This window comes from Pinus tabuliformis, chromosome 7 (genome assembly GCF_031772625.1).
Source record: "Pinus tabuliformis cultivar Carrire ecotype Pingquan chromosome 7, CPIR1, whole genome shotgun sequence".
Taxonomy (NCBI): Eukaryota; Viridiplantae; Streptophyta; class Pinopsida; order Pinales; family Pinaceae; genus Pinus; species Pinus tabuliformis.
In genome coordinates, this window is record NC_142293.1 from 1,130,253,053 (window position 1) to 1,130,325,141 (window position 72,089).

Here is a 72,089-nt window from a genome sequence, read left to right on the forward strand (position 1 = left end):
GTTTCATGAGTTTTCTAGTCTCCAAATGTGGGAACTTTTCGTTGTCTGCGAGGTCCCAATCTTCAAATTTCATCATGGGCACGCGGCCCAGAACTGAACCTTCAAACAGAATTCCATCTGGGAGGAGCAGGGTTTGGAGTGCGCTCTTAACGACATCCAAATCCTTGGGTACTTTTGCTTTCCCTCTCTGCGGAGGGACATACTTGGGAAATTTTGCTGTAGTGCGCACTGGCTGAATGTCTTCCTCCATTTCTTCATTTGCCTCTATCTCTTCTACGAATGTCTTCCTCCATTTCTTCATTTGACTCGATCTCTTCTATGAAAACCTGGAGATCCTCCTCCTCATCATCTGTAACAAGATTAATAGTCTTGCCCTTGTCTTCCATAGATAGTTTACCAAACCGTGGATTTCGCGGAGACATGCGGACAGGTCCTACTGCCTATGGATCCTTTTTGGGCCTCGGCGTCCGGGGTGATTTTGGAATTTCTGGTGCATCCCCCACTGGCAGTGTAGGGCTCTGCATGGCTTCCTCAGTTGTCGACATCATTCTATTCAAGAAGTCTTGCGTCTCCTTTGGCAATGTCTCAAACACTGCACTTGCTCTCAAAGCCTCCAAATTCGTAAGGTCCATACCCACTTGATAGTGTAACAACTGAATTCTCAAAATGCCAAGGGTTGTTTGCTGGATAGCCATCTGTGATTTATAGGCTTTTTCGAATTCAAATTCGACCTTCCCCACCTCATTCGGCCCATTAATGCTAGATTGGCGGCAGATCGTCCCAAATCTAGTTCTAACTTCGTGTCTTAATTTCCTGCCACTCGCTCCTTGTTGTCTTAGATTGGACATCTTGTCATGAACAGTGACACTAATGGTCACTTCCCAGCCTACTTGTGCGGCAGCATAGCCCCCTATGCACGGGCGCGACCCTTATGACATACTGATCCTGCGCGTACCCTTCTGATCGTGCAGGTCCCTCATAGACTCTTTTATAGTCCCACGCTCTCTTTCAACTGCTTGGAGTGCTGAGACTGTGCTCCCTACAGATAGTCAGGTGGTCGCACCACCTGTGTGAGGCTTCAATTCACCTTCCATTACCATTAATCTCATCATCTTTTTCCTTTATTCTTATCTTTTCCATAACTTAATGCGCTAATATATTGAGGAATTATGGTAAGAAATGAAGGAATTATTTGCAGTTACGATTTAGCTAACTTTTACCCTTCTTATGCAGGAAAGCGATAAAAGGAACGATTGCTATTCCCTAACGTTGGAACAACAAATCTGACAAGCAAAGGAAGGAACGAGTCGGTTGCGGCCAAGGCTAAGAGCAAATCAGAGGGATCAACGCGGAATAGGAAAGATGTCTGAAGTTAGCAATCAGTTACGAATACCTTAGGATCGTATGTACCTTTTACCCTTTTTGATTATAAAAGAGGATGATTGCAAGAAGAAAAGGAGGAGAAATATCTATTATTTTTCGAATTGTAATTTGAATTACAGACTCTCGCTGTTGATAGAACACAACTATATTGTAATGCTCTTTAAGTTAGATGATTAATATATAACTGAAGTTGTTGTTCCCTCGTGTTATCTGAAGTACTCAGCAGTGTTCACTGGTGGCTAAGGGCCCGGTCTCTGGTGGATTTAACTACTTTCTTTGTGTCATACATTTCCAATTCTTTCTAGTGTGATTGGTTTGATAATTTTCCTGCATTCTGTGATTTTATCTCCTTTACCATTTATTGTTTTCTTGTATTGACAGTACATCTCTGCATTATATGATCTACAGCACTATCGTTTGATTCAGTTTCTCTTCATTACATATTAAGTTACTTAGATAAGTATTCAGATTGATTAATCAATTGTAAAGAGTTTGATTATTGCTATTGGACTCTCAGATTGATATCATTGCTGTTTGTATTGTTTACTGGAAATTGCATTTGATTTAATCAACTGTAAAGAGTTTTATTATCGCTATTGGACTCTCATTTGATATCATTGCTATTTGGATATTTAATGAATATTGAGTTTGATTTAGATTAAAATCAGTTAAGAAGAGATGAGTTATTGCTACTGTACTCTCCGCTGATGATGCTGTTACTTGAATTGATGTAAGATTTGATTTCAGTAGAGGATTGAGTTTTCTTTAATAATTGCAATTGGAATTTATTAGATGCATCCGTTTACTCTTGTATTGAAAGATCTATACTAAGATTTAGGAAACATTACTCTCTGAATTAATAGTAGCCACATACTGTGTACACTCTTGAAATAAGAGGACTTGCCCGAGTTGATAATTAATTTGGGATAATTAGGAGTTCTAAAAGGCACCTTATATCACCCAACATTTTGGCGCCGTTGCTGGGGAGAGTGTAGCCATTTACAAAGAGTGATGTATATTTGATAATTGCTACTGAGGAAGAATTAGGTATTGAAAATGGAAGGTAAGAACCTACGTAACGAGCAAGTAAAGTGCTTGCTCCTCCACCCGCTTTTTAGCACAATTATAGAAAAGAGAGTAGGTGTTTGATGCTTGTCTATTGGGAGAGAACTGGGTATTAAAAATTGAAGGTAAGAACCTGTGTATGGAGCAAGTAAAATGCCTGCTCCCTCACCCGCTTTCCAGCAGAGTTGTTAGGAACTTAGGGTAGAGATAAACATTTGAATTATTTGCATGAATGCCTAAAAAGGAAAGACCCGAAAACAATCCAATTCCACTACCCAAACCTGAAAAATCTAAGGGACCGGTGACCCTTGGATGATCAACTTTCATAGACGACATATTAAAGAAAGCTGAATCTCAGCCATTAGTAGGTCCCCGAAACGTTGCTTCTAAACAACCTACTGTCTCCCTTTGGGCCACAGGCTCACCATCTATAGCCTATGCTAAGGTCCATAGTAAAATGGTAGGAACCGAGCAGAGTTTACAAGAAATTGAAAATTCACTCCCAATTTCCTCACAAGAAGGAAATTCTTGTAATATTCGTGAAGGAGGAGGAGAAACATGGGAAACAGAGGAACCGAGATCCCCTCATGTAGTAATCGAGCAAAGGACATTGAATATCCCAGACCAAGGGAGTGCTATTAAGATCATTCCCACCCCTTCTAGACATCCTAGGTATATAACTCTCAAGCTCCAGAGATCTTGGAAGGGTACTGACATATATTAGATCAAATTGACAATAATCCACAGGCGCCATAGACCTCTACATTACAATATCCCATCTTTGACACAACTGTCAACGCACCCATGAAAGCTATCCCTCTACAAAATATTCCCACCTTTCATGGACTCACATCAGAGGATCCAGATGAATTTCTATTTGAATTTGATGTATTATGTCGGGGTTATGATTACACCACCGACCCCCAGAAACTAAAGCTGTTTCCCTCTCCGTTAAAATGAGCATTCCTGTGTTGGTTTATGGGACTAGGTTGGGGCACCATAAATGATTGGGATCAAACGAAAACTGCTTTCCTAAAAAAATATCAGGACTATTGCAGATCTAGGGAACTGAAAGACGAAATATTCCAAATGGTAGCAAGACCTAGTGAAACGTTGGAAGAGTATGTGGAGCGTTTTCAATATAACCTCCAAAGGTCTCCCTACGCAACTCTGCCTTTTCCTGATAATGTGCTAAAAACTACACTGATTAAAGGGATGAAAGACTAATGGATAGAGACATTAAATATTATGGGTAAAGGTGATATATATCAAGAAGACTATGCTAACATTATTAATTTGTGTATTAGGTGCTCAAGAGGCAGTATGAGATTGAAACCAACAGAACGCGATATGACCACCAGCGACAGTAAAATATTTGGTGGAAGCATTACTCGTGCAAAAATCGGCAACTTGCTGGAGGATTTCAAAACAGATATCTTGGGAACTTTAACGATGCACTTAGACATCATGCAATCCAAGCAGAGCAAGTTGAATAAGAATAGCACCTGGTGATATTTTGCCCGCGATGCAGGAAGAAGCATAGTCATAAAGAATGCCCGCTGGATATGGTACAGACTTGTGCCATATGCACTAAAGGTCATGCCATAGAAGGCTGCCCATCACTCCCAGGGTTAAAAGCAGTCTTCAAGGAGGCAGAGGAAGAAACAGAACCAGTCTACCTACTAAATCAATGTTGCCAATGGCAAGAACGACAAACAGGTGTGCCTACTGACCCATCCTCTTTCTTTCAACCCTCACAATATAATTCTCAACAATACACAGGAGCTACATGGCAGAACCAACCACCTTTCCCTAATTGGTCACAACAACCATTCTCTATGCCACCTTGGTCCAATCAATCAAATCAAAATAATAATTGGCCAAATTCCCCTTACTTCCCACCATTCTGGTAGAACATTACATATCCATCCCAATGGCCATTCTCCACTTCACAGAACTAGAATTGGCAGTCAATCTGGCAAAGACCTACAAACCAACTAGCAGGAACAATCCCCCTATCTCAACCTACACTACCAGCACCTTACACATTTTAGCAGAACCCTCAACCCAATTTACAACCACAGCTCCCAGCCCAACCCAACCCAAATCCCAACAATAGACCTGTCCAATCTGTACAAATTATTGAGGGACCCGAGCCAGAAACTAAGTTGAGGGAGTGTAATGAAATTAAATTAAGGTCTGGATGGATAATTGAGTCAGAGGGGGATAAAAACATACAAATAGAAGATTCGTTACCCATAGAACAAACACCTCAAATGGAGAATATGGTTAAATAGAAAAGTCACGATAAAACTATTACCTCTTCCCCACCATTCCAAGAGAGATCGATTATACCCCGCCAGATAGAATATCCTGATTTCGATCTTCTGGGAGAATTAAAAAATATTTGTGTAAAAATACCCCTCCTCCAGGCTATTCAGGACATTCCAATTTATGCAAAAACTATTAAGGAATTGTGTACTAAAAGGCCTAAGAGGAAAATAAAAACAACCCCAACTGTCCACGTAGTCAGAACTTTGTCCGATTTATTATCAGGCAGAAAAACACCAGTGAAATATGAGGACCCAGGAAACCCTATAGTCATAGTACAAATAAAGGGATGTTCCTTCCCCAATGCATTAGTTGATCTAGGAGTAGCCATTAATATTCTCACAACAACAACCTGTCAAAAACTTGGCATTACAGCCTTGGATCCAACTACGACCTTACTAGAACTTGCCGACTGATCGGTTGTCAAACCAGAAGGGACATTACAAGATGTAATGGAGTCTGTAAATTCTTGGCAATACCCAGTAGATTTCTTGATTATTAATCCTAGAAACCAGGTAGATGGACATCCCCTAATTCTAGGAAGACCTTGGCTAGCAACCGCAAATGCTTACATAAGCTGTCGAACAAGCAATATGACTATAGCAAGAAGAATTAATGTGAAGAATCTAGCTTTATATCCTCCAGCTCAGCCAAGCCTAACAATAATAAAAAATAAAAAACAACCTGTATCATATTTAACTGAAAACATTCGATCATCGCTAACTGTAGAAGATGCTCTCGAATTTAAGAATCAAACATAAGATGACATTATTAACACTTACATTAACCAACCAGATACCATATCCAATCTAAAATGTCACATGATCGAAGCAACCCTGGATAACGAAATTGAAGAAGATCCCTTAAAAGATTTCAATGACCAGACAATACCAACAACAACTATTTATAATAGTAAACCCATTGAAATTGAGCCAGGGAAAGTCCTAAACATTAATAAAAACTTGACTGATGACCAGGAGCAGAGGCTTGTTCAACTCCTTAGAAAATATAAAGAGGCTTTCGCTTGGGATTACCCAGATATGAAAGGGATTGATCCCCAATTATGCATGCACCACATCTATACAGAGAAAGATGCGAGGCCCATTCATCAACCTCAACGAAGATTAAACCCTCACCTTAAAGATGCCGTTAAAGATGAACTACAAAAACTATTAGATGTAAATTTCATCTATCATATATCTGATAGCAAATGGGTTTCTCCATTAGTTGTGGTGCCTAAAAAGAATGGGAAGTGGCAAATATGTGTCGATTATAGAGAGCTTAATAAAGCAACCCAAAAATATCATTTTCCCCTCCCGTTCATCGACCAAGTCTTGGACACATTGGCAGGTAAAAAATTCTTCTCTTTCCTAGATGGCTTCAGTGGCTACAATCAAATCCAAATTTCCCTTGAAGACTAGGATAAGACTACCTTCACCTGCCCTTGGGGGACATTTTCTTACATGATCTTACCTTTTGGACTGTGCAACGCACCTGCCACATTCTAGAGAGCCATACTCAACATTTTTTCAGACTTGATAAACAAGGGACTCAAGGTGTACATGGATGACTTTACACCCTATGGAGATGACTTCGAGCCGACATTAAAAACGCTAGAGAAAGTTCTGCAAAGATGCATTGCTACCAGGCTCTACTTAAGCCATGAGAAATGACACATGATGATGACCGAGGGCCTCATTCTAGGTCACTACATCTCAGCAGTTGGAATTCAGGTAGATCCAACAAAATTTAGATAATCCTCTTAATACCTACCCCCTACACACAAAATGAGGTATGTAGTTTTTTGGGATTTTTTGGATATTATAGAAGATTTATAAAGAATTTCTCCCAAATTGCTGCACCATTATATGCATTAACAGGAAATATCGATTCCATATGGACTAACAAATGTGACATTGCTTTTGAAGATTTAAAATGGATAGTATCAACAACGCCAGATTACGAGGCCCGAACTGGGATTTGCCATTTCAAATTTCATCCAATGCATCAGATATAGCCATTGGAGCAGTTCTTGGCCAGGAGGAAGATAAAAAATCATATGCAATATACTACATCAACAAAAATTTATCTCCTGCTGAGTCGAATTACACTGTGACCAAGAAAGAATTTATGGCTGTAATCTATGCTATTAACAAATTCAGACACTATATAATAGGATACCCTGTGGTTTTGTATACTGATCTCTCTGCTATTAAATATTTAGCTAATAAACTTGTTACGAATGGAAGAGTGACACGATTGTTGATCCTTTTGCAGGAATTTGACATAACAATCAAGGATTGACTAGGAAAGGAAAATCCGGTGGTAGAATTCCTCTCACGTGTGCCAAAGACAGACGACTCGACAACAATAGAAGACTAGTTCCCTGATAACCGTGAAAACACCGTGGTACGCAGATGTTGCGAACTACCTAGCAGTGGGAAAATTACCCAAGCACCTGAAGCCAAGTGAAAGAAAACAAATAGTACAACACAGCACTCAGTTCTCCTGGATCGGAGGATACCTCTTTCACACAGGAGTAGATATGCATATCAGAAGGTGTGTTAGGGAAGACGAAATCTTTGACATCATCAAAGCTTGCCACGATGGACCTTGTGGTGGAAATTTTGCAGACCGCAGAATTGGTCACAAAGTCTTATAGATGGGCTATTATTGGCCCACCATTTTTAAGGATGCCAAGAAGTTTGTCTAGGCATGCGATAGTTTCCAAAGAATGGGCCGCCCCGAACAGTCTGACGAGATGCCCCTGCATCCACAGTTAATTATTCAACCTTTTGAATGCTGGGCATTATATTTTATTGGCCCAATAAACCCATCATCTACTCAAAAGACATATATACTGGTTGCAATAGAATATGTGACTAAATGGGTGGAGGCAGAAGCATTACCAAGGGCAATGGAGGATTTAGTAATCCACTTTATTTTCCAAATCTTCGTGTGGTATGGCTTGCCTAGAGAAATAATCATGGATGGAGGGCCACAATTTGTAGGCCATAAGATTGCTGCTACATAAAAAAATCACCATATCACGCACAAAATCACATCTCCGTACCACCCAGGTAGAAAGTACCAATAAAGTAATCGAGGCTATACTAACAAAGACAGTTGCATCACATAGACGTGACTGGGCTACCTGATTACTAGAAGCCCTATGGGCATATCGCACGACATGGAGAAATACCACAGGATATTCCCCATATCAGCTAGTGTTTGGAAAATAACCTATCTTCCCAATAGAATTTGAAATTCAGACATTGAGGATAGCTCAAGAAGTAGGCTTGGACTTGAATGAAGCACATATTAACAGGCTACATCAAATCAATGAATTGGATGAAATTCAACTATCAGCTCTTCAGCATACTGCACTGATCCAACAAAAAAGAGCGAAATGGCATGATGCCTTCATTAAGAGAAAGATCTTCCATGAAGGTGATTGGGCACTTCTGTATGATTCTAGGTTCCAATATTTCCCGGGCAAAATCCAGACCAGATGGTTAGGCCCCTATGAGATACAAGAGGTGCATGATAATGGCATCCTTACATTAGCCACCATTGATGGGTCTGGCTACTCTTTTAAAGCGAATGGACATCGCGTACGCCTCTATCACAAACCACTTACAAGGGAATCCTTTTGCCAACAGTTACAAGAAGATTCCACAATAAAAATTCTTGCGGAGGAGGACAACCCTTCCACAGTGCCAGTCCAGTGAAGAATTTACTTTTTTGAAGCTTGTACATAAATTTGCCTTTTTGTTTAATTGGATTTGGTTGGATAATAGATTGCATATTAGTTTTTTTTCTCTATTTTTCCTTTGTTGTTCCCTATAGGGAACAACTGTTGTTCCCTATAGGGAACAACTGTTGTTCCCTATAGCGGACAAAAATCTTCGTGTGTATTTTTCCTTATTGTTCCCTATAGGGAAAAACTACTGTTCCCTATAGGGAACAACAATTTTTGCATGCATTTTGCCTTGCTATTCCCTACAGGGAACAAAAATTTTTGTGTATATTTCGCTTTGCTATTCCCTATAGGGAACAACAATTTTCGTGAGACTTTTGCATTGCTGTTCCTTATAGGGAACAACTGCTGTTCCCTTTAAGAAACAACACTTTCGGCATGTATTTTTCTTGCTGTTCCCTACAGGGAACAACTATTGTTCCCTACAGGGAACAATGGCTGTTCCATATAAGGAACAACTATTGTTCCCTACAGGGAACAACTGCTGTTCCCTATAAGGAACACAAATTTTCATTTAAATTTTGCTTTGTTGTTCCCTACAGGGAACAACTGCTGTTCCCTCTAAGGAACAACACTTCCAGCGTGTATTTTTCTTGCTATTCCCTATAGGGAATAGCTGCTATTCCCTACAGGGAATGTTTGCTATTCCCTATACGGAACAACAATTTTCATGTAAATTTTGCTTTGTTGTTCCCTACAAGGAACAACTGCAGTTCCCTACAAGGAACAACAATTTTCGTATGTATTCCCTTTGCTGTTCCCTACAGGGTACAACACCGTTTTGTGATTGTTTTCTTTGCTGTTCCCTACAGGGAACAGCTGCTGTTCCCTACAGGGAACAGCTGCTGTTCCCTACAAGAAACAACACATTTTTTGCGATTTTTTCTTTGCTGTTCCTTACAGGGAACAACTGCTATTCCCTATAAGGAAAACATTTTTTGTGTGGATTTTTCTTTCACCATTACCTTCAAGGAACAACACTTTGTGATTATTTTTGAGAACATCATGTTTCTCTTCCATGCATAAACATCCCTAGACCATCCCAGTTTCACTCTTTATAATCCTCTTAATGGCATGAAAAATACAATACATATTTAAGGACAACCAATATGTAGTCTAGTGGAACATGCAAATACCTTGAATACTATCATCTTTAACAAGATTTCTTTGTGATGATCAAGAAAAGAAAGGACACAGTTATCTATATCACTTCACTGTCCTCATCTCCACTATAAACCAAACTGATTGATTATCTGTACCATGTTGGTTTCCCCTTTCCTGTATAACTCTCTCTGTGAATTATCAATAAGATTATGGGTATATTTTTTATATTGATATGTCAAACTTCTTCCGCCATCCCTACTCTTAAGGAGTGATGAGCCACCCTCTATGTATAAAATGGGGACTTAATATATATCTATATATATATATATATATATATATATATATATATATATATATATATATATATATATATATATATATATATATATATATATATTATATATATATATATATATATATATATATATATATATATATATATATATATATATATATATATATATATATTCACTAACAAGTTTTATGATGTTTTTTCCCATAGATGGAGGATAGGGGGTCTCATCATGAGCCAGCCTACCATGATCATAAGGAAGCAGTGAAGTGGCATTCCCACTATGGCCACCACACTAGGGATATGATCCAATGGATGCATAAACAAACAAAGTCCTTGGAAATAGGAGGTCTCATCACGAGCCGGCCTGACCACTTTCGCTACTTCCCTGTGAATGGCAATGTGTTCACTTGGTTACAAAGCCAACACATTGGTCTCTATTATGGACTTCATAAGACACTTTCCAAAATTATACATAGAGGACCATGGTTCCCAAGGGTTAGAAAGCAACTCTGTCAAGGCTATGGAGGCCTACAGGAAACAGAGGCCCTGCTGATGGTATTGAAGCTCTATTTTACATCAATAACTATTATAATACCCTATTATTATGTTATCTTTTCTTTTTACAAAGAGACTATGTCCCTAAAGTACCTTGAACCTTTATGCATGAGTAATTTTGTACAAAATCAATCATAACAGTTTTAAGTGGAATAAGGCAGTAAAGTATTATTTCTAGCGCATACTGTCCCTCTTTCCTTATCATATCACATCACGACAGCCTATCACTTATTGATAATTCTCAGGTACAAGCCTTGATTTCACCACTCCAATATCCTTTATGATCCTTGCATTAATAAGCATACCTTTCCAATACATCACCCCTGTACTTCGCCGCCAGCACTTTACCCTTTCATTCATTCGGTCGTAGGCGACCTATCATTTCGAAGGGGGCGGGGACCTCCAGCGTACTTATGCATGTGCTGTCAGTTTTTCATTGGGTTTTGTAGAATGATACGACATTCTATGATCACAGAGCATGTGGTATGATGATAGCCCTCAATAACGGTATTTATATTTATAAAGTATCACTTGTTAGAACCATTGCAACCATTTGTTGTTCCATCACTCAACTCTGTTCATTGCTGTGTTTTCTCTGCTACACTTATCATTTGCAGAATTCAGGAAGTATGGGAGGAAGAACAGTGTGCAGAGAGCCACTAATACTGGCTGTTACTGATGCAGCCAAGGAAATATTAGCTCAAACTGGGTGGCTAACATACTTTACAAGGTTTCAAACACCCAATGAGGAAATTTCCATCAAATTCTTACGAAATGTTCAGAATGGACAATCCATGGTAAGGGGCAGGCAAATCACAGTATCAGATGCTGTGATAACAGAAGTATCCGGGTTACTGACAGAAGGACCAGTGTGGGCTGGTAAGCAGTTGAAGCTACCAGACACTATTGAGGCTTTCAGGGATGAAGGATAGGAGCTGATAAAAAAGGGCAAAGGCGTTCGACCATCTTTGCTTGGAGAACCATGGGGAGAACTATCAAGAATCGTCTAGAATTACATTACATGCAATAGGCACAAAGATGTGGTAAGGCCGCATCAACTCAAGCTCCTAGTAGTTCTAAAATGAAAGTGCTCTGTAAATTTACCAGCCTTATTGAACTCTTTACCGCATGACACCGTCGAGAGGCTAAGACGATCCCAACACATAGAAACTGTAGTAAGCCACCACTGTTTGATTAGGCTGATAGTTAGCTATAACCTCGCCCAACAACAATCAAGCTGGGATGAACTAATATTAGCTCTCGAAGGAGGTTTAGCTCTGCCTGCACCTAACCCAGTCTCGAAAAGGAAGTGGACTACCCTTGCAAGGAACATACCTCAAAAGCACAGATGATCCACAAGGCTGAGGTCAAAAGTTGGAGCGACCAAAAATCCTCAAGGCGGTGTTAGTCAACCCATAAAATTGTCTAGCCCAAGGAGTGAACAATACTTGCAGCTAGAAGGGTAGGATAACCCTGAATCAGAACATGAGGAAGAAATAGGGCATTCTGGAGAGGAGAAAAGAAATGAATCAGGACTCCCCTCAACACCCAATACGAGTCCCCAAGGTGATTTGTTGCATGATATCGAATTGGCCCAGATCTTGGCCAACATGAATGATTACATACAGCCTGAAAGCCCGCTCAATTTTAATTTGGGAGCAACCCAATCTCTAGAGAACTCTGGCCATAATAGAATTCTATAAGAAGATATAAGCCGCGAAGTGGAAACAGGTGCAGAGGCCATTCAAGAAGAGGTGAACCAACTTGGTGACATGCCTCCAGGGGAAACCAGCCAGGTAGGCCTAAACACGGAAAACATAGGCCAAGAAGAAGAAGTAGAAATAATTTGAGAAAATGATTACCAATCTGGAGACACGGTCCTTTTAGAACAGAGTCAGGATGAGCAACCAGGCTCGTTAGAAGTAGAAACTATTAACAGAACAGTTGCTCCTCCGAAAAAGTATAGAGCCAAATTGAAGAAGCTTAGGAAAGAACAACAGAAGCTTCGCAAAACAGTAAAAAGGCTCAGAAGAAAAATAAAGGAAATCACAGCAGGAAAGGTCCCGGACAAAACCTTGGATATAGTAAATGTAGCTGCATAGATAGAATCATATGAAGGGAGGGCTACAGGGACTCAAACCGAGCCCATACCCACTCAACTTGTTATTACTCAAAAGGAACAACATGCAATTCTAGTAGAAGCAGCTACCTAGACAAAGGATGTACCCTCTTACAACATAACTACCCAGACGGAGGATGTACCCTCCTACAACATGGCTACTCAGATGGAGGCTTGGACCTCCCATAATAAAGAAACACAGACAGAGGGCATCCCTTCTCATCGCAGAAGTACTTAGACAACCATTCAAGCCAAAGGTGTCACGGCACATAATAAACACATTATATTGAATCTTCAAGAAGAATTAGCACATGCTCAACTCGCTTTAGAACGGCTTAAGCAAGAAACTGTTTCCCAACAAAAATACCAAGAGTTGCAGAGGAAGCTTCGGGAAATGAATACAGCAGAGAGCGAGACCTTTGACTGAAACCGAAAAGCAGAAGAGAAAATTAAGAAAATCAAGCTCAGATTAGATAAGGTCATAGCTTAGACATACGCCATCTGCTCGTTATATACAGATGTCTTGGCATGCAGGGCTCCCACCACTAATTATGCCTTGTTTTTGTTAGAACGATACATGCTATTGAAAATTAAAGCTATTAGAGTTGGAAAACCAATCAAACTAAAAACAATTGAAGATTTTATAAATTGTTGCAAACAGCATGGGGCAAAAGTTCAAAGGTTGCTTTGTGAATTTTACCTACACAATTTTGTATTAGAGGAAGAAGTGGAAAAGAACCCCAACCCTTTTGTGGGATATGTTCAATTCCAAGCCTTTATCTCGTTTGCAGTCAATCAACTGAAATGGTTCAAGACTCATAACGCATTCCAAAGACAAGAGCATGGATTGGATCTTTGGCTAAGAAGTGAACCCAAGCACCCTTTCCAAATGCTTGCCAACCATAAGAGTTGGATGACAAGGGAAGGGGTGATTAAAATTTTAGGGTCTATTCAGAAGGATATTATATTCACAAGAGTATCATACTTGCTCTCCATTCAAGAAAGTTCTTTGGTTGCAGCCAAACTGAGGTGGACAGTCTCCACTAGTAGTGTACAAGATAGAGAGCCATTTAATTACAAAAAATTTAAACTAGCTGCAAACCGTTTTGTCACGTATAGCAATCTCATTTTGAGAGAAGGACCTTATTGGTTAGGATGTCGGTTCCGTAGCCCCATCATTTGGTATCCTGCTGAAGGTTATTGGGCTATATACGAATTGCCTGAAGGACAGATAGGGCCCATCTTTGAGCTCTTGGCCCAGAATCATGGTTTAGACCACTTTACGACATTCCTTCTCCAACCTACTCTTTAACTACTCTGCATACAAATTACTTACTTTTCATGAGGCCATGAAATAGGGTAAGCAGGGGAGTATGTTGAGTTACAAAATGGGTATGTATTTACCATTAATCTCATCATATTTTTCCTTTATTCTTGTCTTTTCCATAACTTAATGCGCTAATATATTGAGGAATTATGGTAAGAAATGAAGGAATTATTTGCAGTTATGATTTAGCTAACTTTTACCCTTCTTATGCAAGAAAATGATAAAAGGAACGATTGTTGTTCCCTGATGTTGGAACAACAAAATCCGACAAGCAAAGGAAGGAACGAGTCGGTTGCGGACAAGGCTGAGAGCAAATCAGAGGGATCAACGCGGAATAGGAAAGATGTTTGAAGTTAGCAATCAGTTACGAATCCCTCAGGATCAGGAGATCCCGAGGGATCGCATGTACCTTTTACCCTTTCTGATTATAAAAGAGGACGATTGTAAGAAGAAAAGGAGGAGAAATCTCTGTTATTTTTCGAATTGTAATTTGAATTACAGACTCTCGCTGTCGAGAGAACATGACTATATTATAATGCTCTTTAAGTTCAATGATTAATATATAATTGAAGTTGCTATTCCCTCACGTTATCTGAAGTACTCAGCAGTGTTCGCTGGTGGCTAAGGGCCCGACCTCTGGTGGATTTAACTGCTTTCTTTGTGTCATACATTTCCAATTCTTGCAAGTGTGATTGGTTTGATAATTTTCCTGCTTTCTGTGATTTTATCTCCTTTGCTATTTATTGTTTTCTTGTATTGACAATACATCTCTGCTTTATATGATTTACAGCATTGTCGTTTGATTCAGTTTCTCTTCATTACAGATTAAATTACTTAGATAAGTATTCAGATTGATTGAATCAACTGTAAAGAGTTTGATTATCGCTATTGGACTCTCAGATTGATATCATTGCCATTTGGATTTTTTACTGGAAATTGCGTTTGATTTAATCAACTGTAAAAAGTTTGATTATCGCTACTGGACTCTCAGATTGATATCATTTCTATTTGGATTATTTAATGAATATTGAGTTTGATTTAGATTAAAATTAGTTAAGAAGAGATGAGTTATTTCTACTGTACTCTCCGCTGATGATGCTGTTACTTGAATTGTTGTAAGATTTGATTTCAGTAGAGGATTGAGTTTTCTTTAATAATTATAATTGGAATTTATTAGATGCATCCATTTACTCTTGTATTGAAAGATCTATACTATGATTTAGGAAACATTACTTTCTGAATTAATAGCAGCCACATACTGTGTACACTCTTGAAATAAGAGGACTTGCCCGGGTTGATAATTAATGTGGGATAATTAGGAGTTTTAAAAGGCACCTTATATCACCCAACACCAGCCCGGTCCATGGGTACCCCTCAATTACCCTTGTGACAGTCATCGCCGCACGTTCCTCCTTACACGGTTTGCTCCACTAGTTACTCTATTTGGTAAGGTGCGGTCGCAGCCATGGTAGCAGAGCCACAAATTCTCGGTGACAATCTTCTAATGCAGTGGTATGGCTGCCCATATCTTGTCCTGTCATTCTATCGATGCGACATGCTTCCGTGATTTAGATTTCTAGTTTTTTGATTTCCACATCCATTAACATGCTTTTCTGCCTTAGTCATACCATATCTTCTTCGAGTTCGCGAAGCTTAAGGTTCCCTCGCTGAATGGATTTTTGAATCTGTATATGTTCGTCCTCATGCGGTTGCATAATTCCTTCATCTTGGTCCTTGCGTACTGTCCCAAATGTGGGAGCTATTGCATGAGTATTCCTTTCCTCCAAAACTATGGTCTCGACCCTGTTCTTCAGATTTGGAATCCTTTCCGCGCTCAGGTTTTTGCACATGGCCCTATTGTTGGATTGTGTTATATTCTTTTGATGTAGTTAACAACGGGTTTGAAGGGCACCTGTAACCCCACTTTATGGGGTCCGGGTCAGCGACCTGATTTTTTTTTGTTTTGGACCCTATGTTAGGTTGGGCGGACCCACCTATGGTTTTGTGCATGATTTTCGCACATGTTTTTTTTTGGACTTGATGGTTTTCGGTCCATGGTATTGGACGTGATGGTTTTCGGTCCATGGTATTGGATGCTTCGACATGTATAAATATGTGTTGTAACATTGAAAGGAAAATAATGAAAAATCAAGCTGGTAGTCTCGGTTTTGGGATCCAGGGGAAAATCTATGTGTATATGTGTTTAATGCGTTATGCTCTCGCATTATTTATTTTCTGTGTTTTAGAATTCGTATGCAGGTAATTTTCTGTATGGGGTTAAAACCTACATTTGGTATCAGAGCAGATTTGGCTTCAAGGGGATGCCTTTGTTACTGAGGGGTTTCGCTCCAGCCTGTGGTAGACCCTATTCAGTGGGAGATATGTGAGATTGATTTTGGTGGTGAAAGAAGATGGCGAGTAGTGGAAAGATAGAGATCGAGAAATTTAATGGTCAGAGTTTTGAGTTGTGGAAACTCAAGATGGAGGATCTGTTGGTGGATAAAGATCAGTGGATCGTAGTAGATCCAGGTACTAAACCAACGAGAGTGTCTGATGAAGAATGGAAGAAGTTGGATCGGAAGGCAAAGAGCACAATACAGTTGTGTGTCTCAGATTCAGTATTGCTAAATGTATCAGGGGAAGTTATAGCAAAGGCTTTGTGGGACAAGTTAGAGACTTTGTACCAATCTAAGTCTCCGGTGAATAAACTATTCCTGCGGAAAAAGCTGTATAACCTGAGGATGAAAGATGGAGACTCGTTGACAAAGCATCTGAACGAATTTAATACTGTGGTAAGTCAGTTAGCATCTGTTGATATTAAAATTTCAGATGAAGATAAGTGCATCAGTTTGTTGTGTTCTCTACCAGATTCATGGGATAGTCTAGTTATTGCAATAGGTAGCAATGCAACTGCCTTGCAGTTTGATGAAATAGTCTCAGCCTTGCTGACGGAGGAGATGAGATGGAAAAATATGGAGAGCCAAAATGTTGATGCCTTGTCTGTACGAGGATGGTCCCAGAACAGAACAAAAATAAGTCATCGAGTGGAAGATCTAAATCTAGAGGGACATCTAAATCTCCAGGAAAACTTGTAAAGGTGGTGTGCTGGAAATGCGGAAATGAAGGCCACTTCAAAAGGGACTATAAATCTAAAGCTCTTGACAAAGGAAAGGGATCTGATGAGGCCCCTTCTACAGAGGTGAAAGCCACCTTAGATGAAGGTGGGGATGTGTACTTGGCTTCTTCAAGTACACATGTAGATCATGAGGCATGGTTGATTGACTCAGGTGCATCCTTTCACTTCACTCCCCATAAAAAGTGGTTTTGCGAGTATGAGAAATATGATGGTGGTGATGTCTTCTTGGGGGATGACCGGAAGGCTAGAATCATTGGTCGTGGAAAAGTAAAGTTGAAGTTGCAAGGTGGAAGGGTTAGAAGGCTTCTAGGTGTTCTACATATTCCTGCATTAGCTAGAAATTTAATTTCTGTAAGCAAGCTGGATGATGCTGGTGTAAAAACAGTGTTCGAGAAGGATACTTGCAAGATGGTTCGAGGAGCACTGGTATTGATGTGGGGAGTTTGGATTGGAACTCTGTACAAGCTGCAAGGTAGCACTGTTATTGATGGGTGCAACAGTTTCGTGGTTCCTGAAAGTGGAGCAGAAAATCTAGTGGTCTTTGGAGAAAAGACCATGCTGTGGCATCAAAGGCTTGGACATATTGGAGAGAAGGGCCTTCGAATACTTCATGGTAAAGGTATGGTAGAAGGTATGACTGATAGCTCTCTGGATTTTGATTTCTGTCAAAATTGTGTATACGGGAAGCAGAATCAGGTGAGTTTCCCCTCTGGTGGTAAGAGGGCGAAATATATATTAGAGCTTGTGCATAGTGATGTGTTTGGACCTATGAAGGTTCCATCACTGGATAAGTCTGTGTACTATGTAGCATTTATAGATGAATTCTCAAGGAATACATGGATATATTTCCTTAAGAAGAAATCTGAAGTTTTTGATAGGTTTAAAGAATTTAAGGCTCTAGTAGAAAACCAGACAAAGAAGAAGATAAAGGTGCTGAGGACGGATAATGGTGGAGAGTTTTGCAGCAAGGAATTTGAAGAATTCTGTAAGAATTGTGGTATAGCATGGAAGAATACTACTCCATATACACCTCAGCAAAATGGAGTTGCAGAAAGAATGAACAAGACATTGATGGAAAGGGAAAGAAGCATGCTCAGTGGTGCCAAGTTAGGATAGGAATTCTGGGCAGAGGCGGTGGATACTGCATGTTACCTGGTCAACAGGTCACCTTCATCAGCGTTGGAGGATAAGACTCCACAAGAGGTATGGAGTGGTAAGAAACCCTCTCTTTCACATCTAAGAGTATTTGGATGTGATGTATATGTACATTTTCCAAAGGAGAAACGAACCAAGTTGGATAGTAAATCTGAAAAGTGCATCTTTATTGGGCATAAGGATGGTTTAAAGGGTTATAAGCTTTGGAACCCAGTAACAAGGAAGGTTGTGTACAACCAATATGTGGTGTTCAGAAAGGTGAAAGATGTTATTAAACATGAAGTACAACCAAAGGAACCTGAGAAGATAGAGTTTGAGCTAAAGGAGGAAGAATCAGACTCTACAGCAGAGGAGGAATCAGAAGATGAAGAGCCACAAACTCTGGCTGTGAGAAGATCAGTTCGAGAAAGAAGGTAGCTAGAAAGGTATAGTCCATCTGCTTTCTGTTCAAATTTTTCTTTGTCTGTTACTGATGATGATCCCAGAACTGTGAAGGAAGCAGTGGATTTAGAGGATGGAAAACTCTGGAAAGAGGCCATGGTTGATGAAATGGCATCTTTACACAAAAATGAGGCTTAGGATCTGGTGGAGTTGCCGGCTGGAAGGAAACCCATTGGTAGCAAATGGGTGTTCAAAAAGAAGACAAATGTAGAAGGAAAAGTGGAGAAATACAAAGCTCAGTTGGTAGCAAAAGGTTATTCCCAGGTGTCGGGAATTGATTTTGGTGATATTTTTTCTCCTGTTGCCAAGGTAACTTCTATTAGATTACTTTTATCTGTTGCTGCTGCTTTTGATTTTGAGGTAGAACAGATGGATGTGAAGACATCATTTCTTCATGGGGATCTGGAAGAGGAGATCTACATGAAGCAACTTGAAGGCTTTGCGGTGAAGGGTAAGAAAGAACTGGTATGTAAGTTAAAGAAGTATCTGTATGGGTTAAAACAGTCACCAAGGATGTGGTATCATAAATTTTATACATTTATATGGGGACTTGGCTTCAACAGAAGCAACACAGATCATTGTGTGTATTTTAAATTAATTGGTGACTATGTTATTTATCTGTTCTTGTATATGGATGATATGTTGCTAATTGGAAATGACAAAGAATTTATCCAGGATTTGAAGACCCAATTGTCCTCCAAATTCAACATGAAAGATCTTGGTGCTGCAAACTATATTTTGGGCATGGAAATTAAAAGAGATTGGGCAAAGAGGAAGCTCTGGTTAAACCAGAGGAAGTATGTTGAGACAATACTGCAGAGGTTTAATATGCAGGATAGTAAACTGGTGAAGGTTCCTATTCTTGTAGGTGTGAGGTTATTTGCTGAACAGTGTCCCAAGACACAAGAAGAGGAAGAGGACATGTCCCATGTTCCATATGCAAGTGCAGTTGGTAGCTTGATGTATGCAATGGGCTGTACTAGACTAGACATTGCACATGCAGTGGGAGTATTGAGCAAGTTTATGTCAAAAAAAGGAAAGGAGCATTGGATAGCAGTGAAGCGGGTTTTCAGGTATTTGCATGGCACTAGTGATTATGGTTTGTGCTACCAAGGAAGAACATGATTGGACAGAATGTTGGATATTCGTGGCTCTGTTGATGCAGATTGGGCTGGAGATCTGGATAAGAGAAGATCTATAAGTGGGTATGTGTTTAACCTATTTGGAGGTGCAGTTAGTTGGATGAGCAAGAAATAATCTGTAGTGGCACTATCAACTATAGAGGCAGAATACATGGCAGCCACTCATGCAAGCAAGGAAGCAGTTTGGCTGCAGAGATTGTGTTCAAGTATGGGGTTAGTACAAGGAGCTATAAGGATAGACTGTGACAACCAAAGTGTAGTTTTCTTGGCAAAGAACCCCGCATATCATTCAAAGACAAAGCCATTGATGTTCAGTATCAATTTGTGAGGGATATGACAAAAGACAAAAAGGTGTTGCTGGTAAAGGTGGAAACTTTGAAGAATATTATAGATGCATTGACAAAATCTATGTGCTCTAAGAAGTTCTCTTGGTGTAGAGAGACAATGGGCATTTCAGGGCTGGAAAAATGACTAAGATATCTTATCGCCCCATGTGGAAAGAAAACAAGTGGGAGAATGTTGGGTTGTGTTGTATTCTTTCCATGTAGTTAACAGGTGGTTTGAAGGGCACCCGTAACCCCACTTTATGGGGTCCGGGGCAGCGCCTTGGAAAATTTTGGTTTTGGACCCTATGTTAGGTTGGGCAGACCCACCTATTGTTTTGTGCATGATTTTTGCACATGTTTTTTTTGGACGCGATGGTTTTCGGTCCATGGTATTGGATGTGATGGTTTTTGGTCCATGGTATTGGATGTAATGGTTTTCGGTCCATGGTATTGGATGCTTCGACATGCATAAATATGTATTGTAACATTGAAAGGAACATAATGAAAAATCAAGCTGGTAGTCCCGATTTTGGGATCTAGGGGAAAATCTTTGTGTATATGTGTTTTATGTGTTCTGCTCTCGCATTATTTATTTTCTGTGTTTTAGAATTCGTATGCAGAATTCATATGCAAGTAATTTTCTGTACGGGGTTAAAACCTACACCTATAGGCCCATCGGACTGCTAGTATGCATAGGTCCCAATCAGTTCGTCTCACCTGGTGAACTCTATTCAGTACTCTGCACACCTTCTTGAATGCTTCTATGTGGAATTGCGCATCGCCTTTCTTGCTACTGCGTTTGGTTCTGATTTTTGATCCTTAGCTTGGGGTGTGCTTGAGTGGGCTGCACAACACATGTCTGTACCCATCGACACAAGTGGGCGCACAAGCTGCTTTGTCCTGGCTGCCCGACTCTCGTTCAAAGTTGGGGGCTTCCAAACCATAGGTGCATCATCCTTCTACATCCGCGCCAGTCCTTAAAGTTTTCTTGATGTGTACCCCACCATCCCGTGGGTGTTGCGCACAGTGCCCATTTCAATGCATCGAACCGCTGTTGTTCCAGTACTTCGCTTTCAAATTTATTCAAGAATTCATCCACCACTGTCAATCCATCGTATGTTGGCAGCTCTCGTGCCTCTGTTGTCATGCAACGCAGTGATCTTATCATCATGTTGCAATTAAGCTTTGTCAATTCATGCAACCAATTCTGCTAGTGCTCTACTTCTTCATTTGAATCTGAAGTGCAGAAGCTTTCGCGCTCCCACGAGATCCTCCCATCCGTAGTCAAATTCACCAAATCTTGGTCTCATGTAGTTATCTTGTAAATACAATCAAAATCATCGTCACGCACTGGTTCAGTGTAGCGCGCTCCTTTGGCTGGGTCCAATGGGACTGCTATGCGTAGAGACTTTTTCTCGAAGATCATTTTGCTCTTCTTCAAGTTGATGACTCTGTTCATATCGATGGCCCAGTCTATTCCTAACAACATGGGATAGGGATTGCTATCATTGACAATTTCTATTACTTCAAAATTCATTTGTGTTCTTGCGCCTTCAATATCAACTGTTACCCCTTGCAACCTTCCCATGGACGAAATCTTCTATTGGTTCGCCATTCGTAATTGAATAGGGGACCATTGTAACGTGGGCCTACCCATACATTCCCATGATTGTTTCAGTAACACATTTGCATCTGAACCTAGATCTAGGATTACCTGATCCATTTCATACTCACCAATCTGTGTAGTCAACCTCATTTCTCTTCCAGTGTGCAATGCATGCTTTCTAGACGATGTGATCAGTTCCTGTATTCCTTTAACCGCCTTGTTTTGACGCAGTAGTTTCATGCATTTCTCCAGAAAGGTAGTAAGCATTGAAGGATCCATTCCTGGCTCTAGTTGATCTTTACTACCTGAAGTGGAGGCCTCCGCGAAGCTCTTCTTAGCTTCCATGAATGTCTCCTTTGCGTGTTCTAAATCAAACTCGGGTTCCTTTGCAGGGGCCTTGCGAACCCACGTACTTTCCTCTGGCTGCTTTCTCTTATCCTCTCCCTTGGTCGCGCCACTTTAGAGCATCATGTTTACATTCGGGTCCTCTTCGTGCGGCTCAGATCTCATCATTTGTATATTCTGAGTCTAGGGAGGCTAGAATACCCATTTTTCGCGCATCTATGTGATCAATGTAGGACGGTATATTGTTTCATGATCAAATTGAGCACAATACGTATAAGATATCCTTGTTAGGTTGGTACAGTCACGGGCATAGTGCCCTGGTCCTCTGCAATTGTAACAAATTAACTGTCCGCGACCCCTTCCTGGTCCCATTCCCCCTCGTCCTCGTCCTCACTCCTGAAATCCAGCACATGCGATCCCTGCATCTGGGTTGAGGGCTCGCATTTCAGTCTGCATCTTATAGGCTGGGGTCCAATCCATTATTAGCTCATAACTGCGGCAAGTGCGCTCATCGTGCCCTACCGACCTGTATAAATTACAAAACAATTGCCGGGGTGTTTGTGTATATTTCTGTAGCAAATGACAATTGTCCGTTGTGTGTTTCCCTCCTGTCTGACAGATTGCACACCATAAAGCGGGTGTTGCGCTCGGCCCTGCCTGCTCCTCCAGTCTCAACGGCGTTGGCCCTCCTCCTACCAAGTAGTTCGTGAAACTGGACAGTGATCCTTGTCATGACCTTGGCCTTTGCATTTTATGCACCATAATTCCTTGCGTGCCTCTGGCCGCGGTGCCCTATCCTGCTTCAAGTTTCGCATTTCCAAACATAGATTCTGTAGTTGCGTGTGGATTTGCTGAAATCCCAACCCAGGGTCCTATATCAGGGTCTCATGTAATCTCATTGCCATCTCCAATGCTTCGGCCTGGGTAGAAAGTTTCTGTTGTGACAACGCCATCCTCAAGTGTGGTGTTAGAGATGCTACAAACCATGCGCGATGCTGTGCATCCGTTAGCGTCATATTGGCCTCACAGATCATACTCTTCAGTGTTTGGTCTAAATCCCAGGGGGTCTTGCCCGGAAGCATCGCGATCTCTTTAAACCCGATGATTGACTGTGTCTCTGATTTTGGCCTGCTAAATTCTCTGTTCAATGCATTCTGGATCTCTGTTATCCCTGCATTTGGGTGGTCGTTAGAGTGCTTGATGTACCACGTTAATGTGCGATCCTGCAACGCGCTCACCAATGTAGCCCTCTTAATGTTGTCATCTGTGACACCTTGTGCTTCCCATACTGCTCTTACCACGAACCAGAATTGGTTTGGATCCTCATTCCCTACTCCTCTGAATACTGGTAGTTTGATTGCGCTCGCCATACTGAACCGTGGAGGTGGAGGTGGAGTGGGTGGAGATGGAGGTCAAGGAGGTGAAGTGGGGGGCGGTGTGGGTGGTAACCACATAATCTGTTGCCTTATCAAATTGACTGAGCTACTAGGAGAAACTTTCGCGAGCTCGTCCTCGCTCTCCCGCATGGGTGAAATTAAGGGACTGTTTTCTAATTCTTCACTACTTTTGCTTCTGTAGATTCTTCCGCTCTGCATAGTCCCAAACATTAATTTGTTTGCATAACTCGCTTTTCACATAACACCATCTTAATCCAGGTATTCAAAGATTTAATATACTTACCTCGCGGTCCCTTGAGAAAACGTCACTCTGCCTTGCCGTAACTGTTAATCATGTCCACCGTGAATTTAGTGACAAATCCTCCTATTATTTGGCTGAGCCAATGGTCCACAACTCGCGTTATCTTATCTTCTGAGGCTTTCAGTCTACGCACTAATTCTGTAGTCCACACTATCGGTTGGTCGAGCCTATACCTTCCCTGGCTGTCGGCTAACCTAGCGATCCACTCATACAGTTCAGAAGGAAAGGATGCAAATAAAATCTCGTGGATTTCTGTATACAGGTAGCGATCCAACCACCTTTTCTCAGATACTTGCGGAGTTCTGTTTTCCTATGTCACGAACTTGTGAGTTTTCTTGTCCAACCACTCTTCAATTTCCTTCTTTATTGGGTTCTAGTGGCATGACATCAGACATCCCTCATGTAGATCCCTGTCCCGACAACATAACCATTTGTTGGCTTAGTGGGGCCTGACCCAGGTTCTAAAGTGATTTAGCCAAGAAAATCCAGGTACTACTGGCCCTTTTGGCAACAGTCCGTGGAGCGCGGACTGAGGTCTCACCTGAAGTAGTATGGGAGGGAGTTGGAACCAGGTTTCCGCACCCTGGGGATGTCTGATATGTGGTGATTGGTACGCGGTCCAACCTTCGCACTTACTGCACTACATGCACCTGCGGGAACCCCGCGCCCTGTGATACTGCCTTCACGTAGTTCTAGTCACAACGTGACCCGTGTTATTTACCCAAGTCTTCCTTATTTAGGCTCTGTTAGCCAATTACTTAGATTAAATTCACATATAAGCGATCATACATGCACAGTAAATAACAAAGTAAAGTAACGCATAACATCAACATATAGATTCAGGAATAGATGCACAGAATAAACTTCTCTTTATTAGCTTTCGAATCCAAGTACAATGCCACTTACAGACCCAACTTCACCGTGCGCACTTAGTTGCAGGGGTCCACGCACTCAGTTGTGGACTCTACTAGGCCTCTGTGCACTCAGCTGTAGAGCCTCTTCCTACTACTACGCCCCATGACACTTCTTCTTTCCCCTTCTGCTCTAATCATGCCTTCACATCTATCTATTACTTGCTTGCCTATTTTTTTGTCTTTACACTTAGAGCCTCGCTCTATTTATACAATCCCATGGTTCGCGGACCATGGGTAGGCCGACACAACATTACATTAAATTACAATTCTTAGGGCAGACAACCCTAGGACTCGATTATATAATTCGCACTCTGTGCCCGCACTTCACAGAGTCTTATAATACAATTGACCAAAACTTAGGATTTCAGCCCCAAAACTTGCTGCAGGGGATCCCATGCCCAACAGGGAGCCCCTGCCTCTTTTTTCAATATTAGATAATAAATCAAGCTTGCGACTAAAAGTTAACAAGTCATTGTGTACAGATTCCCTGTCTCCCTCAAGCTCACCTTTTACCAATTCGACACACGACTTAATTCTCTATTTTAAATGTTTCATATCAAAAGATGCTTGCCATGTAGATTCAATAATACATAAAATTTCACATATATTACTAACAATGGACGATTTTATTGCATTAACTAGATAAATGGCTTTATCAAAATTATGAGATGCCTCGGGACTAGAAATTTCCAATGGCAGCCCGCGTATTCCAAATGGAGTCTTTAACAAAGGACCCGAGCTTAAAGCATGTTATAGATCTTTTATTTTTTCCTTTAGTTACATATTTTTCACTTGTCATCGGCTAATATATTCTGCAAGCGTGCCACCACTAACTAGATGCATTTTCATTAGCTTTGGTATCACAAATCTAACCAGATCAACATTTAGTTCTACTTGATCAACAATATTTTTGTTGCAAACTTGTACCCTTTCAATCCTTAATCTTCTACTTCCCCTATCATAATTTGTATCTTGCAATGTAATAAGGTGCTCATTGAAACTAATGACCTCTTTGGAAAATTTCTCCATCATGTTTTTTCTTTCTTGCAAATAAGAACTAACCCAATCAGGTAGTGTCACAAAATCAACTTCCATGTTCATGGCCTCATCAATGCTCGCTGTTTTAGGTGGGATATTGTGTAAAAATTCTCTACAAATCTAGCTTTGATACCATGTAGAAGTTCTCTACAAATCTAGCTCTGATACCATGTAGAAAATCTGACTGTAAGTTAACTAGATAATGCAATATAAATCAAAGCAGAATACTATAACCTACTTCTACTATCAATTTGCGGAAGCTTAAATATCGAGCTAAACAATATAACCATAAGAAGAAGAATCAATGCACAATACACATGAAAATGTTTTGGGGAAAGCCTCAGCTAAAAAGCCCATTATCTATATTATCATACAAGGTGGAAATACATAGGAATTATACAAAGCCTTAGCTCTCACAGCTAGCCAGCTCTCAGTAAAATCCTCATAGATGCTCATAGGCAAACTTGGCTTCTCACAAGCCTTCCTCACTACCCTCCAAGCTCCTATTTCCTTGTGCTGTTCCTTTGGGACGATCTCATTCAACCATGTGGAAAAACTGGCTTTACCAAGTGGATGATCTCTTGATCTCACACACTATCAGAACTGCGCAATCCTCAAGGAATTATTCCTTCTGCATGCATGAGTTTTCTTTATAGGAAAACACATGCAACTAATATTACACTGTCCTTGACTTTAATCTCAACTGGGTCTTTCTCAGAATAGACATGCATGAGTTTCTGACGAGGGAATCTTCAGTTAACTGGAGTACACTAGTTGAGTGCATGCATGCATCAACTGACTGTTAACTCTCTATTAGTTCCTTAAACAGTTTGGAACTAATTTAACTGGACTTAACTTGGTAAACTAAGTTAACTAATTACAACTCAAATATAACTCAATCTTATCTCCTTAATTTAAGGCTTATCTCGTTAATTTAAGGGACAAATTTTGCATGACTTTAGAAAGACTTCCAACTTGAATTTCTCCACCTAATTAAGTCAAAATAACTTAATTAATTATTTCCAAGTAGCTGTTAGACTAAATTTGATTTTAATTCACAATTTAATTCAAGGAAAAATAAATTGGAATATTCTTGTTGCCACAATTCAACATATTGGGTCTAGATGACTAAGATGTATGCGCTCATTCTAGACTTACTATATGAGGAGGCTGTTTTCATCTTCGCCATTTGATAACCCTCTATGAACCAGTTTTCCAGTTGTAGTAGTTTTTTTCCTTTTTTGACTACTAGATGAAGACTAGCTAGCACTACATGTGCAATATTGATTTTGTCCCATAGCATCTGTGCTTGCTTGCTTGTATCTTCCGTTTGTGGGGATGATGTCTTTTTAAGCGATCTCTTCAACACCTACCAACAATTCTCGATTTTTTGTTGGTTCATTGTGACTTTCCTGGCTCTGCTCTCTAGTTCTTAGCAAAAAGTTCTTGTACCTCATAGACACTAGGTGTTATGTGAAAATTTTATTTCTATCAAAGCCTTGAATAACTTCAGCTTCACCTAAGATAAAAGCATTTAAAGAATTTCGCAAAAGGGTAGTGTAAGCCATATTCTTGAAAGTCACGTTTCCAAGAGTAAACGAAAAATAAATAAATTGTTTTTTCTTTTTTTTTGCATAAATGTTACTTTCCAATGATGGTATTTAAATATAAAATTATCATTCATTTCCACACATTCACGCACTTCGTGGGCATCTTCAACAACTTTTCTTCAAAAAGCCATAACTTCTTCATCTGGAAACCGTTTTTTTTAATCAACCTAATTTTTTGAGATATTTCCATTGGAACACTTAGTTTCAGCATCTACAGCTCCCGTTTTTGTTAAAATGGAAAGTCCATTCCAAGTTATTCTTGACAACACTAACTACTTCCAATGGTGGTCCTACATTGTGGATTTACTTAGAAGTAAAGGTCTTTATAGAATAGCCCCATGCCAAGAAACCAAACCCTAAGATGACGAAAGGCAACCAAATGGGAAAATAGGCAAGATCAAGCACGTGGGTTGATAGGGATGTCTATTTCTCCAGACTTTAGATTCCATATCATAGAACTTGATACTCCTAATGAAGCAATGAAACAACTCACTAAAGTTTTTGGAATTAAAAATGAAATTAGAGCCCATCAACTCGAAAATGAGTTGCTTACATTGGACCCCAATAATTTTTCTTCAATTGAAGATTTTTTGTCCAAGTTCAAGACCCTTAGACTTCTCTTGGAAGGTGTTAAGAAGATGGTAGCCTTATCTATTCCATTCTTACTAATTTGGGACCATCCTACTCTGTGTTTGTTTCCACCTTCCATTCTACAAGAGAAGCATTTATTTCTCAAGGACAAGACTACAAGTCCCCCCTCTTTTGATGCATTTTGTGATTCTTTAATAAGAGAACAAGAAAAAATCTTACATCTCGGTCTTCTTAATCTTGGAAACTCTTCTAAGAAAGCCTTATCCGCCCAACAACAACCAAATTCAAAGAATCCTAAGAAGCAGTATCCTAAAAAGAATGGTCCTAAACCAAATAAGTGTCCTAAGCAACTTAACTCTCAAAATGAAAAATCATTTCAACAAAATGATAAGGCAAATAAAAACGAAGGGAAGAAGTCTGATAGACATTTCCACTTTTGTAATTGAGATGGCCACTTAGAATCGAAATGCTTTAAGAAGTTGGAAGCCTTGGAAGTAGCAATGAAGACGCATAACATCCATTTGGAGCACTCTTCAACTTCAACTTCATCTTCAGGAATTGCACTTTCTACATGTGGTTGTCAAGAATGTCGGTCTGGCTATGCACTAAATGTATCATCTTCTTCTCATTCTCATGAGTGGCTCATTGATTCCGGAGCTTCTTATTACATGGCCAAAAACAAAACCATGTTTTCTTCTTTAAATGATTGTAACACCAAAAATATATATGTTGGTGATGATAGATCTCTTAGTGTTGTAGGGACTAGAACTATTCATCTAGAAAATGGTTAATTTAATGATGTGTTATGTGTTCCAAACTTATCTTGCAACCTTCTATTTTTATATCAGATAACTCATTCAGGTGAAGGTAAAATCGTTGAATTCTCACCTCATGATGTTATAATTAAGGACCTAAGAGATCCTAGACAAATTTTAACTACTCGCATTGCTAATGATTCTAAAAGGTTGTATAAGTTTAACAACTTTGGGTTATCAACTCTTCCCTCGGTATTTGTTGTTCATAATGATGAAGTGAGCAAACTTTGGCATGAGCAATTTGGTCACTTAAACTATCACTCCCTTCAAAATCTATGTAAAGAAAATATGGTGGCAGGTCTTCCTATGGTATCTTGCAGAGATGGTGTTTGTTTCGGATGTGTACTCGGAAAACATCATCGGGATAGTTTTGAAAAACGTGCCTCTTGGCACACCTCAACCCCTTTACAGCTTGTGCATAGTGATTTATGTGGTCCACTTCCAGTTGTTTCATTCTCTAGATACAAGTATTTCTTAACTTTAATTGATGATTTCTCCACATGCCCTTGGCTATACTTCTTAAAACTCAAAAGTTAAGTCTTTAACATGTTCTTGGCCTTTAAGGCCTTTGTTGAGAAACAATTTGGACATCAAATTCTTAAGCTAAGATCAGATAATGGCAGAGAATATGTTAACAACAAATTCATCAACTTTTGCACTGAGCATGGAATTCAAATGCAACATACTGTTCCATATACTCCAAACCAAAATGGTGTAGCTGAAAGGAAGAATCACACCTTAAAGGAAATGGCTAATTGTATGCTTCAATATAAAGGACTTAGTCTTAATTTTTGGGAAGAAGCAATTAACTGTGCAAATTACATAGTGAATCGCACTCCTACTAAGGTTTCAAAGGATATCACTCCAGAAGAAGCATGGATTTGAATTGAACTAGATGTAAGTCACTTTCGTGTTTTTGGAAGTGAAGCATGGGTCCATATTCCAGATGAGAAACATAAAGCTTTAGAACCTAAGAGTGAAAAATGTATTTTTGTTGGATATTCTGAAGATGTCAAAGGATATAGACTTATTCCACTTAAGTCCAAAAATGTTATCATTAGAAGAGATGTAAAGTTTGCTGAAAATATATCAGCCTATGAGCCTAGTTTGGTAGATGTGCCACCTCTCTCTATCCCTTCTACTTCTGAAAATATTTCTTCTTCAGATGATGACAGCAAGGATAAAAATCCTCCCCCACCTTCTTAGGATCCTCCTTCAGCTCCTCATCTTGCAAAATGGGTCCGTGCTACTCGAGATGCAACAGGTTCTCTTGCAAGTGATCCTACAGATCAACGACGTACACGTTCTTAGTTTGATAGGGCCTCTTCTTTACTGGCTCAAGCTTTAACAAATTATGATCCTAACATCTTTGCATAAGCTTTAGGCCATCTAGATTGGGACACATCTATGAATGAAGAATATTGTTCATTATTGGAAAATGATACATGGGATCTTGTTCCTCTTCCAAAGGGACGAAAACTTGTTAGATCAAATGGGTTTACAGAATCAAGTATAGACTAGATGAAAAAATTGATAAACATAAAGCTTGTCTTGTTGCTAAGGGTTTTTCACAAGTTGAAGGCATTGACTATACTAAAACCTTCTCCCCTGTTGCTAAAATGAACTCTATCTGCCTTTTTATTTCCCTTGCCGCCTCTTTCAAATGGGAAGTCCATCAGATGGATGTTAAATCTGCCTTTTTGCATGGGGACTTCCATGAAGAAATCTATATGGAACAAACTATTGGTTTTATAAAACCAGACTCCAGCCTTGTGTGTTGGCTTAAGAAATCCATTTATGGTCTCAAGCAAGCCCCTTGGGCTTGGTATGCCAAAATGGATAGCTTTCTTTTAGATACTGGCTTTTCTAGGTGTCATTCCAACAATACTGTCTACACCAAGAAAGTGAGCAAGTCCCTTATCATTCTTGTTCTTTATGTTGATGATCTTATCCTTACTAGTAGTGATCCCAACCTTATAAACCATGTTAAGTCTAGCCTTAAAAAGAAGTTTGAAATGACAGACTTAGGAAACTTGCATTATTTTCTTAGTCTTCAAGTCTTGCAATCCAAGGAGGGTATTTCCCTTTCCCAGTCCAAGTATGCCTGTGATCTTCTACGCCATTTTCACATGGAAGAATGTAAGCCAACCCCTTCTCCCTTTCAGTCTGGAGCAAAACATTTAGTCACTTGTACTTCCCCTAAAGTTGATGCTACCTTATACAGTCAACTTGTAGGAAAACTTTTGTATCTGACCCATACTCGTTCAGACCTTTCCTTTGATGTTGGCCTTATTGCTCTGTTTATGCTAAACCCACATGAAAGTCATTGGAAGTAGTTAAAAGAATACTTCATTGTGTTCGAGGTACAATTCAGTTTGGGATTCATTACAGTGCAGAAGCATCTCCTCTATTGGTTGGTTTCACTGATTTCAATTGGGCTGGTGACCTTGATGATTGGAAGTCTACTGCAGGTTATGTGTTCACTCTTGGTTCAGGACCTATTACATGGGCTTGCAGGAAACAAAGTGCCATTTCTCTTTCTTCAGTAGAAGCAGAGTCTCGTGGTGCAATAGAAGCTAGTAAGGAAGCCCCATGGCTTCGTCAGATCCTGTCAGAGTTTAGCTTTCAGCAGCAACATCCGACTACACTTTGGTGTGATAATCAAAGTGCCATTCAACTATGCAAAGATCCAGTCCAACATCAACACAACAAACACATTGAACTGCACATGCACTTCATCAGAAAGCTCATTCATGACCATGTTCTTGAAGTGAAATATTGTTCAATAGATGATCAAGTTGCAGACATCTTTACAAAGGCTCTCACAGAGGCAAAGTTTACTAAACTTCAATTTATGGTTGGAGTTTAGGAAGTTTTCACTAAGGGGGGATAGGTTCTAATGCCTCCTTCCTTCTCCTATTGTGTCATATTTTTACATCCTTCAATCCTATCCCAAGTTGTTTTTAAGGGGGGATGTTTGGATATTTCGACACATAGGAAATAGTTAAGTATAACTTGGTCTAGTGTAGAGTTAGGTAAAGTGTGTTTCTTTACTATGCACTTTTGTAACTTACAATCCGACGGTCACGATATGTTCTAGACATGTAGTGATCCGACGGTTCATTCTCTCCTCGGTATTACCAACAGTTGATCCGTGGCTTAACACCCGATTGGTCCATGATCTCTATTTAAAGAGAATGGAGGGTCATTTGTAGGGTAACCGTTCATGAGAGAAGCTTATGTAAATTTTCATTCTTTTATTAATAAATTGTTTGAAATGGCCGCATTGGCTTAGGCCGTGGATTGTTTCCCTCTTTGAGGGTTTTAACCACATCAAGAATACTGGTGTATTGATCTATGATCTGTTTGTGAGCGGTGTCATTTGGTGTTCTGTCTGAGGAACTTACCCTGTAATTCCTACACTTTATATAATAAGAGCCAACACATTTTCATGCATATGTTGTTATTGTATTTGAACTGCTCTGATTGATTTAATGATATGTGTTGTTTAACTTATGTACTTGTGTATGAACTGATTCACATGTAATTATATGAATCTTGTTTTTAATGTGTTGCATATGTTTTTAATGTTGTCACCATCCATGTCGACTACTCTGCCAGACATCAGACACATCTTTCACTTGTACCTTGCTATAAAAACTATCACACTCGTCTCAGACTGATCCGTGAGTCTTGTACGTGTTATCTTACCTTGTATGATGTGACTTCCGCATCCGAGTGGATTGCTCCACTGGAAGCTGTGCATGTCCTTTGTGTTGTGTGTTCATAGCCAAGTTGGGACTGCTCCCTCTCAACCTAGACCTCACCTTCACCTCCTTCCCCTTTCGAAGTGTTGGAACCTCTCATACACCTTCCTTGACTCACTGCATTAGTCACACCCTTGCTGCTAACAAAGTTATTCTACTTGCCTCTGTGCGACACCGCGGTCAAGGTATTACCTTACGACCCACTGCTGGAACACCTACACCAAACGGTTTGAGGTCTAATTGGGACTTCTTACCAGGGAGATCCCCTTGACATGTTGGTAGGTCCAACATCGTCAACACAATGTCTTGGAGCCCCTGCCACTTTTTCAATATTAGATAATAAATCAAGCTTGCGGCTAAAAGTTAATAAGTCATTGCGTACAGATTCCCTATCTCCCTTGAGCTCACCTTCTACCAATTCGACACATGACTTAATTCTCTATTTTAAATGTTTCATATTGAAAGATGCTTGCCATGCATATTCAATAATACATAAACTTTCACATATATTACTAACAATGGATGATTTTACTGCATTAACCAGATACATGGCTTTATCAAAATTATGAGATGCCTCGAGACTAGAAATTTCCAATGGTAGCCCACATATTCCCAACGGAGTCTTTAAAAAAGGACCTGAGCTTAAAGCATGTTATAGATATTTTATTTTTTCCTTTAGTTACATATTTTTCACTTGTCATTGGCTAATATATTCTGCAAGTGTGCCACTACTAACTAGATTCATTTTCATTAGCTTTGGTATCACAAATCTAACCAGATCAACATTTACTTCTGCTCTATCAACAATATTTTTGTTGCAAACTTGTACCCTTTCAATCCTCAATATTTTACTTCCCCTATCATAATTTATAACTTGCAATGTAATAAGGTGCTCATTGAAACTAATGACCTCTTTGGCAAATTTCTCCATCATGTTTTTGCTTTCTTGCAAACAAGAACTAACCCAATTAGGTAGTGTCACACAATCAACTTCCATGTTCATGGCCTCATCAATGCTCGCTGTTTTAGGTGGGATGTTGGGTCTATATGACTTAGATGTATGCGCTCATTCTAGAATTACTATATGTGGAGGCTGTTTTTCATCTTTGCCATTTGATAGCCCTCTGTGAACTAGTTTTCTAGTTGCAATAGTTTTTTTCCTTTTTTGACTACTAGATGAAGACTAGCTAGCACTACATGTGCAATATTGATTTTGTCCCGTAGCATCTGTGCTTATTTTCTTGTATCTTCCATTTGTGGGGATGATGTCTTTTTAAGCGATCTCTTCAACACCTGCCAACAATTCTCGGTTTTTTGTTGGTTCATTGTGACTTTCCTGGGTCTGCTCTCTAGTTCTCAGAAACAAGTTCTTGTACCTCATAGACACTAGGTGTTATGTGAAAATTTTATTTCTATCAAATCCTTGAATAACTGCATCTTCACCTAAGATAAAAGCATTTAAAGAATTTTCCAGAAGGGTAGTGTAAGCCATATTCTTGAAAGTCACGTTTCCAACAATAAACGAAAAATAAATAAATTGTTTTTTCTTTTTTTGCATAAATGTTACTTGCCAATGATGGTATTTCCTGCAGATCACAACAAAAAAATACCTATCTAGAAAAAAGCTTAGAAACAACAATTCTTATTTTCAAAATCGTAAATTCAAATGTCTGTATTGCTTTCTCTTTCCTCTTTCCAAAAACTACTAACCTTTTAAGCTAGCTCACTTGGTCCAAAGTTACTTTATGAGAATAGAGGTCTTGAGTTGAAGTCTTTCTTTCTGTTGAGTTATTTTTTCAAAAAACACATGTATCTTATGTTTTAAAGTTACTTTAGGTAAAAGTGTTGTCACCCATTATAAAAAGTCTATCACTTATAATTCTAAAGCCTCTTTATCTTTTATTTAAGTTACAATTTAGTGGGTAGCTCATAAAGTACCATTGTAAAAGTGACTTTCACTTATTTATAAAAGTGAGTCACATATTTTTTTTTAAAGTGAGCTAATTAGATTAAGTTTGATAAGGGGAGGGATTTTTTTAAATATAACATTATCATTCATTTCTGCACATTCACGCACTTTGTTGGCATCTTCAACAACTTTTCTTCAAAAATCCATAACTTCTTCTTTCGAAAGCTGTTTTCATAGCCCTTTTTTTGAATCAGCCTAATATTTCGAGATATTTCCATTGGAACACTTAGTTTCAGCATATACAACTTCAGTTTCTGTTAAAATGGAAAGTCCATGCCAAGTTATTCTTGACAGCACCAACTATTTCCAACGGTGGTCCTAAATTATGGATTTACTTAGAAGTAAAGGTCTTTATAAAATAGCCTCAAGCCAAGAAACCAAACCTCAAGATGAAGATAAGGGAGCCAAATGGGAAAATAGGCAAGATCAAGCATGTGGGTTGATAGGGATGTCTATTTCTCCAGACTTTAGATTCCATATCACAGAACTTGATACTCCTAATGAAGAAACAAAACAACTCACTAAAGTTTTTGGAATTAAAAATGAAATTAGAGCCCATCAACTCGAAAATGAGTTGCTTACATTGGACCCCAATAATTTTTCTTCCATTGAAGATTTTTTGTCCAAGTTCAAGACCCTTAGACTTCTTTTGGAAGGTGTTAAAAAGATGGTAGCCTTATCTATTCCATTCTTACTAATTTGGGACCAGCCTACTCTGTGTTTGTTTCCGCGCTCCATTCTACTAGAGAAACATTTATTTCTCAAGTACAAAACTACAAGTCCCCTCTTTTGATGCCTTTTGTGATTCTTTAATAAGAGAACAAGAAAAAATCTTACATCTTGGTCTTCTTAATCTTGGAGACTCTTCTAAGAAAGCCTTAGCCACCCAACAATAATGAAATTCAAAGAATCCTAAGAAGCAGTATCCTAAAAAGAATGGCCCTAAACCAAACAAGGGTCTTAAGCAATTTCACTCTCAAAATGAAAAATCATTTCAACAAAATGATAAGGAAAATAAAAACAAAGGGAAGAAGACTGATAGACATTGCCACTTTTGTAATCAAGATGGCCACTTAGAATCGAATTGCTTTAAGAAGATGGAAGACCTCGAAGCAACAATGAAGAAGCATAACATCCATTTGGAGCACTCTTCAACTTCAACTTCATCTTCAGGAATTGCACTTTCTGCATGTGGATGTCAAGCATCTCGAGCTAGTTATGCACTAAATGTAGCTTCGTCTTCTCATTCTCATGAGTGGCTCATTGATTCTGGAGTTCCTTATCACATGGCCAAAAACAAAGCCATGTTTTCTTCTTTAAATGATTGTAACACCAAAAATATATATGTTGGTTATGATAGATATCTTAGTGTTGTAGGGACTAGAACTATTCATCTAGACAATGGTCAATTTAATGATGTATTATGTGTTCCAACCTTATCATGCAACCTTATATCTGTATATCAGATAACTCATTCAGGTGAAGATAAAATCGTTGAATTCTCATCTCACGATGTTGTAATTAAGGACCTAAGAGATCCTAGACAGATTTTAGCTACTGAAATTGCTGATGATTCTACAAGTTTGTATAAGTTTAACAACTTTGGGTCATTAACTATTCCCTCGATATTGGTTGCTCATAATGATGAAGTGAGCAAACTTTGGCATGAGCGATTTGGTCACTTAAACTATCGCTCCCTTCAAAATCTATGTAAAATATGGTGACAGGTCTACCTATGGTATCTTGCAGAGATGGCGTTTGTTCCAGATGTGTACTCGGAAAACATCATCGGGATAGTTTTGAAAAATGTGCCTCTTGGCATGCCTCAGCCCCTTTACAGCTTGTGCATAATGATTTATGCAGTCCACTTCCAGTTGTTTCATTCTCTAGCTACAAGTATTTCTTAACTTTCATTGATGATTTCTCTAGACGCACTTGGGTATACTTCTTAAAACTCAAGAGTGAAGTCTTTAACATGTTCTTGGCCTTTAAGGCCTTTGTTGAGAAACAATCTGGACTTCAAATTCTTAAGCTAAGATCAGAGAATGGCGGAGAATATGTTAACAAAAAATTCATCAACTTTTGCATTGGGCATGGAATTCAAATGCAACATACTGTTCCATATACTCCACAACAAAATGGTGTAGCTGAAAGGAAGAATCACACCTTAAAGGTAATGGCTAATTGTATGCTTCAATCTAAAGGACTTAGTCTTAACTTTTGGGCAGAAGCAATTAACTGTAGAAATTACATGGTAAATCACACTCCTACTAAGGTTTTAAATAATATCACTCTAGAAGAAGCATGGAGCTCAATTAAACTAGATGTAAGTCACTTTTGTGTTTTTGGAAGTGAAGCATGGGGCCATATTCCAGATGAGAAACATAAAGCTTTAGAACCTAAGAGTGAAAAATGTATTTTTGTTGGATATTATGAAGATGTAAAAGGATATAGACTTATTCCACTTAAGTCCAAAAATGTTATCATTAGAATAGATGTAAAGTTTGCTGAAAATATATCGGCCTACGAGCCTGGTTCGGCGAATGTGCCACCTCTCTCTATCCCTTCTACTTCTGAAAATATTTCTTCTTCAGATGATGACAACGAGGATGAAAATCCTTCCCCACCTTCTTAGGATCCTCCTTCAGCTCAACTTCCAAAATGGGTCTGTGCTACTCAGGATGCAATAGGTTATCTTGCAAGTGATCCTACAGATCAACGAAGTACACGTTCTTAGTTCGATAGAGCCTCTTATTTATTGGCTCAAGCTTCAACAAATTATGATCCTAACACCTTTGCTAAAGCTTCAGGCCATCCATATTGGGACACATCTATGAATGAAGCCTATTGTTCATTATTGGAAAATGATACATGGGATCTTTTTCTTCTTCCAAAGGGAGGAAAACTTGTTAGATGCAAATGGGTTTACAGAACCAAGTATGGACTAGATGGAAAAGTTGATAAACATAAAGCTCATCTTGTTGCTAAGGGTTTTTCACAAGTTGAAGGCATTGACTATATTGAAACCTTCTCCCCTATTTCCAAAATGAACTCTATCCGTCTTTTTCTTTCCCTTGCTTCCTCTTTCAAATGGGAAGTCCATCAGATGGATGTTAAATCTACCTTTTTGCATGGGGACTTGCATGAAGAAATATATATGGAACAAACTACTGGCTTTATACAACCAGACTCCAGCCTTGTGTGTCAGCTTAAGAAATCCCTTTATGGTCTCAAGCAAGCCCCTCGGGCTTGGTATGCCAAAATGGATAGCTTTCTTTTAGATACTGGCTTTTCTAGGTGTCATTCTGACAATACTGTCTACACCAAGAAAGTGGGAAAGTCTCTTATCATTATTGTTCTTTATGTTGATGATATTATCCTTACTAGTAGTGATCCCAACCTTATAAACCATGTGAAGCCCATCCTTAAAAAGAAGTTTGAAATGACAGACTTAGGACACTTGCATTATTTTCTTTGTCTTCAAGTCTTGCAATCCAAGGAAGGTATTTCCCTTTCCCAGTCCAAGTATGCCTGTGATCTTCTACGCCATTTGCACATGGAAGACTGTAAGCCAGCCCCTTCTCCCTTTCAGTCTGGAGCCAAACTTTCATTCACTTGTACTTCCCCTAAATTTGATGCTACCTTATACCGTCAACTTGTAGGAAAACTTTTGTATCTGACACATACTTGTCCTGACCTTTCCTTTGTTGTTGGCCTTATTGCTTGGTTTATGAAAAACCCACATGAAAGTCGTTGGAAAGCAGCTAAAAGAATACTTCATTATGTTCGAGGTACAGTTCAGTTTGGGATTCATTATAGTGCAGAAGCATCTCCTCTATTGGTTGGTTTCACTGATTTTGATTGGGCTAGTGACCCTAATGATCAGAAGTCTACTGTAGGTTATGTGTTCACTCTTGGTTCAGGACCTATTACATGGGATTGCAAGAAACAAAGTGCCATTTCTCTTTCTTCAACGGAAATAGAGTCTCGGGGTGCCGTAGAAGCTAGTAAGTAAGCCTTGTGGCTTCGTCAGATCCTGTCAGAGTTTGGATTTCAGCAGCAACATCCGAATACACTTTGGTGTGATAATCAAAGTACCATTCAACTATGCAAAGATCCAGTCCAACATCAGCGCAACAAACACATTGAACTGCAAATGCACTTCATCAGAAAGCTCATTCATGACCATGTTCTTGAAGTGAAATATTGTTCAACAGATGATCAAGTTGCAGACATCTTTACAAAGGCTCTCACAGAGGCGAAGTTTACTAAACTTAGATTTATGGTTGGAGTTTAGGAAGTTTTCACTAAGGGGGGATAGGTTCTAATGCCTCCTTCCTTCTCCTATTGTGTCATATTTGTACATCCTTCAATCCTATCCCAAGTTGTTTTTAAGGGGGGATTTTTGGATATTCTGACACATAGGAGATAGTTAAGTATAGCTTGGTCTAGTGTAGAGTTAGGTAAAGTGTGTTTCTTTACTATGCACTTTTGTAACTTACAATCCGACGGTTACGATATGTTATAGACATGAAGTGATCCGACGGTTCATTCTCTCCTCGGTATTACCGACAGTTGATCCATGACTTAACACACAACTGGTCCATGATCTCTATTTAAAGAGAATGGAGGGTCATTTGTAGGGTAACCGTTCATGAGAGAAGATTATGTAAATTTTCATTCTTTTATTAATAAATTTCCTGAAATGGCCGCGTTGGCTTAGGCCGTGGACTGTTTCCCTCTTTGAGGGTTTTAACCACGTCAAGAGTACTAGTGTATTGATATGTGATCTGTTTGGAGCGGTGTCCTTTGGTGTTCTGTCTAAGGAAATTACCCTGTAAATTCCTACGCTTTATATAATAAGAGCTAATACATTTTCATGCATATGTTGTTATTTTATTTGGACTTCTCCAGTTGCTTTAATGATATGTGTTGTTTAACTTACGTACTTGTGTATGAATTGATTCACATGCAATTATGTGAATCTTGTTGTTAATGTGTTGCATATGTTGTTAATGCTGTCATCGTCCGTGTCGACTGCTCTGCCTGACATCAGACAGACCTTTCACTTGTACCTTTCTATAAAAACCATCACACTCGTCTCAAATTGATCTGTGAGCATTGTATGTGTTATCTTACCTTGTATGATGTGACTGTCGCATCCGAGTGTACTGCTCCACCAGAAGCTGTGCATGTCTTTTGTGTTGTGTTTTCCTAGCCGAGTTGGGACTGCTCCCTCTCAACCTAGAACTCACCTTCACCTCCTTCCCCTTTCAAAGTGTTGGAACCTCTCATACACCTTCGTTGACTCACTGCATGAGTCACACCCTTGCTGCTAACAAAGTTATTTTAGTTGCCTCTGTGCGACACTGCAATCAAGGCATTACCTTACGACCCACTGCTGGAACTCCTACACCAAATGGTCTGAGGTCTAACTGGGACTTCTTACCAGGGAGATCCCCTTGACATGTTGGCAGGTCCAGCACCATCAACACAATGTCTAGGAGCCCCTGCCTCTCTTTTTCAATATTAGTTAATAAATTAAGCTTGTGACTAAAAGTTAACAAGTCATTGTGTACAGATTCCCTGTCTCCCTCGAGCTCACCTTTTACCAATTTGACACACGAATTAATTATCTATTTTAAATGTTGCGTATCGAAAGATGATTGCTATGCAGATTCAATAATACATAAACTTTCACATATATTACTAACAATGGACGATTTTACTGCATTAACCAGATAAATGGCTTTATCAAAATTATGAGATGCCTCGGGACTAGAAATTTCCAATGGCAGCCCACGTATTCCCAATGGAGTCTTTAACAAAGGACCTACGCTTAAAGCATGTTATAGATATTTTATTTTTTCCTTTAGTTACATATTTTTCACTTGTCATCGGCTAATATATTCTGCAAATGTTGCACCACTAACTAGATGCATTTTCATTAGCTTTGTTATCACAAATCTAACGAGATCAACATTTAGTTCTGCTCGATCAACAATATTTTTGTTGCAAACTTGTACCCTTTCAATCCTCAATCTTTTACTTCCCCTATCATAATTTGTATCTTGCAATGTAATAGGGTGCTCATTGAAACTAATGACCTCTTTGGCAAATTTCTCCATCATTTTTTTGCTTTCTTGCAAACACGAACTAACCCAATCAGGTAGTGTCACACAATCAACTTCCATGTTCATGGCCTCATCAATGCTTGGTGTTTTAGGTGGGATATTGGGTCTAGATGACTTAGATGTATGCGCTCATTCTAGACTTACTATATGAGGATGTTGTTTTTCATCTTCGCCATTTGATAGCCCTCTATGAACCAGTTTTCCAGTTGCAGTGGTTTTTTTCCTTTTTTGACTACTAGATGAAGACTAGCTAGCACTACATGTGCAATATTGATTTTGTCCTGTAGCATCTGTGCTTGTTTGCTTGTATCTTCCATTTGTGCGGATGATGTATTTTTAAGTGATCTCTTCAACACCTACCAAAAATTATCGTTTTTTTGTTGGTTCTTTGTGACTTTCCTGGCTTTGCTCTCTAGTTATCAGAAACAAGTTCTTGTACCTCATAGACACTAGGTGTTATGTGAAAATTTTATTTCTATCAAAGCCTTGAATAACTTCAGCTTCACCTAAGATAAAGGCATTTAAAGAATTTTCCAAAAGCATAGTGTAAGCCATATTCTTGAAAGTCACGTTTCCAACAGTAAACAAAAAAAAAATAAATTGTTTTTTATTTTTTTGTTTAAATGTTACTTGTCAGTGATGGTATTTCGTGCAGATCATAACAAAAAAAAAACCTATCTAGAAAAAAAAAAACCTATCTAAAAAAAATACCTATCTAGAAAAAACCTTAGAAACAACAATGCTTATTTTCAAAACCGTAAATTCAAATGTCTGTATTGATTTCTCTTTCCTCATTCTCCCCTTTGACACAAGAAAATTAGCCTCTGTTGATATTTAAGGATAATCTTTCCTAGTCTCCATGCAGTATACTTACCTTACAAACAAATCTTTAATTAAACAAAAATTTAAAGAAGCAATATGCTTCCACAATATAAAATACCAAAGGTGCACTAGTTCCTCGCAAAAAATGAATTTAGAATTACAGGGAAAACTGTGAAACACATGCCTTGACACGAGGGTTGTTACCAGATACACCATCATAAAGAATCCACTTCCCTTGGAAATCGATGTAATTGAACAACTAATTCATTGGAAATGACATCAGCCCAATCGAAAATACAATTATTTTGGTATGTCTCATAAAGCACATAGAAAACACATTTTTGAACATTTGCTGTATTTTCTCGGCCAATTACTCGAGAAAAGAACCAACATAAATCCCCAAATAGTTGTCTAAACAAAGAAATATCTAGCAAATTATAAATATCGGAAGGAACCTCAGAACTTGGAGAAATTATTTCTCAGATAATGCAAATCCGCTCACTCTTGGCTTTAGGAAACTATCCACATTAGATAATTTTAAACTCTTGTTCAGTTCTGGTAACTTGAGTAACCATCTAAATTTATTGGGATTCAGAGGAACCTTCAACACCCCTAGAACAATTGTTTTGGTTTTTAAATCGAAATTGTTTGCACATAGATTAACAATTTATTTGAAATCAAAGGTCTATGGAACATACCCAACTTCTACTAATTCGATACTCCAAATCTTGTTCCTTGTTTTCTCTTCCTTAAGAGATTCACATAACACTGATACATCATCAACCAATCAAAGCTACAACCAATATCAACAAGTGAGTTAACCTTGTCATTGCAAATGGCCTCTTTCTTTTTTCTGCTACGCATTTTCTCTTTGCAATAAAAAATACTCTATCAATGAACAATGTTGTCAAAATTAGTTTAACATTATAGTTCTTCGTTTTATCTACAATGAATGATTGTTACTATTATTCATATGAAAACTATTACACAGGATACTGTGAATAAATAACAACTAAAGATACCAAAGGAAATGTTTACAGAAGGTAATGGAAATAAATTTCGAAATTCTAAAAGCATCTTGTCCACTTACTTCACACATTGCTCCTACTTCAAGGTCATTGACATACATGTCATAAGTTCTTCAATCATTTTTTTGATACCGGAAATGGATTCAATACCTAGAAAATTCCAACGGCACACAAAACCTTCAAGCTTGATAACTCTACGAGGCTAGATTTACAAAAGATTAATGCTTGATTTTATTAGAAACGTGCTAGAATTTCAATGGTTTTCCAAATAAATTTGAAGTTTCATTACACTATAGGTATGATCATGAAAATTAGATTAAGTCTACCAATAATAGCTATAAATAGTAAACTGTGCAAAGACAATTGCAAATAAACACAATGCGGAAACATGTTCAACTACCTTCTACAATGGATTGGCTTGATAGATGGTCCCTACCACTATGTAAAACCAAATTATATTTGATTTACCAGTAATTTGAGATGCAATTTTTAACACTATGACACAAAGCTAAGTGTCAAAACGTATTCCATCCAACTACACAAAATCACACATATTCCACCGTACATTTCTTCCATATACCTACCTCCTGCACAATACTAGACCCAAATATTTGAACATAGAGAAGCACTAGACATAGTCATAATACATAATACTGGACAAAAAACTATCACGATACACTAAAGTACTCTTGGAACAATGTCACCAACAATGAATTAATAGTTTATGTCGATAGCTTTATGTTCACTACGTTCCCATGAATTAATAGTTCATACTGGTAGCTTTATGTTCAATGCCTTCAAGTGAATTGATTTCTCTAACAAACTGATCCGAATTTAAATAGAAACGCAACAAATTACAGATATAGCCATAAACACAAAGATACAGTAGAAATAACCCTTCATTTCATTAATATCAAATACTGAAATATGCTTACAAACATAATGGAAATAAGACTAGCTCGGGCGATGGTAGCTTATCTCTGAGAAGAGATGTGGCAGCTACATGCCTCTGAACTATGTTACAATGAGGGTTGAGGGCCTATTTATTATTTAGAAGCAATGGAAAACCCCAATCATCGAAAAGCCTAACACTAGGAGATGAAACACCAAACAATGGGCCCAGTTGGGGTAAATTGGCACATCAACTTCCCGGGGTCGTAACTTTGGCATATGATCTCCATTTGACACGTATGATACCTCATTAGAAAGACCTATCTAAGAACTACAACTATAGATAGAAAATATCAAGTTAGAAACTAGTATTCACTTCCAGTGGTTTTCCCAAAAAACGTCATTTAGGGCCTCCAAATGGCTCCGGAAGTTCAGGACCCGAAAAACTACCAAAAGTAGTAAATTGTGCTACAATTAAGGAAACTGAAAAAATTGAAAGAAACAATGGTGGGGGTACAAGTGGAATAGGTAGGTGGCTACCAATATCCACCTGGATCACAAATGAAAAATGAAATATCTACAGAGGAATGAATATGTGCCTTATAATGGGCATGTATAAAGGATTTTATTATACAACATTATATTAAGTAATTTTTCCATACACGTGAATAGATAACGTTGTGTAGGGGAATGAATATGAAAAACAAGGACGAAAAATGTTGATACAATATGCACATTGGTACATTGAAAAAATATGTATGCACATGCATACTCGATGTGTCAAATACTGAAATGACTGATATTTATATGCAATAGTGTTTTCCATTACTCAGAGGACAAACATTGACATGATAAAAAATTTAAATGATAACTCTATCTTTGGTGCAAATATTTCGTGACATGTTCCAAATGAAAAATAGTAACAACTAGTGATTTTTAGGAACATGAGACATCAAGCATTTGAAATGGCTAATATAGTGGGGAAAAATACCATCTAACATTAGAAATTCATTTGAAATAAAAAACCAACGATTTCGAGCAAGTTACACAAGTGAGGGAAGAAAAACTAACACTCTCTACCTTCGTACACATTACACTAATTAATTAGATATCATTTACAATGTGTACAAACTCCAAAAAAATATTAGTCCTTTAAGCATTTAGTTCACTGACTACACACCTATGCAAATAGATTCATCCACATTATAGAAAATTATTTCTCAAGTTAAAACTTATATAAGCTTCCTCTGCGCAATGAAACCTTTTATTGTAAGCTCTGCACATTGAAACAACTTCCTATAATTATGGTTATACATAATCCAACATGAGCTCTTTAAATTCCTATTTTCTCCCTCCGCATAGTGAAATATTTTACTATAAGCCCTACCCAATGAATTTGCTAATCAACTACTGCAAATCTTGTTGCTTTTTTCTCTCTTTTGTTCGAAGATTCACATACCACTCATATGCTATCGGTCAATCAAAGTTTTCATTGACATGAGCATGTGAGTTAATCATATCACTACAAATAGCCTCTTTCCTTTCTCTACTACCCATTTTCGCTTTGCACTAAAAAAATCTAACAAAGAATAACGTTCTCAAATCCCATTTAACTTTACAATTCTCTGCTCTCTTCAGAATTGCCAGCTATTATTATGGCTTGTGCGAAAGGTTGTTACACATGACACTGAATAAATAGTAATTAAATATACAAAAGCTAACGTTTACGAGAAGTAATGCGAATAAATCTCAAAACTCAAAAACATCTTGTCCATTTACCCTGCACTTTGCTCATGCTTCAATATCATTGATATATACATGTAATAAGAAACATAAACTTACAATATAAAATAAAAAATGATTTACCTATGATCATGACAATTAGCCAAGAAACTATCAATATTAAATGTAAATAAAAAAACTATGCAAGGAAAATTTCAAATAAATATTATGTGGAGACGTTAATTTGTAGCTATCTTCTATGATGAATCGAATTGATGGCTAAGATGGCTCCCATAACTATGTCGATGTTGATTCGTTTGATTTGATATTAGATTGCCCCCCAAAAAAATTGAACCAAAATTGTTTTACGAATGAACTGACATACACTTCAAGCCAACTGGATGGAGAAAATAATGAAAACTCTCTTTCAAAATATTTTGTGCCCTCACATACATTTTTCTACACATTTCTTCCACACACTTACATTATGCACAACACTAAACCCAAATCTTTGAACATAGACAAGGATTCACTCTGATCATAATATGAAATAATGGACAAAAAATATTGCGATATACAAAAGTGTTTCCCAACTAATGGCACCGACCACGAATTAATAGTTTATTCTAGTAGATTTATGTTCAGGGGCCTCAAGTTAGTTGATTTTGGTGACATGATTAATGCTAAAATCACACAATGGAAAATTAAAAAATTTCAATACAAAGAGAAATAGACGTAGAATAGAATTGACTTTGACCATGACACAAAATACTGGACAAAAATATTTCTTAATACACTAAAGTATTCCCTGCATAATGCGAAAACACCACTAACAATGAACTAATAGTTTATCCTAGAGCTGGCATCGCATAAATGACATCTCGATTTTCAATTGAGCTTGAATGACATTACTGACCTGTATTAGCTATCAATAACAAGGAATATCACTCTATATTGCTATGAGATAGACTTATCCCCTTCTCATGAGACACTACTTGAACCCTAATTTGTAATCAATAGTGAATTAGTGTTGTATCCCAATAAACCTATGTTCATAATTTCACAACTTTTCATATGATAATTAGATACATCATTAAGATGCAATTGAAAGTAGAAGATGTCATTTTATGTGACATTAGCTTTGGAGATAACAATTTATGTAAGGTAACATAAGCTTAAATAATAATCCTAGATTTTAAATGCATTGTGCAAATAAAAAACATTACGATCTATTATTTCTTTCTTTCCGACACATGTCACGAAAATCTCTGTATTGGAGATAAATCCCACATCCAAAACCTTTTTATCATCTCAATATTTGCTATCTAATTAATAGCAAACAATGATACCACTAAATAAAATCCTCCTCAGCATGTATTATGCTATTGTTCTGCCTAATTATGTCAAAATTTATGGAATTACACTACTATCGGTTCAACAACAGTAATGTTCCTCACACATAGTAGAAAAATAATTGAATATTCGATAATTTGTATTTTAGAGTAATAATAACATTGTGAATAAAAGTTTATGCTAAATTATTAATTAAAGTTACTCTTCAATGTTCTGCACACATGTTTTCCCACACAACTCTAGTCATTTACACACATTTAAAAAATGATTATAACAAATGCACATAGTAGTCGAAAATATTCTTCAAAGTGAAAACATTACACATTCCGCTACTCAACAAACGTAATCAGGACGAAATGATCTATTTGTATCATTGCAAGTAGCAATTTTCCCTTATTATACCAGCCATTTGAACTGCTTACAGGATTATTTAACTAGAAATCACTACATGTTACTATTTTGAGTCTGAAACATGTTACAAAGATAAAGATGCCATCCTATTTTTTTATCATCCTGATATCTATCCTCTGATTAATAGAAAACAACATTGCGAGTAAATATTAGTCCTTTCAGCCTTCAATTCATCGACTACGCACGTTCCTATGTGCTCATTCAATGTATCGATTTCTATTCAAAACTAGAGAACTGTCTACTATGATTTTGTGTCTAATAACCCCATGTTGATCTGTAAACTGCGGTGGATATTAGACTGGAGAGTTCGTCACAACATATCTGATAATTATATATTAAAATATTGAAATTTTACACTATTACAGTTTATTAAACTTTATGATATGTAGATTTAACTATAATTAGTGCATGCATGTGAATATAAATTATGTAGAAAAGTAGAGAATGAAAAAATAAGCTCACACACACACATGGCACAAGATATGCTCTTTGGGAAACCTTTTTGGGAGAAAATCCAGCTGGAAGGAAAGGCCGCTTTGCTCTCTTTCTCTGTTTGGAAATATGGTTGCAGGTACAAAGAAGTAACGCCTGTGACTCATGGGCTACTATAGTGCATAGATCCTCTCTGTGTGCTCTACCTTCTATCTGTCTTGGATATCTTTGCTTAGCTATGGAACAAAATGCTCTCGAAAGAATGGAATGCCTCTTCCTCCTAGTGGCTCGGTTATAACACAACCCGATAGCCTACTAGTGGTTAAGTTTGACTACATCAACTCTTAAATAGAGTTACAAAATAGTCTCTTCTAGAGTCTTTTACATCAAAAACACATGGCTAACTCCTTTTCCATGAATAATGGGGGCTGTCACAATATCTTCCCGAACTATAGGTGTAAAAACAGGAAGGTCAACTTCTGAGTGGCATAACTTTTGCATACAAACTCTGATTGGTGCGCTTCTTATGCTGTTGGAAAGGTCTCTATTTGTAGAATAACATGAAAATATACATGCCAAATAAGCAAATGTTTTCCCAAAAAAACATCGTTTGATGCCTAAAAACACTCCCAAAAAATTTCAAACCCCGTATCGCCAAACTGGGTCTCGCTGGTAAAAATAGTGCCATGACCTGATTCCTCCACTTTTTCCACTCCAAATGCATCGATATGGATGAAAAAAAATATAATGATCCAATTCAGATTACACCTCCCCATTTTGGGAGGTTTTTTGTCCCCAAAATATTTTACTGAATGAGGTGAGGAAAGTTCTCCTCCACATTTAGCTCTGGTGTACTATTTAGTTTTTCTTGGAAGCTGTCCCTTCAACCCAATATACCAAAGGTCATGTTGCCCCTGTATTGGAGTTCTGGACCTCTTCTACAAAACCATATCTTCTTCCAACTCTCCCTGAGTGTTTGGTGCCAAATCCTCTGCAAAAGGTAGGACCTGTTCCTATTCCTGATCTAGCATGAAATGCTCATAGAGTTTCAAATTCTCTACATTCACAACTAAGTAAATGCGAATATATGGTGTTAAAATGAGTGCATATGAATTATCACCCACATTTTCCAGTATCTCAAAGGGAACATACATTAGAGCCTTGATTTTCTTACCAGGCCCCTGTAACCTCTCCTTGTTTAACAATAGCCATACTCTGTCTCCCACCTTGAATGATTTCTCTGTTATGTGCTGATCATGCATGGCCCTATACTTCTCTTGCAATTCTGTAGTGTTTCCTGTACCTATAGATGGATCTTCCTAATCTTCTCTATAAAATTTTCATCCCTCAAAGCATCTCCTGTAAGGTCTTCCCTCACTCCTCCTTTATGCCCATATGCAATATCCAAAGGCAAAGGTGGAAAATATCCAAAACAATTCCCAAATGGGGACTTTCCTGTAGAAGTGTGGATTTGTTTGCTATAAGAATTTTGTATATATACCATATTTTCATCCCAGGTCTTCAGATGCTTCTGGTTATAACCCTTTAGAAGCTCCACTAAATTCCTATTGATTACTTCTATCTGCCCATCTGTCTATGGATGGAATGTTGTAGATGTCTTCAACTTTGTGTCCATATTATCCCATAATGTAGTCCATAATGTACTGAGCAATCTTGTGTCCCTGTCTGAAATGATGCTCCTTGGTATCCAAACGTGCACCCAGACCTGTCCAAAGAAAAAGTTTGCTACTTCTAGTCCACTGATGGCCTTTTTATAGGGCATAAAAACACACATCTTTCTAAATCTGTCAACTACCACGAACAGGTAGGCATGTCCTTCTTGGTTGTCGGTAAACCTCCCATAAAGTCCATGGAAATTCTTTTGCAAGGATGACTAGGTAAATGTAAGTGATGATACAGACCCTGTTTCCTGTTGCCAAGCTTGTTGGTACAAAAAATCATGCATCCTCTTATGAACCTAACTACCTTCTCTTGCATCTTGAACCAATACAAATACCTCTGACAGTTAGCAATGATCTTCCCTACACCAAAGTGGCCTGCAATCTTGGAGGTGTGAGCCTCTCTAATCAGCTGTAAATGCTCACCTTTAGGAACACATAGCTTATCCAGTCCATAGAGTAACCCATCCTGGAGATGGTAGTTAATGATGTTGTCGCCATTGTGAACATGACTATGAATCTGTAACTGTTGATACACCTCAAAGTCCTCATCTTATGAATATGCCTCTCTGTATGCATCATGGGTGAATGACTCCATGTGCATAAGAGTCCCCAAAGTTGTAATATTTGATGTGGATGGCCTGGAAAGAATATCGACCAAATTATTTGTGCTTCCATTCTTATACTTGATAACCAAATGCAATTGCTATAAAAACCCATCCACTTGTAATTCCTGGTCTATTGTAGCTTACTCTAGGCTTGCAAGTACTATAATGACTGGGGATATGTGTGGATTATTGTCTCCTTTCCCATCAGATAGTGCTTCAACTTCTTCAAAACTTTCACCATGGCATAGAGCTCCTTATCATAGGTAGGGTAGTTAAGAACTTCCGCATGAAATAATTCAAAATGGTAGCAAACGGGCCTTTCCACTTGCATCAAGGCAACTCCCATAGCATACCCACACACATGTGTCTCCACTTCAAAGAGCTGCTGCAAGTTTGGTAATGCCAGAACTAGTGCTTGATTGATCTTCTTCTTCAGCTCCTCGAAAGCCTTATGTTGACCTATTCCCCACCGGAAACTCTTGCCACTTGTTATTATGGTGTGGAGCGGTGCTGCTACCACTAAAACTGAGACTATGAATTTCCTTAGGTACTGTGCTACTCCAATGAAACTCTTGACCTCAGAAAAATTAGTAGGCACAGACCATTTCATGTTGGCCTCCATCTTAGAAGGATCTATCTTCAACTCTCCTACACCGATCACATAACCCAAATATACCAAAGACTACTACACAAACTCACACTTCTTGAGATTTGATAGCAGTTGGTGCTTCTTCAATGTTTCCAGCACCTGCATCAGATGTGAAATATGCTCATCCCAGGTAGCACTATATACTATTATATCATCCACATAGACAATAACAAATGAATCTATAAAAGGGCGCAATACATCATTCATTAATCTAAAAAATGTATCTTGTGTATTACATAGGCCAAATGGCATAACTAACCACTCATACAAACCTTGCTAGGTTTTGAAGGTGGTCTTCCATGTATCTTCTTCTTTGAGTCGAACCTAGTGATAACCAGACTACAAGTCCAGCTTGGTGAAATACTTTTCTTGCTGCAACTGATTTAACAGATTGACTATATTGGGTAAGGTGTATCTGTTCTTGAGCGTGATTTTATTCAATGCCCTATGTTAACACCAGAAAATTGTACACCTATTAGTAAAATCCAGAAGATACTAAAAGATATCAAGTAGAATGCACAAGTGAACATTTTCCAACTAAATACATCGTGAAGTTTAACAAATCAAAGTTCTCCTAAGGTCCAAAGTTTATAAAGTAAAAACAATTAAGGCCACACGTCTATTTATTCGATAAACGTGCATGTAATATCCTTCGAAAGATGTGTGATTGTAGAAAGGGATGACTTAGCAATCCAGGACCACTCTACACACTTGGGGCCGATTCTATGACATGAGCTCAGTCCAATACAACCAAATTTGAGTCACCTTGAAGATATGCAACCCTCAATGGAATCATCTTATCCTACTCATGTGTCATTATCATGCATGAACCAAGAGGGGGAAGATGGATTCAAAAATTCTATATAAACAGGCCATGGGAGAGCCAAAATATGAGACATTGTTATGTTGGCCAAATTGTTGTCTCAATAAACCACCATTTCATTGTTGAAGCCAAAGAAGGGAAGAGCACTAGCATGTTGGCCATATTGCTTCTAAGCATTCCATCATCTTAGTGAGAGAAGAGGAATCCACCACTGGAGAGACTTCATACTTCTTTGAGAGAGAGAAGAAACTTGCAAAGAGATTGAGGAAAAGAAACCCCTTTGCTGAGAATTTTTGAGCACCATAGCTCAAATAATTCTCTTCAAGTGTATAAGATTCATTTATTGTATTCAACCTCTACTACCAGCAGTCAATAAAGGGAGATTTTTCCATTATCTTATTTATTTGTTTGCTCCATTTGAGCATTGTTTGTATACTTACCTCTTTGTTTAGTTTATGTTTATGTATGCACTGTTTCCACTACATACAATGTTGTGTTTATTTAAGTCTGTCCATTAACAACACCAATTCTGACTGTGATCCTTTGCAGGGAATAATCAACTGCTAAGGAGGTGTCTTTTGGTACACCTTTGCCACAAAAACACTACCATAGGAATGGCGGCCATCCTGTTATCTTTTCATTAATCTAAGGATTATTTTTGCAGGACCTCCTCTCTGCACTACCATCCTATAAGGTGCTCAACACCTCTCTGGAATTTTTATAGACCCTAAGGCCTTATTTTGAGCCCGCAGAAGTAAAATTTTTCCTTTCTTTCTCACCCATGCTTCTTTTTATACAGACGCACACACTTCTTTGTGCGCTAAACACACATGGTCAACAGAAAGAAAAAATGATCCTTGTATTTGTCTTTTTTCTTAGGTGATTGGCAACTTTTAGTGATTTTCCTTCACTTTACATTATGTATTTTCTGTTTAATACCCCTAGTTGCTTTATTAACCTCAATTGGTGAAGCAATTAGAGTATTTTTCATTTTTCATCTGCAATTGTACACATAGCTTGATTAGGGAGAAAAGTAAGTGGCCAAATTCCACATATGTTTTTCAAACTATTTTGCTTAAATTTTCTGCAAATCACATAGCTTAATTAGTAAAGAAATAAGTGGCCCATCATCCACAAGTCTTTCTACTAACCAAATCATTTCATTCATCATTTTTGGGGACTAGGAGAAAATGCTATTAGAGAAAGTAAGTAATCTCTACTTCCCTTGCGTCTCTTAGATGAACTTGGGTTTGCACATGAAAACTTTCTCGAAAGCATTTAAGTTTCCATCTCCCTTGTTAAACTCCACATAATTTAATATGAAAAGAGTAAGTGGCCTATAATCTAGAATATATATATATTTTTTCCATGCAAGGAACAGTCAACACTTAGTGTAATTAGAAGGAATATAAAGGATCATTGCCTATCCGCATCTTATCACACTTTGTATTTTCAGTTGCATCACACACTAAGCTTCCATACACTTTGTACTCAAGGGAATCCAATTTTTGGAGCTTTGGATACTTAGTCTATTTTGGCTTACAAAATCACTCCATAAGTGAATTAAGACTCCTTAGAAGCAACCATAACTTGAACCAACTAAGTTTCCCCACACGGGCCACCAAAAAAATTTATAGTTTAGGTTAGGGCCATTGGGGGTAGGCATCCCATAAGCCGCCATGATCATGTTACACCTTTGAAACATATTTGTTAACTCTTTAGGGATCTTAAAAATCCTTCAATCATACCACAGAAAAGGATACCCGAGCATGGAAGAGACTCGATTCAGAGGGGGTTCAGATTAGGTCTAGTGCGTGCGGTACTCTTTGGGGCTACCTAGCCCGTCTAGTGCTCGATACTGGTAACTGACCACCAAAGAGCTAAAGACTCGAATTCTCACGTGGGATGAAGGTACTTTAGTGGCCAAAATCTAGGGTATCCTTTTCGTGTAGGTGACAATGTAGGCAACATTTGAGCCTCGTTACCATTACCTTGGTTGATTCTTCGACTGCTGGAAGGCGTCACCAGTTCCTTCGGGACATTTCCCTAGGACCCATCAGAAGATATATTCTCAAGGCCCAATTACTTTGATTACCGCAGCAAAATGTTGGATCATCTTCTTAATAGTGGTAGCTACAAAAAGCTTCCCAAGAATCCTTTAAAGAAGGTTTCTAGGAATGTGGCTCTTGCCATTAAATCCATTAGTTCGTTGAGTTCCCTTCACCATAAACTCATTGAGAGCAACCCTATTACTCCGAGGATCTATGGTATCCCCAAGATTCATAAGGAAGGAGCTCCTTTGAGGCCAATCGTCAACACTATTGGAGGTCCTACCTACCTTCTTGCTAAGTTTCTTGCGTTGAAGCTTAAGCCCCTTGTTGGTCGTACGGAGTCCTTCGTTAAAGACTCTGCTTCCTTTATTGATGAACTTAAGGACATTAAGCTTGACCCTGGGGACATTCTTGTTAGCTTTGATGTTGTATCCTTGTTCACTTGCATTCCTATTAAGGAGGCCCTGGAGGTGATCTACCGCCTAACTGACCCTGACACGGCCAAGTTGGTTGAGATCTGCCTCACTTCCACCTTTTTCAGTTTTGAGGGGGAGTTCTTCGAGCAAACCTGTGGTGTCGCCATGGGTTCCCCCCTGTCCCCTGTTGTTGCCAATCTCTTTATGGAAGATTTTGAGTCTAAGGCTCTGAATTCTTCTCGTCTCTTGCCTAAGCTCTGGAAAAGATATGTGGATGATACTAATGTCATTTGGTCTCATGGCCAAAAAGAATTAGATCTTTTCTTTGAGCATCTCAACAATCAATCCTCTGCCATTAAGTTCACTAAGGAGCAGGAGGTTGATGGGTGCCTCCCATTCCTTGATATTCTTATTTCGAAGAATGATGATGGTTCCATCGCCCACCAGGTTTTTCGAAAGAAAACTCATACTGAGCAGTATCTTCATGCCAATTCTCACCATTTCCCAGCTCAAAAGATGGGTGTTCTCAATACCCTTGCTACTCGGGCCCTAAGGATCTCGGATAATAAGAGTTTTGAGAAAGAAAAATCCCATCTCCTTGATGTCTTTGTTGAGAATGGTTATAGTAGATACTTGGGTCAGAAGGCTTTCCGAAAAGCCGCCAAGAATTCTCTGTCAAAAAGGGAACCTAAGGAACGGATTCCAGGTGTCCATCTTCCTTACGTTCAGGGGACCACTGATAAGGTTGCAAGGATTCTCAGGATGCATAGTGTCCCCGTGACCTTTAGGCCCCTTAGCACCATTCGTTCGTCCCTCAGATCAGTTAAGGATCCTATTGACCCCAAAGATATGAAAGGGGTTTATATTATCCCCTGCTCCTGTGGGACCCCTTATATTGGAGAAATTGGTCGCTCCATTAATTAGAGGATTAGTGAGCACACTGCTGACCTTAAGCATAGGAGAGCTAAGCCTTCCGCTTTAGCTGAACATGTAGAAAAAACCAATCATCATGTTTGCATTGAGGAAGCTAGTGTTATCGCTAGGGTTTCGCATTTCCATCATAGGAAATTTAGGGAAGCTATTGAGATTGAAAAGAGACCCAACAATCTCAATAGAGATGATGGATGGAAAATCAGTAGGTGCTGGGTCCCAACGCTTTCTTCTTAGTCGTTTTTCTTGTCTCTTATTATTATTTATATTTTATTATTATTATTATTATTATTTATTAATCCATTACTAAATTCTATTATATAATAAACGATTACTAAATACTATTATCTAGTAATCGTTTTTCTTGTCTCTTATTTTATTTTTATTATTATTATTAGTTATTTATTTATTTTATTTTTATTCATTTATTTATTTATTTTTAATAACTTAATTCTATTTATTATTATTATTATTATTTATTTAATAACTTAATTATTATTTATTATATTTTTAATTATTATTTATTTATTTATAGACTATTACTAATATAATAAATGATTATGAAATACTATTATCGTTTTTCTTATTTTATTTTATTTTTATTTATATCTTTATCAGTATTATTATTTATTTATTTATTTATTATTATTATTATTATTTATTTATTTATTTTCTATAACTTAATTCTATTATTATAATTATTATTATTATGTATCCTATTATTATTATTATTATTATTTATTTCCAAATAACCCATTTATATGTTTATTACTTTTAATATTTTTATCTTTTAATTATTCTTACATTTTTATTTTATTTTATTAATTAATTTTATTTATTTATCCGTTATATAACCACTTTCCTTTTAGTTTTTAATACCTATAACTAACTATAATTATTTTATTTTATTTTCTAACCCTTATTTCCTCTTTTATTGGATTATTTAATTTTTATTCTACGGTTCTAATTTATTTATTTATTATTTCTAACTAATTAACCCATTAATTTGTTTACATATTTATATATTAAAAGAGAAGTTCCGTTTCGTAACTTCTTCTCTTTAATTTTACCTAACTACTGGTACCATTTTTAATTTATTAATTTTCATTTATATATTTATATATTTATTTTATACCTAATATAACTAAATTTGACCTTGTTCCTTAAGTCAACTTTTTGCCCAGGTAACCGTTGGTGTCTCTGCTCTAGCTATTTAAACAGGCTATGCTGGATCTGTTCTTCAACTTGTCCTGACGATGAACCACACTGGTTGGTTCGAAACACGTCGACAAATGGTCTCTCATGTGATTTTCGCCGAAAAATCTATCATAAACTTGTTATGGATCACAGAAGCCTCAACTCTACAGTGGAAAGGATGATTAAGTCTATATAGGATTTTTTATCATATGCAACAAACAAAAACATTTTTCTTGTTTTCCTGATCACATAATTTAATTATTAAAGGAAATTAAACCATTTATATTTTCACTTTGTTTTATATATGTGATCATATTACATTTATAATTATCTCCTTCCCTCACCATACACAAAGCGGCACACACTCTACTCGACACCATAGGGGACCCCACGACTCACTATTGATCTAGACGTTTTTTAAACCTCCCCCCATTACCGGGAAGTGTGCCAGGACTCATGCAATTTAGGCATAGAGGACATCATGTAGCCACCATTATTGGATCTTCCTTTATTGGTGAATCTCTGCTCGGAACTCGTCCTCAGCAAAGTACACCCTTAACCACTCCAGAAGGATCCCCACGTGCTACCCCCTTTGGGAGCACACACGCCACTCCTCCGGACAGTCCCCGAGACACCCATCAAGGTATTTCTCTCGAGACTTCCCCAAAGAGGACCCATTTGCATATAAATATCCATAATCATTTTTTGATGGCAAGTAATGCACAGATCCCATTCTTAGCTTTACTAAACCTACTTGATTTAAGTAAGCTAACCAATGACCCAATCACCCATGGATAAAATTGGTTGGCTATGCCCACTAAGTTCCCTTTGGATATTCCAAAGTTCGAAGGAAAATAGGGCGAAGACCTAGGGAACCATGTAAGGACTTTTCACTTGTGGTGTTCATCTAATAGTATCACCGGTGATACTATAAGATTGCAACTATTTCAACACACCCTAACTGGACCTGCGGTGAAATGGTATGTTAACTAGCCTGCTGCGTCACACGAAAACTTTATCTCATTAGCTACAACTTTTCTCACCTTCTTCCATCTCCCAGTCCGCCATGATTCAGGTCTAGAACTCATCACCCAATTCAAATAAACACCCTCTACCCACATCTCGGATCATATCCATGAATTAAAAAAATGTTGTAGCCTGTGTAAAAGCCAGTTTGAAGATAAAGTCCTCTTTGATTTGTTCATGACATCCCTCACATATGAAATCTATAAGGATGTGGAAAATTCATCCCTGAAGACCGAGGAAGAAGCCATTAGTAAAGCCCAACAACTGGAGCTTATCTATACCCAATCAAGGTACATTTATCATGTCCCCCAAGATGCCCCGCACCTGCAAACTTATAAAGAGATCCCAGGTGTATCCAATGTTGTTGATGGATTCATTGGGTCCATATCCCAAGATAAACAATACATTAACTACCAATACCCTGGATATTCGTTCAATGGATAAGCATTTGATGCTATGCAAAATGCACCACCATTGCAACATACAGGGAATTATCATGGTCAACCAACACCTATGCAGAATACGGTGAATAATGTTAACCAATATCAACGCCCTTAAGGAGGCTCATATCATACTCCATAGGGAAACCAATACTCCTCTAGGAATACAGACATGATGTCCTCTTCGTAGAATCCATACATTAACCAAGAGAAAGGAAACCAATATTCTCCTTTCCCAGCACAAAAACAGAATAACCCACCAGCGCAAAATAATGCAAGGGTGAATCTACTGCAACCTTCTCTCGCTCCACAACAACAATGAGAGGAACAACTGATTTCATCTAATCCTTCAAATGTTGCTAAGAAAAAACCAAAATGTAATCCAAAAGGAGAACCCGAGTAAGGGAAAGAAACCAACAACAACCCCCACAGGCACCGGGAAGGGACAACCCCAACCAGAATCAAAACCAGGGAACAACCAATAATAACCCACATAAACAAGGAAAGAACACAAGTCTATGGACTAATCATTCATGTGCTATCTGTGGGGAATACGATCATTATACCCACCACTTTCCTCAACTTCCTGACTTAAAAAGGATACAAGACAGTAGGGGGCAAGGAGGTCAACAAACTGCAGTGATGCAGGATCCCTTCCCCCATCAGGGATTAGTTAACACGCAACAACAAACTCCTCACCCTCATCAACCTAGAGGGAACCCCCATAACAATCTTAATAATGATATTTTCATGACATGAGAGGATATCCTCCTGCAAACTCGGAACCGAGTTATGAAGCTCCCTTGGAGCCCAATCTATCCACCTTAGATAGGGAAATACCTACAGGATCATTGACCATCCCTCGACCTTCTATAGAATCTATGCCTAAAATGGTCAAAGGACCTTTACAACGCACAAGACACAACTCGAAAGCAGCTCATAACTACAACATAGTTGATGACTTAGCACAATCATCGTCAGCTATGTCAGTATTAGAAGTCCTGCAAACATGCCCAACCCAACGAAAAGCCTTACTTTCCTCTCTAGGTGCAATCAACCCATATAATTCTCGCTTAATGGTCTTCGACTTGGATAAAGCTACTCTACAACTACCATCAACCATTGCTTTTGAAATCACAGTCTCAGTCCAAAACATCAACATTCAACGTTGCATTGTTGATGAAGGGGCTTCCACATGTATCATGTCGAAATCTATGTGGTAGAAATTGGGATCCCACGAACTCAAGCCTTCTGACATTACACTTAAAGCATACGATGGGTGCCCTTCTGCTTCTATTGGTCTATACCCTAGTGTGCCAATTAAGTTGGATGGAAAAACTATGTTAATAGACATCAAAGTACTAGACACCCAGTTGGATTACAACATCATACTAGGCCGAAGATATATGTACGAGATGCTTGAAATAGCCTCATCGGTGTTAAGAATAATGATGTTCCCCCACAACGGAAAGATAATTACTATCGATCAAATCACATACTATGAGAATGCAACCTTATCCACATCAGACGACGTGATTCCCTTAGTCTCATCCTCCCATGAGCTGATCACTACTTACACTGAGCTCAACCCAGGCCAATTTAAACCATCAACAATCCTAGGAACATTCCCAAGAGACCCTCTGATATGACAATAAATTTTCCTAAAAAATGGTGTGCATGATGACCTCATCAAAGACCACCCAAAATTCAGAACTAGTTTCATACACCACACACCCTGCAACTTTTGATTCCATGACTCTACCTCACACCATTACGCAAAACCCCTTTTTATGCCACCCACTCAGCTTTGTCTCGCACCAAGCCATACATTACCAAATATGGCTCTCGCGATACTGGTCTGGTATCTTGTCCCAATGACCATGTCAACTGATCTAGGACACATTCTGATAGGTAATATCCCTGTACCTCCATATCAGGAAACCACCCCTACTCGAAACTGTCCTACACCAACACCAATCAGGGCTAGCAAAAAGGCTAAACAAAATGGTAAAAGAGGATAATCTTCAAACTCCCATAGGGCCCTGCAACCCTGTACGTTATGTGAAGAATTTGCGCACCCAACCCACATATGCCCCAGGTTAAATGAGTTGAAAACCCTCATGCACGCCTCTAAAACATTAGTAACCTCAGCTCCATGAATAGGAGCAAAAGATGTGCCTTTACGTAATAAATAATTACACACCAACCATTCATACACTATATGCGAAAAACATGGGCACTACACTCATCATTGTCTTGATATCCCTCGATACCGAGAGACATTAAGCACACTCATTCAAACCAACATTAATGAATGGATCGGACTAGCCCAACCTCAAAAGGACGATGGATGTAAGAACATCTTCTACATTCAAGAAGAAAGAGTTTCATGCTCTAAAAAACCTTCCCCCAACAGACAAAGGCAACATGAATAACCAACCCCCTCCTCTGCTTTAACATGTGTTATATTTGATTGCCCTACTCATCCAGTAAACCTCTACCTAGAACTAGGGACACTTTATCAAAACCAACCAATCACCCAGGTTGTTCAAAGAAGCAAACATAAACACCAACACCATACATGCACTGTCTGCACTGAAAACCATCATAAGAGAAGTTTCTCCCACCTTCCCAAATTCCACAATTCATTGAGTTTTGTATGTTGATTCATGAACAAAAACTCTTATCTACTCAACTCAGATACAAATGTTGGAATTTTGGCATAGATGTGGTGCCATGGTACAGGTGTTGTCCTTGATGGCACCTCACTTTGGTGACAGATCTCAGTTCTAGTGCTCAGAATGAAGGAAATCTTGTATACGCAGGTACACTTTGCCGAAGTTGCGTATACACGCGGTTTATACGTTCCGAAGTCGCGTATGCGTATACACGCACTTCTATGCACATAAAAGCGCGTACATGATAGGAAACTTATTTTTGGTCCGTGGTTGTTAGTCCTTGGAATTTGAACCTTTGGTTGTGGACCATGGTATCTCGGCAGAAGAGTTGAACCCAGGTTTTTGGCCTTTGGTATTGGATTATTATGGTTTTGGCTCGTGGTATTGTGCAAGGCCTATAACTATAAAAGAGGAAGGAGATCATGTGAAAATGTATCCTCTGAATGATTGAATATCTGATATTGTGATAGATCTGGAATACGGGTGATTGGGTTATGGTGCAGATCTAGATCTGAATGAAGGTGGAACCTGAGCGCAAGAAGGATAAGGACTATTGATGGATCTAAATCTCAAGGCTTGAACATTGGTATCTCTGTATGATTTTGATCTGTTATGTGTGGCGCACTCTTGATCTATAAATCTGGGCTAACTGATGTCTGAATGCTTAAAAGAATAAATTATCCTTTATAGATCTGTACGCAGGTTCAGTGAATTGAAGGTGCGTATATACGCGTTTTCTGTGAATGAAAGACGCGTATACGCAGGTTGGTTGTGATACAGAAGCGTATACTCGCAGGTTGATGAACAGAGAAGTAGCGTATATGTCTTGATTTATTTTCTAGCTGCTTCTGTTTTATTGCTGCAGTGTTCTAGGTTCAGAATTGGTGTTTGATTACAGTTACTGTGTTCTGGGTTCAGTGGTCAGAGAAGTGCTTAGTTGTTTCAGCCCTCAATTGGTGAAAAGGAGTTTGGGTTATGCAGAAATTCTTGATGTTTGATTAATGTTGTTTGTGGATCCAGTCTGAAAATTAATGAAACGAGGTCCCTGAAAGCAAAGAGAAGGTTGCAACCTTCTGCAGGTAGGAGCCTGCGTACTAGTATCTCAAGCTAGTACAAGAACTAAGGGGGTTGGAGCTCCCTTCCAGGGAAGCTGGAAAACGAGAGAGAGTTGTAGCTCTCTGCAGGTTGCAGCCTGCGTACTGGTAAAGTCTGCTCCAATACAAGACATTGTAAAGAGAAGTTTCTAATTAAAAAGAAGATAGAGACGAATTGCAGCAGGGGGTTTTCACCCACATTGGGTTTCCTCCTTATATCTTGTGTTCTTGTGTGTGACTGTCTTCTGCTCTGTTTCACTGTTTCTGGTACTATTTATATGCATCTCAATCACAGATTAATAACAGACATCTGAAAGATAATTCAAATTATAAGTCTGATTTATATACGCGGGTTTCTTTATCTATAGTTGCATATATACGCGGGTTGTATTAACTGAAGTAGCGTATACCATCTGGAATTTAAAAAGGAAATATTTGGCTTGATAATACTGATTAACCCCCCCCTCTCAGTATTATTTCCAACAATTGGTATCAGAGCAGGTCCTTCAGAGAAGCTTGATCGCTTGAAGGAAGATCATTCATCATGAGCAACTACGAGAGGGAAGCATCAATCAGGCCTCCAATTTTTGATGGGACAAACTTCAATTATTGGAAGGTAAGAGTTACTGCCTATCTTCAATCTCTTGGTGCAGAAGTTTGGGATATCATAGATACAGGCTACACTTTTCCTTCAGCTACTCCTACAGATGCGGCCGAGAAGAAGAAATATGAAACAAATGCTAAAGCAGTCAATACTCTACTAGGATGCTTATCTCAAACAGAATTTGTGAAGGTTATGCAGTATAAATCTGCAAAAGAAATATGGGACAAGATTGTTTTGAGCTACGAAGGAGATGAACAGGTAAAGCGTGCTAAACTTCAAACCCTCAGAATTCAATATGAGAATCTCAGAATGTATAATGATGAAAGTGTGGCTAACTATTTCCTTCGGGTAGATGGGATTGTTAATTGCATGAAAAACTTGGGTGAAGAAATAAAAGAGGCTATTGTGGTTGAAAAAGTTCTAAGATCACTGTCCCCCAAGTTTGAATCTAAAGTGTCTGCAATAGAAGAAAAGGAAAATCTACGAATTCTTACTATGTCTCAGCTACACGGAATTCTAACTGCTTATGAAATGAGAAAGGGAGGTCCATCGGACAGAAGAGAAGCTGCTTTCAAGGCTTCAGGCAAAGGAGATTATTATGAAGCAAGTCACGTGCCAGAAGAAGAAGAAGAAGAATCAAATTTTGTTAGAAATATTCAAAGGGGTTCTGGAAGGTTTAGAGGTAAGTTACCTTTTAAATGCTTTGCTTGTGGAAGAGTAGGTCATTATGCTGCAAAATGTCCTTATAAGGATAAAGGAAAGGAACCTGCTAGATGGAACAAGAAACAGAGTGCAAATAAGAAAAGCTACTACACTCATGAAGATAGTGATGGTCTATCAAATAGTGATGAAGATGAACGAGGTAATGACTATAAACTGTTAATGGCATTTGAAGATGATGATTATATGGATGCTATAGATGTGGATAGCCTTTTTGAAGAAATTACTAGACTCAAGAGATGTATAGAAGAAAAGAATATGATCATTGATACTCTACAATTTCAAATTGATGAAAAGGAAAAACATATTGAAAAATTAGAAGGTGAAATTGTTGGTCTTAGAAAAGAGATTGAGAAAACAAAAGCTATTAATCTTAAGTTTGTCAAAGGATCTGAAACTTTGGATGAGATTATCAATGTACAGCGTTCTCCACCAAACAAAACAGGTCTGGGCTATAATGGGGAAACTTCTCAAGCATCCACATCAAAAAGTTATCTTGATGCAGCAAGAAGGAATGAGCAAAAGCACAATGGATACCATCAGGTAAAGAAGGGACGAATTGCAAATAGAGACTATCAGGGGCAATCCATCTTAAGAGTGAACAAAAGCTACAACCAGCCACAGGTAAAATCTTCTCAATTTGGTTCAAGAATGGATGACAATAGAAATTACAATCGTTTGGCCAGTAGATTTGATAACCGCAGAAGTTTCTTCAATGGACAATGTTTCTCTTGCCATAACTTTGGTCACAAAGAAGCTCAATGTGTTGCATATAAAACAATCATGACTAGAGAAGCTCAAAAACAAAGAAGTATGATCGGGATTACAAAAAGGACCTATAACAACTTTTCAGCTCTTGAAAATGAAGTTGAATGTTCTATTTGCAATAACTTTGGTCATGAAGATTCTGAATGCAGGAGCAGGTTTCAGCAGACAAAGGAACAAGCCTCAAGCACCAAAACATGGAGAATAAAGGAACCACAAACAGAAATAAGTGGGATAGCATTTTATGTAGAGGGACAGGAAAATCTATGGTACATTGACAGTGGATGTTCGAAGCATATGACAGGTGATAAAGAAAAACTTGAGTCATATTCTGCTCTAGAAAAGGGAAAGAAAGTTTCTTTTGGAAATGATACTCCTGCAACTATAAAAGGAAAAGGCATTGCTTAGTTAAAAGAAAAGGTCAAGGCTGGAAATGTTTTGTATGTTGATGGATTGAAACATAATCTTCTAAGTGTCAGCCAGATGTGTGATCAAGGAACCGAGGTGATATTTAGAACAAATAGATGTCTTGTTTGTGATCTTGATACAGGTAAAATGGTGATCAAAGGTAAAAGAACTCCAAATAATCTATACATATTTGAAGAAGGACAACAACAATGCTATCTAAGCAAGGATGATGAACACTGGTTATGGCATCGGAGGTTGGGGCATCTAAGCTTTTCATAAATAAGGAAAGCATGCAGATATCAGGCAGTTCGCGATCTTCCAGATATCAAAATTCCAGACAACACCATATGCAAATCATGTCAGTTTGGAAAGCAAACCAGAACTAACTTTCTAGAGAAGGAAGGATCAGCTAGCATGCCTCTTGAGCTAGTTCATACAGATACATGTGGTCCATTTAGGAAAAGGACACCTCGAGGAGAAGAATACTTGATATTATTCATTGACAATTTCTCCAGGTTTGTTTGGTTAGGACTTATGAAGCACAAAGATGAAGCATTTGAAAAATTCAAATCCTTCAAAGCCTTGGTTGAAAATGAATCAGGATACAAAATTAAGTGCCTCAGATCCGACAGAGGTGGGGAGTTTACCTCAAATGAATTTTTCGATTTCTGTGAAGAACATGGGATAAGAAGAGAATTCTCTACAACTAGAACTCCTCAGCAAAATGGAGTTGTGGAAAGAATGAACAGAACAGTCCAACAAATGGCTCGTGCTATGCTTGATGAGTCGGGAACTCCCGCAACTTTCTGGGGTGAAGCTGCACATGCTGTGGTTGTTATTCTCAACAAAACAAATGTCCGGGTGAACAGCACTCAAACCCCTCATGAGCTCTGGTGTGGTGAGACTCCTTCGGTAAAGCACTTCAAAATCTTTGGGAGCAAATGTTATATTAAGAATACTGATGAGCAACTTGGCAAACTTGAACCTAGAGCAGATGAAGGCATTCTTCTTGGTTATTCTCCACATAGCAAAGCATACAAATGCTACAATAAAAGACTTGGCAGAATTGTTGATAGCATTGATGTAGTGGTTGATGAGAAGGGATACATTCCTAGGCAAGTACATCATGAAGACATCGAAGAAGATGAAGGCTACCCTCAAGGACAGAATGATGAAGAAGAAGAACCTCAAGAAGAACCTCAAGAAGAACCAGAGGAGCAGACAAGAATAGAAGAGAAGACTCCATCCAGATATGTTCAGAAGAATCATCCAGAATCTCAGATTGTGGGGCAGAAAGAAGCAGGTGTACAAACAAGAAGAACAGTTGCAGAAGCTTCAAGCTATTTGGCATTGCTCTCTTCCACTGAACCGCAAAATGTAAAAGAAGCATGCAAGGATGAGTATTGGGTCAAGGCAATGGATGAAGAGCTTGAGCAGATCGAAAAGAACAACACTTGGGAGTTGGTTCCTAGACCAAAAGACAAGAATGTCATAGGAACAAAATGGATCTTCAAGAACAAGTTGAATGAAAATGGGGAAGTTATTAGAAACAAGGCCAGGCTTGTTTGCAAAGGATATGCTCAACAGGAAGGAATAGACTTTGAAGAAACTTTTGCTCCTGTTGCTAGACTTGAGGCCATCAGAATGTTCCTTGCCCTCTCTAGCTTTCAAAAATTCAAAGTATTTCAAATGGACGTGAAGTCAGCCTTTTTGAATGGAGACTTAGAAGAAGAAGTCTACATTGAGCAACCAGATGGCTTTATCCTTGGAAATGATCCAAATCTTGTATGCAACCTTAAAAAGGCTCTCTATGGGCTTAAACAAGCTCCAAGGGCTTGGTACTATCGGTTGGACAAATACCTTCATCAACAAGGATTTTCAAAAGGATCAGCAGATAGCAATCTATATATAAAAATTGAAAATAACAAATTGCTAATACTTGTTGTGTATGTAGATGATATTATCTTTGGGAGCAATGAAGAAGCTATGAGTCAAAGTTTTGCCCTGGTGATGCAGAAAGAATTCGAAATGTCATTACTTGGAGAATTGACATATTTTCTGGGATTGCAAATCCAACAAAATGAAGGCGGTATTTTCTTGTCTCAAACCAAGTACCTCAAGCAGATCTTGAAGAAGCATGGCATGGAAGATTCGAAACCAGTATGTACCCCCATGGTTACGGGATGCAGCCTTAGTGCAAATGATGAATCAGCAACAGTGCATCAACCAACCTATAGATCCATGATTGGGAGCTTGCTTTATTTGACAGGTACACGACCAGATATTATGCATGCAGTGGGAATAGTTGGAAGGTTTCAAGCCAACCCAAAGGAAACTCATCTTCAGGCAGTCAAAAGAATCTTCAAATACCTTCAAGGAACTCAAAACTATGGCCTATGGTATCCTAGAGATACAGATCTCACTCTTCATGCTTACACAGATGCAGATTGGGCCGGAAGCGTGGATGACAGGAAGAGCACAAGTGGCGGTGCATTCTTTATGGGTTCTAGATTAGTATCTTGGTTGAGCAAGAAACAGAGTTCGATTGCTTTATCTACAGCTGAAGCGGAATATATGGCTGCTGCATCCTGTTGCACACAACTCCTTTGGATGATGCAAACCTTGCAGGACTTTCAAATCACTTGTAATCCACCTGTCTCTATCTTATGTGATAATACAAGTGCAATAAGCATTTCAAAGAACCCAGTCATGCATTCAAAAACCAAGCACATACCGATCAAGTATCACTTTCTCCGGGAACAAGTGTTGGAACAAAAGGTCAAATTGGAGTATGTTCCTTCTAAGGAACAAGTTGCTGATATATTCACCAAACCACTGCCCAGGGAAACTTTTGAATATCTCAGACAGAAGCTGGGAGTCGTTGATGCTTCATCCTGCTGTTGAAGCTTGTCTGTTCCAAGAAAAGTTGGTATACGCGAGTTGGATGAGGGGTATCCGCGTACATACGCCGATTTATTCAGGTGCAGTCGCATATGTGGAGTTCTGAAGAAAATCAGCAAGGGTAGACTCTGGTTGGAGAGAGTCTGAGATGGGCCTGTCAGAGACCATCAGGCACAGATTCAGGAGGAGCAGATAATCTTCTAATAATACATTGTTGGCATTACCTTAGAAGCTCTTGGACCTAGTACTCAAGTTGTTTTTGGCTCAGGTGGATCAACTGCAGAAAGACGGTCAGAAGGTGAACATGATTGCTGATATGTACAGTGATTGTCAGATGCTGTTGATAGTAGCTATTGGTCATAAGTCTTGATATTTCATCTCTATGTCATGTATATTTGCTTATCAAGGTCATGTAACGGCCTATTTTGGTTTCCCCACTATGCCTGGGATGATTGTGATCTGTTGTCATATGTAAATTTCTGATGTATCCCCACTTGGCTGGGTGATGGTTGTATGTATCGAGTCTTTTTGGATAGGAAGGTCTTTTATGATGTAAAAGCCATGGTTCTTCTTGAAGAACATCTTTTTGCAGATCTTGCCTACAGTCAGAGGGAGCATGTACTCAGGGGGAGCACAGCAGAGCAGAGATATCAGCATGTACTCAGGGGGAGCACAGCCCTTTGCCCTTGATGACAAAGGGGGAGAATGACTTTGAGGATCTTGGGGTTGCCATCAAGTCCAAAGGGGGAGATTGTTGGCATTTTGGCACAGATGTGGCGCCATGGTACAGGTGTTGTCCTTGATGGCAACTCACTTTGGTGACAGATCTCAGTTCTAGTGCTCAGAATGAAGGAAATCTTGTATAAGCAGGTACACTTTGCCGAAGTCGCATATACACGCGGTTTATACGTTCCGAAGTCGCGTATGCGTATACACGCACTTCTATGCACATAAAAGCGCGTACATGATGGGAAACTTATTTTTGGTCCGTGGTTGTTAGTCCTTGGAATTTGAACCTTTGGTTGTGGACCATGGTATCTCGGCAGAAGAGTTGAACCCAGGTTTTTGGCCTTTGGTATTGGATTATTATGGTTTTGGCCCGTGGTATTGTGCAAGGCCCATAACTATAAAAGAGGAAGGAGATCATGTGAAAATGTATCCTCTGAATGATTGAATATCTGATATTGTGATAGATCTGGAATACGGGTGATTGGGTTATGGTGCAGATCTAGATCTGAATGAAGGTGGAACCTGAGCGCAAGAAGGATAAGGACTATTGATGGATCTAAATCTCAAGGCTTGAACATTGGTATCTCTGTATGATTTTGATCTGTTATGTGTGGCACACTCTTGATCTATAAATCTGGGCTAACTGATGTCTGAATGCTTAAAAGAATAAATTATCCTTTATAGATCTGTACGCAGGTTCAGTGAATTGAAGGTGCGTATATACGTGTTTTCTGTGAATGAAATACGCGTATACGCAGGTTGGTTGTGATACAGAAGCGAATACTCGTAGGTTGACGAACAGAGAAGTAGCGTATATGTCTTGATTTATTTTCTAGCTGCTTCTGTTTTATTGCTACAGTGTTCTGGGTTCAGAATTGGTGTTTGATTACAGTTACTGTGTTCTGGGTTCAGTGGTCAGAGAAGTGCTTAGTTGTTTCAGCCCTCAATTGGTGAAAAGGAGTTTGGGTTATGCAGAAATTCTTGATGTTTGATTAATGTTGTTTGTGGATCCAGTCTAAAAATTAATGAAATGAGGTCCCTGAAAGCAAAGAGAAGGTTGCAGCCTTCTACAGGTAGGAGCTTGCGTACTAGTATCTCAAGCTAGTACAAGAACTAAGGGGGTTGGAGCTCCCTTTCAGGGAAGCTGGAAAATGAGAGAGAGTTGTAGCTCTCTGCAGGTTGCAGCCTGCGTACTGGTAAAGTCTGCTCCAGTACAAGACATTGTAAAGACAAGTTTCTAATTAAAAAGAAGATAGAGACGAATTGCAGCAGGGGGTTTTCACCCACATTGGGTTTCCTCCTTATATCTTGTGTTCTTGTGTGTGACTGTCTTCTGCTCTGTTTCAGTGTTTCTGGTACTGTTTATATGCATCTCAATCACAGATTAATAACTGACATCTGAAAGATAATTCAAATTATAAGTCTGATTTATATACGCGGGTTTCTTTATCTATAGTTGCGTATATACGCGGGTTGTATTAACTGAAGTAGCGTATACCATCTGGAATTTAAAAAGGAAATATTTGGCTTGATAATACTGATTCACCCCCCCCCTCTCAGTATTATTTCCAACAACAAAATCCACATAATCCATTCCCAAAACCTGCGAGGAAGGACCCCTAGATGTATTATGTGTGTTTGAGAAGAAATGACAACCAACAACAATCCAGATCAGGAAAAAAACAATCTAAAAACAATTGGAAAACAAAATCATCTATCACATGCGCCCTATGTGATAAACCCAACCATTTGATAAATTAATGCTGAGAACTAAGTAATTTCAATGACATATTCCACTTAGTCACCAAAATCCCACACAAGCATCTCTCCAACCAAGAGAAAATCACACCTTGTTATTGTCAAATCTGCTCTCGATTCCTCCACACAAGAAATTTCCAACATCTTCCATGGTTCCGCGCAACAAGAACAACACTAAAAACAACCCATACAAGGAGGCCATTTCACACCAAAACCATGACCCATAGATGGATATCGCCACAGGATATCCTGTCTCGTGACATCAACGAGGCATCAAAAACCTGGGATATTCATTGACAAAATCAGAAGAGACGCAAAGATCGGTACCACACCATCTTCATCATGGAACTCTTCATTCCGGTAAATGAAAAAACTCATTTTTGGGTCTATAGTACACTCAAAAACTTATGCCAGGTACTCCTCCAATTCTTTAATTCATAGCATTCATTATATGTATGTCTTGAAAAATGCTTTCACTTGGGGTATTAGTTCTATCAATTGTAGGAACATAGCACATGATCCACTTTGACCACACCGACAAGCAAACAATAGAGCAGGTATCATTCTCCACTTAACATGATAGGATTCCTCCTAAAGCTTTGCATATTCTAACATAATTTCTCCAAAATGCACCATAAGGTCCATCATCTTGACCATTTTTATCACCATCTCACCTTTGTATATAATAAACATCTGCATCAGTCGATAGAAACCCACCCCTCATGGCTCACTTCAACTTTATAGACCCTTCTTCACTAACAAGAGGGATGACCACTTATCCTAGCCCGGGCACCATCCTATTTACATGCTTTGAAGTACAACCTCATTATGATACACTCATTACACATGAATCCCATTTCTCGGGCCATATCTGGTACTTTACGACAAATCTAAATGGATGCACATCTGTGTCCTACATTTATTCACCCGTATTGCATAGCCCATTTGTGTCATTCATCTGCTTCACCAACCCAACACGGAGAACAACCAACAGGGGCCCCGCCCTTAGGAAAAATGACATAGCTCCATACAGGTTATCGTCATTATGGGGCACCCGTCTTCGTGGCTGTACATCCAAACCACCCTCATATTATTTTGGCAAGTGTAGAAATATTTTTTAGGAAAAAATCTCCCACCCACATTTTTCGATATTCATGTATTTTACCTGGTGGTAGTTTCTAGTCACCCTTGGTTGAAGCTTACTTTCCATTTTTTACACCTGTCAAAACCTACTTACACTAACCCTGGTAATCCTATTGACTCTAGGACCATCACCATTAGGAAACATGTTTTGTTTGCGACCATTTGCACATCAAGGTACGACCTCGGGCTAGTTGTACATATCTTCTTATACCACCAACTCTCGTTATCATGCTTATCTAACCAAAATTATTACAATCTATTCACATCTCATATTGATTCCCTGACTCAGCATGTCGAGCGGTTTACACTCCTCTCTTGTCGACTTCAACAATTGTATTCCAAGATATGGGTAGTACCTTGGATAATCCCCCCTCGAAGGGATCAGGGAAAATTTTAAGAACCCCCCCAAATTTACATGTATAATAAATGGGCGAATCTCCATGGTATATAGGAAAAATGGAAGGCAATTCTATCAATAATATGATATGTATATATAAGTTTTTGGTGAATCTCTCACCAGGCATGGAGAATATTTTACTCAATTATAAAATCTTGTGTTTATTGAATACACAAATGAAATCATTGCATTTCTTTAAAATATATTTTGAAATCAAATTACCGAAATTACATATCGATAACCTAGTGGGTGTAGGATAAAATTCACCCGTGCCATTCACAGAAAGCATGAGAAAAAACCTAATACTATATATAAAACCAAGAAAAATTCAAATTCATCACTTATAGGGACCTCGTAACCACCCTACCAATACACAAGTATGTTCTTGTTTGAAATTAGAAAAATTACCTAAATTACAATCTGTTTACTCCAACATATGTTGGAAAGTTATAGAAGGATGACTAGTGCAATCAATCCATTCCTTTTAGCCCTGGATCTGTTTCAGTTTAAAACAGAAGTATACACATATACTTGTCCAATGTCTATGCTTTAACCATTCACATTAAGATGTTTTTACAATATAATTTCCTAAGTCTATTTAATATCTTCATTATCATAAAAACCAACCTATATCCATCTTAACTCCACATCTACCACTCTTAGGGGGATGAAATCTATTTATCCCTCTGAGCACTTGGTAGACCCAGAATTAAGATGGATCTAAGATGATAGAATTTCCCCTTTAAATAATCTATGCTCACATGAATACCATGGTATTATCATGGGTCGATACCATGGGTTATCATAAACCTGGAGCTTAAAAATTACTATTAGTAATTTATAAAAATTAATAAAAGTTGATTTTTATTTTATTTTTTATTTTAACCAAGCTAAAATGTTTAACATACATTAAATTACAACATCCATTTTTAGTCTTGATCGGATCAAATATTTTTTCACTCTATGCTAGTTTGCATATCAGGATATTTGATACCTCTCTGGGGTTAGTAGATCCAAGAGTAAAGATGGATCGATGCTGGTTTAATTGCCCCATTTAAATAGGCTACATTCCAGGTGAATACCATGGGTCAATACCATGTGCCATTTTGGTGAATACCATGGGTCAATACCATGTGCCATTTTTATTTTTATTAATACTAATATTAGGGTTAATAATGTTTTTTTTGCATGGTATTAATAACAATCTAGTCCATGGTATTTGTCCCATAGTATTTTGCCCATAGGTTTCACCTAAATATAACGCATTTTTTGAGTGTTCGTAAATATAAGGTGACTTATGGAGTAAATATAAAAAAATGTTTTATTTGTTTACCATACCTCTTGTTTATTTATATTTTTATTAATTTACCATACCTCTTTTACAAATATGGTATTTGGCCCATAGGATTCACTTAAATAAAATCTCTTTCTTGAGCCTTCATAAATAGAAGGAGGGTTATGGACTAAATATAAAAAGAGGTTTTATTTATTTACCATGCGTCTAGTTTATTTATATTTTTATTTATTTACCATACCTTTTGAGTAAGTATAAAAAGACGTTTTATTTATTTACCATACCTCCACTTTACTTATATTTTTATTTGTTTACACCCTTGCATGTATATAAGGTGACTTATGGAGTAAATATAAAAAATGTTTTATTTATTTACCATACCTCTCATTTATTTATATTTTTATTAATTTACCATACCTCTTTTATAAATATGGTATTTGGGCCTTTGGCCCATAGGATTCACTTAAATAAAACCTATTCTTGAAAATGGGCAA